The 72,089-nt window shown below is 38.9% G+C and overlaps 3 protein-coding genes and 1 long non-coding RNA gene across 5 annotated transcripts in view; 3 read left to right on the top strand and 1 right to left on the bottom strand.

Moving 5' to 3' along the window:
* LOC139138510 (growth arrest and DNA damage-inducible protein GADD45 alpha-like) overlaps positions 1 to 5,151 on the top strand; it is a 7,208-nt gene extending 2,057 nt beyond the window's left edge. The window contains exons 3-5 of the mRNA XM_070706913.1: positions 82 to 202; positions 2,623 to 2,874; positions 3,190 to 5,151. Coding sequence (XP_070563014.1) covers positions 82 to 202; positions 2,623 to 2,853 — 352 coding nt within the window. The 3' untranslated portion in view covers positions 2,854 to 2,874; positions 3,190 to 5,151. The remainder of the gene's footprint in view (positions 1 to 81; positions 203 to 2,622; positions 2,875 to 3,189) is intronic.
* Positions 5,152 to 13,413: 8,262 nt separating this feature from the next.
* On the bottom strand, positions 13,414 to 14,480 carry LOC139138509 (uncharacterized). The gene is made up of 2 exons (XR_011553628.1): positions 14,001 to 14,480; positions 13,414 to 13,638 (listed from the first exon to the last, which is right to left on the bottom strand). It is a non-coding gene; the product is annotated as an uncharacterized lncRNA (long non-coding RNA).
* Positions 14,481 to 22,818: 8,338 nt separating this feature from the next.
* LOC139138508 (transmembrane protein 145-like) lies at positions 22,819 to 48,934 on the top strand. Of its 2 annotated transcripts, none has more exons than XM_070706912.1 (14): positions 22,819 to 23,150; positions 38,401 to 38,524; positions 38,909 to 38,983; positions 39,583 to 39,656; positions 39,905 to 40,131; positions 40,654 to 40,732; positions 41,718 to 41,789; positions 42,192 to 42,269; positions 42,768 to 42,927; positions 43,403 to 43,496; positions 44,069 to 44,241; positions 46,080 to 46,203; positions 46,710 to 46,769; positions 47,288 to 48,934. In XM_070706912.1, exons 7-14 carry the CDS (start codon positions 41,729 to 41,731, stop codon positions 47,363 to 47,365), a joined length of 828 nt encoding a protein of 275 aa, XP_070563013.1. In that variant the 5' UTR covers positions 22,819 to 23,150; positions 38,401 to 38,524; positions 38,909 to 38,983; positions 39,583 to 39,656; positions 39,905 to 40,131; positions 40,654 to 40,732; positions 41,718 to 41,728; the 3' UTR covers positions 47,366 to 48,934. The 2 variants fall into 2 exon arrangements, with proteins under 2 accessions (XP_070563013.1, XP_070563011.1); XM_070706910.1 differs by lacking the exon at positions 22,819 to 23,150 and adding an exon at positions 35,813 to 35,990.
* A 2,929-nt stretch (positions 48,935 to 51,863) lies between these two features.
* Positions 51,864 to 63,496, top strand: LOC139138507 (dapdiamide synthesis protein DdaC-like). The gene is made up of 4 exons (XM_070706909.1): positions 51,864 to 52,552; positions 58,387 to 58,572; positions 61,046 to 61,178; positions 62,904 to 63,496. The coding sequence occupies exons 1-4, from the start codon at positions 52,472 to 52,474 to the stop codon at positions 63,203 to 63,205; spliced, it is 702 nt and encodes a 233-aa protein (XP_070563010.1). The 5' UTR covers positions 51,864 to 52,471; the 3' UTR covers positions 63,206 to 63,496.
* Positions 63,497 to 72,089: the final 8,593 nt, after the last annotated feature.

The following is a 72,089-nucleotide window of genomic DNA, read 5'->3' as shown; positions in this document are numbered from 1 at the left end:
GCTAGTAGATGTGGTGCAGAGTTGTTTGCTTGGTGAAAAACTTTGAACTGATAAATGTTTTTCTCCTTTTTTTCTACCCAGGGACCCAGACAGCGTCCTGCTGTGCTTCCTAGCAGACAACTCTTTGGGCGACGTTGCATTGCACATGCATTTTACTCTCATAGAAGCTTTCTGTTGGGAGAACGAAATCAGGCTAATGAAGGTAAGCTTTGATTTTGTGCCCTCAAAGTGCCAGAATATGCACACACTCACAAAAACGCAAGGAACTAAACTTTGGAAAAATAAATCCATGGCATTTCGGTCATCCTTTGTCATATTGAGACATACAAAAAAAGTGTATCTAGTGTACAACCTGACTGAATACCTAAGGAATGATAGGGGCTCAGAAAAATTGGAAAACAGTCCCACTCCATGCACAAAATTATAAGCTAGTGACCTTCAGTGAGGCATTGAAGGAAATCAACAAAAGCTATTCCCAGGGACACTGTTAGAATCAGTGCAATTTTTTAATGAACAATGTGCATTGCTTTGTTTGAACAGCCAGTCTGAGAATGTCGCAGGTGTTGTGTGTTCTCATTTCGGGACCCCTTTGTAACTGACATTCCATAGATATGCCCATGATTGCCGGTCTTAGGGCACTTCCTGTCACACATAATTCCTTTTAAGGGTATTGGGGGTGCCAGCTTCCTCAGGTAAGGGGTCAAGTACTATACTTTCCACCCCATATAGGGCGCTTGTTTGCTTTGTCCGTTATTAGTTACTCCTGTTGTGAGAAACAATTAATTGTAAAATGAATCGGTATCGGTTCTTTTATAGCTAAGAGTTCCTGCGAAATAGGAGTTCCTGTGAAATATTAACCAATCTAGCTTTGTGTCCAGTTATTTATTTGATTCTGTGGGAGTTGAAATATGTGAATGTGGTGTTTCAACATTTCTGGTGATATCCAGGGTAATTCAATGAAATAGAATGATAACGTGATTTAGCTTCGCCCAGTTTTATAGCTACCTACCCTGATGTGCAGTGGAAAAAAAAAACATTGGGTGGTACTCTTGAGCAAACACATCTTTCATGTGGGACAAACCTTGGGTGTGGCTTACCTGCACATTGGAAAATTATCAATAAGGAAAAAAAAATATTCCGAGGTGGAAAGAGAACGTAGGCACCAGTCAGCTGTTACAAAGTAAATGCCGTTGTCCGCCTTAATTTACAACCCATGGGTGTGGCTGAATTTCAACTCTTTTGTGTTCACTCCTGATACTGCCAGCCACCCATTCAAACAACATTTCAGAAAAAAAACAACATCAATTTTAGATTAGCCATATGTTTGCATTTTTCTTCAGTTTCATTGCAATATTTGCTGGAATGGTAGTTTTTTAAAAGCCAATATTGCAGTAGAAAGTAAGTGATAAATGAAATATTGCAAGTCAGCACGAACGCGTGTAGCTATTTCAATATTGATTGAATGTCGGTGAAAGTTGCAGAGGGCATGTCATAGGAACAAATTTTATCTGGTACATTGGTTGGAATTTAACTTTTACAACTAGACCTCAACTTATTGAGTTCAGGTTGAGTAGGTATGGACAAAGGCCCTGCACTGACTGCAGTGGTAAAAGTGTAGTATGTCTGATTGCGATTAGAAATGACTCATCAAGCCTGACTGACCTAGATCACCATGTGATCACAATGACATCACAAGATTGCGACTAATGACTTTGTACAATGCCGTTTCAACACCAAGAACCCCCCCCCCCACCTGTTAGATAACAGTGAGCTCCACCCATAGAGAGTAATTTAAAAAAGTGCAGTCATTGAAAGTAAAATGCACATATATTATCTCCATAGCAAGACTTTGTACTACCCACAGCACTGCCCTGTCTGAAAAAACTGGTCTGCATAAGCAGGGGATTAAGCATGGTTCCAGACTCTGGGCATTTAATTACTTATGCTATTCACATATCTCAAAGATAATCTTATGTGGTGGTATGGTCATATTTGTTGACTGTTGTGTCATAGTAACTCTCTCCCATTGACGTCAGAGACCCCATTAGCATGAGAAAGGATATTCAGTGGGTCTAGCTGGTGCTGTTCCCTTATTGTGTGAGCGGTTCTGGCTTTTGTCAATGTAGCTTGGAGGTGGTGCTAAATTTGGAACAAAGCTAAAAATAGATCGCGGGGACCAATTTCGGGCCTATATTGATGGAATTGAAATTGAAAAGATTGACGCAAGTCTTTTGTTTGTCTTGAAAAATGGGAAGTCACGAGAGCTAAGGAAAGATGGGATTTTAGAGTCTAAATATAACCTCATTCATGCTTTTAACAAAGAATAGTATGGAAATTGTTGTGGAAAATTCCTGTAATACAGTAGAAAGTTCCCTTGGTCAAAACTCTGAAGATGTAAAGTAAACCTCTCCTTTTGCAGCTAATGGCAACCAGCCATAATGCTATTTGTAGTTTCATATTTTAATCTCTTACTGAGTCCCCATTGCATTTTGGGATTTTCAAACTCTGTCCTTCAAAATAATTTTTCTGGTTACACCCTCCATTGGGTGCACTTCACAATGCACCATAGATTTCGAAAATAAATCTGACCTTTCCCTTTTCTTTTGTGTGTTTTAATCATAGGTTGAAGGTCACCAAGAACTTGTGAAAATCCTGTCAGATGTCAATGACAACACTCCGGCAGTGCCAAACAGTGAAGGTCAGACTGCCCCGGTCAATCCTCACGAGTTCTGTTGCATCACGCTGCAGTGTCAACACGAGGCAGAGAAGGAGACTGCCTTGGAAACACTGTTGGAGTACTATAGGGTGATGTCAGACGTCACTCCCTATCCCCTGGTCACTCTAAACAAATGAAGGAGATGACAGGAATCTAAGGTGAGAGAATTTACTCAATATGTGGAAGATATCTTCCTTGGAGTTTACCATCAATATCGTGCAATCATTGTACAATGTACACTATGGAATGACTCACATTGAAAAGCACAGTGGTTGCTGTGGCCCAAATGTTGGACACGACTTGAAAAATAGTACAAATAAACATCAGTCATTGATTACATTGAAAATTATACGGTCATATAATATCAACATTATGTATTTTGTTATTTGAGAATATGTGTATTTGCCAGTGCTGATCCATGTTTTGCAGACAAAATGACTTACATTTTGATTTCTTCTCTATTTCTAACACAGGCTGCCCACGTTTCGAAGCAACCTGGCTTATCATTGGTCAGTACACATGACCAGCATGGCCGTTGCTTGATAGTGACCCGCCTGAAGTTCCCTGTCTTCGCGCCCTTTGACCCCAGCTGAAATGGGTGAGGTTAATCAGGGATGCCTTATGCTACGGGGACAATGATTGGACATCGCCAGAGAGTACAACCAATCAGAGATCTGGTACCAGACGATGTCAAGGAGGTCCAATTATGCAGATATATACGTGTTTGCTGTTATTAACTGCATTTTTTGTCGGAGTAGTACAAATCCAAGTAGACTGCTGGCCAGATACTGTACGAAAAGACAAAAAAAATATCTAGTAAATAAGAAGCAAAATATCCCCTTAATAGAGGAGGAGAAAAAACATCAAAAATGAAAACAGGAATTAAAAAGCTGCAAGCCCACAAATGAAGTTGTGTTAACAATGGATATATACAAGAACTTTTGGAATTATGAGACTTTCTGGAGACATTGGCGACCAAGAAGTCTTTTCAACTCAGAAGATCTTGGAGATGATCAAAACAAGCTTGTAGAAAGAACTCTGTATACTTTTCCAATGATAGAAAAAAATTGCATTTTGTTGTGCGATCTTCTAGGATATTATTGGCTGTCTGTAAATGTAAAATCTCTTTGAAGTTAGTCAGTCCTGGATTTTTATTTACTTGGTTTTCAGGTTTATCAGATGTACAGTAAGATTACTAAGTGTGCATAGTGAGTCTGTATAGCTGTCACTCAACTAACTTCTTGCATATTTGTTGGCCATTTTAGCCATGGCTGAAAATTAAGAAATATTTTTTGAGTTTTTTTGAAGCCTAACAGAGCATGCCCACCTTGGTTTCAACAGGTGTAACAAGAGGCACCACCATTTAACCGAATTTAGTCCATATTCCAAGTCAACCTTTGAAAACTGGCATATTTTACTTCAAACCAAATTATCTCCTCCCCATGTCTATCATTTTTCATCCACTGATCCAAAATTTATGCAGGATTGTACTGCTGCACATGATGAACTGGCAGATTTTTTTTTTATTTTTTGATCTTTTACTGCTTAGCATAATGTACTCATTATTATTACGAAAAGACTGAAATAATTATGTGTATGCGCACATGGCATGTGTTGTGTTCTCTGGAATTTCTAGTGATGCACACCACAGATCTTTCTATTCTGCTGTGTTCAAGTTTTTTCTATTTTTCTAACACAGCCACATTGTGTTAGAACCACCTTCTTATCTTCAATTGTAGAGACATATTTACACAAAGGTGCAGGGTAGAAATCTCAGTTGTAGTCCAAAGATCTGTTATTATTGAACATTATCTGGCCACTGGCTGTGTAAACCTTGTGTAAGCTAGGCAGAGTTTCTCCCAAGGAGATTATCTGTGAATTTAAGTTATGTAAAAGGGTCCACTGCTGGATGGTGCTGCTGGTTTAGAAATACTTTTTTTTTCGCACAAGTTTACCAGACCTCAAATTTCCAAGAGATTTCTGAGAAATGCTGAAATTGAAATTCTTTTATTTTTGTTTGCCAAAGATCTGTAATTATTATTTTGAAATGTCTTCCCCAGGGAGGAGAAGTTATTTGCCCTTTCCAATAGGGTCAAGTATGCAATATACTGGTTGTGTATCACTCCTTACATTTATTACACAGATGTGTAATATACACTCAAGAGTGTGTTGTTATTTGTTTAAAATGTTAAATTATTGCAAATTTAAGTTCCATTCCCCCACTGTAGTATTCTGGTCTTGGAACAGTATCCTTGTAAATAGATAAATACAATATTTAAGTTGTCTTCTACAAGACATGTTAATGCACATATACAGGTTATATGTGAAGTATGTAAATTTATATATATATATTACTTCCAAGTGGTTGATAATTAAACATGATGTATTTTTTAAACTTTGTAAATTTTAATTAAAATATTTTGAAAAGATTGAAATCATGTGTGATTGTAAAATAATTATGTGTATTACCTTTTGTGTGGTGTGAATGTATGTATGAGTGGCTGTCTGATTTAACTCTCGGGTTTGTCCACTTTTTGCTGAATATTTAAGAACTATCAACATTCTCGCAAGCACCGGGGGGGGTTTCATCGTTGCTATGGTTACCAGATTTGAGCAATGAATGAATTGCAATGAATTTGCAAGTGAAGAAATAACCTCCAAAGTTTGAGGCAACATTTCCTCGTATACTTATTCAGAATATGTTGGTCCTACACGGAATCTAGTGATAGCGTCTTTCTCCAGGGGTTTTCCCTTTTCATGATTTCTGCGAAGGGAGGCACATCCGGGTATCTCAATATCTACTGTGGAAGGCCACTCCGTATATATGAAAACAATAACGAGGTCATAGCCTCTGCATTTGGCCACTGACATATCTACTGTATGTGATTTGACCGACCTGGCCAGTTATTTTCGACAGGTGGTTCATCTTTCCGAGTAGTCGATCGGGGCTTCCGTACGTCAAGGGCGCACCCACCCCAACCGTTACCCTTATGCCTTGTCTAAAGATCGGGTCGTATTGTGTGACCTGTAAGATTGCACAAGTGACCTGCATAAGGGCCCGGGAATGTACAATTGAATACGACTTTAATGGTAACCGACACAAGACATGCATGCAGAAGGGAGGGCCCAGTGATGTCACTCTGAACGGGTGTCTTGGTAGTTGTTCGTTCCGAACTAACCAAAGCAAACAACTTATTTCCGTATCTTTTACGGACAAAACGTTCAATTTTTCAGCAGACGAGATCGTTATGAATCCTGTTATCTCAAAGTGTAGAAACGACCCAGTGGGAGAGGTCGAGGTATTATTTTCAGACATCAATCGTTCTGTTACGGGCATGTCGTTGACCCCCAAAAAATCACCTTTTTCATAGTACCTCCATGGGAGGGGTAAATTATTTGAAGAAATGTTTTCACTTTAATTGCAAATTTGCAGAAGCAAGCGAACGTACTCCGCAATATCCAAAGGGAACTGTTCAAGGATTATTCTTTAGAAATGCAGTGCAATGCAGTAGCTGATCTACATGTACGTCAAGAGAGAGTAATTTTACTGCGAATGAATATTGCGTAACGTCAATCCACCTAGCCTTCCCTGCAAAGCGCGACTGTGCTCTGAGAGACCAGCGCGACTCGGAATCCGTTGGATTTACTGATCACAGGTCGTCGACGTCGGAAAAGTTGCGCAAGCTAGGGTTGAACAACCGTTTCTATGATGAGCGACAGACAAAGAGAGCAATCGTTGCTTATCTCTGCAAGCTTTAACTTGGGATCACCCTAATTATTCGAACTTTTAGCATAGGACAATTCCGGACCTACAATGTGCTTGCAAGTTCCTCGGTGCGGATATGCTGAGCTGTCTATCAAAACAGGGGCAGCCAACATATCTGTGAAAAAAACTATTCGTGACATTTTTCTCGGCGAGTTGGGAAATGTTTTCCTCATTGAACGGGGAAATTTCATTATTTTGCGTAGCATTCACTTAGAAAGACTCTATGAACAGATAGGGAGTACGATGCGGTTCAGTATTTTCGGGAGTGTGCCAACCACTGGGGGAACGAAAGGGTAATATGTAGGAGTCTTACGGGTAAACAGAAAAGCGATGGAGGTCCTCTTGCGATTTGGGAGGGAAGGAAATGATGGGGGTGTTTTTACATGTGACAGGAGAGCAATCATGAACAGCGTTTATTTTCCCCTCAAAATTTTGAATACTTTCAAAATACATTGCAATAGCATATTTGCATGTAAACACACAAAATCAGTGTCATCTCGTTGACTACCCTTAATAAACTTGACGAGGCCTGCAGACTGCCAGTGGACAGTGGAACGAGCAGTCACTCGGTAGTGCACTGTCACTCCATATTTTATAGGCTATAAACGCTGTCAATGGCATAGTTTTCGTGACATGTACCCATTGTACAGGATAGACTTTGGCCAAATTGTATGAACGTTATCGCTACATCCTTAATTGATGACGTCAAGAAAAGCAACCTTTTGACCCCAGTAATGCTGAACCAACAATTCCTCAGAAGAAGTGACGTAGTATGTGTAAGGTGGCGAACGAGATCGTGAGGCAAATGCCGCCGCATGCAATGCTCTGCAATCACACAGCACAACCTAGACCATAGAATAGACAGACCTTTAGATAGATAATTAGATAATTAGATAGATAGATAGAAGGACAGATAGATAGAGATGGAAATGATGAAAGTATCTGTCCTAGCAAGTTGCCAGTCTGATAATTCCATAACAGTCGCGGGATATTTCCCTAAATTGGTTTTATGTAACACTCATTATACTTGAAGAGAAAATGTGTCTAACAGTATGGTCAGGTTTTCATCTTCGCTCGCCAAAGTCGAGCAAGGACGCTCCCTTGCTAACGCTTAAAGAAAGCGCAAAATTTGGGTAATTTAAACAGGATTTTGTTCTAAAAATTTGTATCGGCCTAGTAAGTGTGAAGAAGATAGGTTGAGTCGCCAAAATATAATATAATCGCTTGCGATTTTGTCAAGTCCTTAGTATATTCACAATTTTTGGTGGCGGGAGTGTGGTTTAACTTTTAATTTTGGACAAATGTCACGTTCAACGTGTATCATAGCTGAACAAATTGCGGCGGTCCTCGCTTCAGTTTCCTTGGCTATAACATCAAATCGGATTAAATAGGCGATTATCAGGTGGCTTCGTCTTTCATATTTTGGACGATTTTGTTAATTCACGTACCAGGCATCGGCATTGTCCACATGACATGGAGCGTTAGAGCGCGTGACTGCAACGTGAATGACCTTTCTGTTCAGTGGAGACTGTCCTCACTGGTTGCGACCTTGGAACACATGTACCTGGGTACAGTACTGTGCGGCACGTACACTGGAGACTGTACCATGCGGTATATATGGTGTTTGCACAGCGCACCTGTATAACAAAAATTTATCTGCAAATTAGTGTGCCAAACGTCATTATGATGATATCACTGACAACCAACCCAATGACGACGTCAGACTCGGTTCAATCATACAGTACATGTCAATCCAACCGCCTTTTGTTGCATGTCAGGTGCACCGATAAGTCCCAATCCCGGGAACCCCGGGACACATTTCCCCGTGAGGATACAATTACTACCGGTAATTCCATTATTACTGTCTTCTTTTGTTTCTCTGTCCGTTATTTCACTATTCTTTCAAGAGCGTGTCCTCCATGCGAGGTTTAGTCACATAGCTGAGTACCATTGGAGTCCTTTCGCATATGCATGTCACCGCATATCAGAAATAGTGTAGATCAATACGCGACCTTGTCAGCGATTTTCATAGAGAGGCAACCTGTGTGTATACACTGCCGTCCGTAACTGCTGACCCATTTTTAAAAGGACATTTGAATTAAAGGAAGGCCGGGACTGAGGTAAAGGTTAACTACAGATATTGTTTTATTCTTTTATTTATTCTTTCACAAATAAGTAATACTGGATCATGGAGACATAATGTATCGTACCACTTTGATTTTTCAAGGATTCTATCTTCAAGTTTCAATTATCTACTAGGCCTATCTGGTAACATTTCCGTTGACTCTTTATTTTCATTCCCCGTCACCTTTTCACTCTTGCCTTCGCACGTTATCGTCCGTTCACAGTGGATATTGCTTAGCGGTACCAAATGGTGGAAGAACCGTCCATGATTTCTCACCTCCATTTTGCCTGTTTCCATAACTTCACTTTGCACGAACGGTCAGTCGCTAGTCGTGTCGGTAGTCGACTTTTTACCCCCCCCCCCCCCCCCGGCTCGGCACACTACTCTTCTTTCCATGTGTGAAACTTATGGTAGCGTCTGCAACCGGAACGCTCTTTGACGCTGATTCGTGATGATTCCAGTCATATTTGATTTAATTTGAAGTTAAAAGGGCAGTAGTTGTTTTCCTTAAAAACATTTGCATCGTTCTTTTTTTTCGTACAAAACTAAGATATGTTTTTATTTTTCTCCTGGCATTGTAACTTGCTATATCACAGTGTATTGTGCGCAAATTTAGAATTCTGGTCAGGACCAGGATTAAGTTCAAGTTTTCAACAACATCAACACCTGATATTACATAAACAGACTGTATTTACAAGTTCAGCCACAGACAGTCGATAAACATTTCGACAAGACTCGCCTTGCATTGAACAAGAAGCTGTATTTAATTTTGACAGCCAGATAAGAGATAATTGAAATTAAAAGTTAGTGTGGCCAATTAAGCTATATTGACGGCCTTGGGACGACTTTTAGGTGTATTGTGATGTAATCATGACGACGATCACCGTCTGAAAAAGTGACAACAGCCACCCAAGTATGTTTGTTTGGAATTTTAGCTCAGACAGCTACAATACAAACATCAAAACACTTCGGTGATAATTGGCCACCTGCACAGCTCAGCGGCTCTGCGCATGGGCAGTATAGGTAACAGCCGACATGACGTCAGCAAAGACGGTTGTTTTTAATGTTACTACGACAACGTGCAAACACTGACATAACTCTTTCGTCGATCCCTGTGTGATCTCACTTTCTGGGACGAAACTTCGGTCAGTTTTTGGCAGCTATACTTGCTCTACAGTATGCTCGGATGGATGCGTCTGCGCAGTGACTACCCATCCGCTGTGACATCATAGTGGTGGTGGTGGTGGGGGGGGGGGGGGGGGGTTGTTTATTAGCCATGACAACCGGGCCCAAAACATAGTCATAATGTGATGCCCATATTATTACGTTTATCATTCATGGACTTCACGTTGATTTTTGTTCTTATGCGCTTATTGCAAAAAGAGCTGAAGAGAAAATCGACCTCGGTAAATTCAACTGTTTATTCTTGCCTATTTGTGTTTAGCTTGTACAGTGTTCATTTAAGATGTAGGCCCTATGTGCCGTTTTGGAAAACAATATATTCTTTTATAAACTTCAATCACACGTTGAAGATAGTTGATATTTACCTTGCTAGCTAACAATGTATTTCAATAGCATAATAGTAATATCTCTGCGTGGAACGTTCTTTGTAAAGAGGTCAGCTCTGCAATGACATTGTAATTTCTCAATGGTGTCAATCATTGAGGGAAAGAATCACTAGACCATGGTGGTGATACTCGGATAGAGGGACCGTGACTAGAACGAACGTCCCCTTTCCCTCCCCCGTTACTGGAGTTCCAATTTTTGAAACATGGCCCCGGGAAACCTCAACCACACAACTATACAAAATGAAATTCTCAAGCTAACTTTAACTATTGAAGGTATAGACCTGACGAGACAGAAACTCGCTCTGTGTCAATTGGAGAGATTCTCAGTGGAACCACGGTCCCTCAACAAATCTAAAATGACCGTGGTGGAACGTAAGTGTGTTATAAGCGAGTATCCTCACTCCTGTCAATTTGATTCATGCATGAAATAGCTCTTTTTTTCTCTGAGGGATTCAAGTTGCTTTATATTGTTGTTAAACTATTATTTTTTAATAATGGTCAATAAAATTCCGATTTTGCTGCATATTAAACATAATAATGATATAATGACAACATTGCCAAATTTCTCTTGTGGCATCATGAGCAATTGCGCGAAAGTATGTAACTTGACAAATAACGATAAAGTGATCGGGCATCGGTGGGATTCGTCGCGCGCGGTCAATCGCACCAGTCAGTCTCCATAAGACAGGAAGTGCCAAAGACCACTACTTAACGCGTCACTCCGTCGCGTGACATTCTTTATCTTGTCGTTGAAATGTCGCCTTGCACTTCCACCGGCCACTCTTAAATCTGTCGCTAATGTCATTCAACTGAGGTTTATTCACGATCGTTCTATTTTACGGTGGTGTAAACATCTTAAGACGTCGGTCGCAGACAGTACAGTCTCTACAGGATAACATACACCACAACAATTGCAAGAACAAATAAGTTTCCGACAAACTCACGACTAGGCCCACACAGTCTCCATCAACTTTGAGACAAGGCTGGCTGGGAAGGCGTTATCTTCATAGTTGCAGGCATCAATTCCTTTATCTCAGGGCTCTGTGTCATAGAACGGGTATCAATCAAAATCGCGAACTTGCTATATCTGTGCCGGTCCGATTTTTTTTTCACACCAGGCTTTTGATTCGGCCGCGTGTAATGTTGAAATAGAGATTCGTAAAGCTTGTCAGGTTCCATTCGCCGCCCTATGACATGATAAAGCTCTACAGTGACAAGCTTTATGTTGTGTGTTCTAATAGTTTGTGTTCTGTCACTAAAATGTAATTTCTGGTTGTATTCCTAGAATCATGTCTAATGTTATATGTTGACAAGTCGGTTTTATTCTATGATACAATTCATGTACATGTATAAACTACAACATTGCATAATAACACAATGCAACGTGTTGACAATGATTAGCTGATACATTTTTTAATTTTTAACTGACGCTAGGGAGAAGAAAAAAATGAGAAGAAATTATGAAATATCAAAAGTTGCAGTCATTGTCCCTTTCGACAATTACGAGTTTTAGATTTGCAATATTTTTACACTATAAACATGGACATTTTAATACCACTATTGAGGGAGTGGGGTCATGCGTGTGCGAGGAACAGCATACTAGTACGGTACAGGGGGTGTATTCCAGAGTCATCTTCCCTTCCTAAGCGATTATTATGCTGACTCACGGAGGGACCGGACCGTGGCGAACGATGTATAATATACTGCACGAAGAGACAATGTCGTCACCATCTACGTACTATGCAGCGTAGACCATAGAAAACGAGGGTCTTGGCATGAATAAGTCTACAGTTCAGTTCAATACTGTGTTAAGGAATGGAATGGAAAGTTGATCGAATCAGCCGCAGTATATTCATGTCTATGGATTGCCGATACGCTCATATTATCTCTTGACTTATACAATAAATCCGCGGGCTAGTGTCTTTGTGCGGACGGTGTCTGGCCATCTTATGGACAGGCTGCCTAAGTAATTAAGTAACCCCGGCAAAAACCGCTAATTGATCCAGCAGGAATTAGCAAAGGTCGTACACACTTTTCTGATGTTGTTACTTTCGCTGTTTCCGGTCTAACCGACACTGCCAGCGGAAAGGTCGTTGATCGACTGTCAGTGAGTGGTAGGAGCTGCGAATGGCTTATAAACTGTCACTGTGATCTATGCGACAGAAACCAAACCAACTGTGACAATGTTCCGCCTACCCAAGTCAATTGAAACCCGTGTGCGTCAACATACAGGCTACAGTAGCAATGATAGTATTACCCAATAACGAGTCAGTGACGTGAAACAACAACAACAGATCGATATTGGGGCATCAAAACGAGCACAATTAACGGCAGGGGGGGGGGGGGTGGAAGAGAAAATATGTGGTGCAAAAATTTTTTACAGGCCCCCCCCCCCTAACACCAGCAAAATTTTTAGTGGCCCCCCCATCACCGGCAACAAAATTTTTGTGGCCCCCCCCCCCCCCAAAAAAAAAAAATTACATAGGTACAAAGTTGTACACATATATATAATCCTTATAACTTTTAATATATGCTTTAGTGAAAACAACATTCTTGCATTCTTGAAATAAATAATAAACAAATAAATATATAAATAATAAACAAAATAACATATGTTCAAGCTTTACTACTTGTAACACCTACAGCTAGCTTATAGAACAGGAATGCCTGTCAGTACCATGTGAAATTAGCATTCACATGGCTAGTTGGCATGGCTAAATGCATGTGCATAGGGAATAGGCAGTTAGGCAGTACACATTCATTTCAGCTAGCCATTCACATAAATGTGAACGAATGGTTATTTTGAATAACGAATGGTTATTTTGAACTGTTCACATGTATGTGAACGAATGGTTATTTTGAATGCACATATGAATGACAGGGTCATCCTGGCAGAAAAAGAGCACCATGAAAAGTACTGATTTGACACCAGATTTTACTTTATTGATGTTGCTGTTACGAATTTGGTAAACATTGTTACATTTGCATGTTTGCAAGGTGTAAGCAAATATCAAATAAGTGAAATCAAATTCCAGTGAAATCAAGTACTTTTTACACAGGCTCTTTTAGTGTACATGTATTATATGATACAATTGGTTGGAGATGTAATTTAACCATATTTGGCCTAAAACTAAGACAGGCCAAACAGAGTTAAAAGCAACTCAGACTCACCTGATCACAGCAAACACAAGCAGACTCACCTTTCCAAACGTTCAAAATAAAAAGCACAAAATATATCTGTAAGTCTGATGACCAATTTAATAAATTTTTGGCTTCAACAAATTTCATAGACACAGTGAAAAGTGATTTAGTCAAAGATTAGTTTTTAAAAGAGTTCATTTAACTCTGGCCAAGTCTCGTCTTTCATGTCCTATTTTGTTTTGAAATTTGACATTGAAGACTTCTTTACGTAAGTCATGGTTATTCTTGCCGAATTTTTCTTGGGCCTTGGCTGATATGCACACTGAAATGAACAGAAAGAAGAGAATGAACTTAGCAACATTTATTAAGACAACAACTTTACAATATAGTTTCAGAACATGTGTGTGATTTGTTACATACACATAGAGGAATTTTTTACACGCATCTTTGCGAGTGCAAAATTAACACATTAAAAGTGTAACATATCTAGAAATGTATTGGGCTTGTGTACGTTGTATTGACTGGACTAGTTGTTGCCACTGGCCCTCAAGCTCAGGTTAAAAATGTCGGGCCATATACAAAACCAAGCTTCCCAGGAAAACATCAATGTGCAGAGAAAAGCCTCTCTATAAGGCATACTAATTTCGTAATTGCCCTTTATAAATATGCATTTCACATACTTACCGGATCAATGGAAAATTATCGTCCACCACGGCGACTTGCTATCTCGGTCACTGCATCCAACAATGTCGCGGGGAAATATACCGTCATGCCCACCGAAACATACATAGACCTAACTCACTTGCTGTTTTGACTAAAATGTGTCGTCACTGGGGGAAGAAATGACTGAGAAATCAGCCATAATTCGTAAGATTCAGCTGAAGATTTGAACAGCCGTTAATACTTGAAAAAACTATGCGTTATCTCATTTGAGAGATGCAACGTATAATGTGTCCGATAACGATCGCGTGGGAACACAAAGCATTGGTCAAATTCGAAAGGTCAAGGGTCGTGACCGTCGCAAAATTTTGACATTTCAAGTACGCGTAAACTGTTCTTTTAGATTTTTCTAATAAGCAAAAAATGACTTTATATGAAGAGATCAGTTAAAATACGGAAGTCCAGCACACTAAGCCAGCACACTAAGTGAACCCCGTTGCAATACTGATCGGCCTTGTTAAATTCCAGCATACCATTTACGGGACCCTTACGTTCATACCCTGTCCACTCTCGGAAACGCAACTCTTTCCAAAGTCACGACATCATACATCGTCAGAACCGTTAGTCGATCCGGCTCGATTTTTGAACGGTTTGGGGATGAACAGTACCTGTACTGCGTTTCCATTAAGTTTTATGTAAGTTGTAATCGCGAAAGTTTTACAATGGCAGATGCAGAACCGTCGCAAGTGTGTTCGTCGTTGTGTGATGATCTGACAAAATTTATTGACAGATCCAACCATATACGTCTGAAAATGTGAGTACCTTTCAATAGAATGCAGGTTCCGATCATATTGAATATTTAGCGGTGAACATGTGTTAATTATTTCACATTTTGAAAATAAAAATAAACGATGTTTAAAATTTGATCTGTGCTGATTTAATTTACTACTCACAGACGTTCGCAGCCATCTGCATTACTTCCCTCTTGTCATATTCATTGGTTTATGCTGAAAATCCTGGTCTCTTTTTTTTGAATGGAGATGAATTAAATTAATTCTAACTATATTTAAGGGATAGTCTGTAACTTCATAATTTTGGCAGAAATTTTGTTCTTCGTACATCGACTACAGGTTTTTCTCTCTTTTCAAAATCATGTTAGCCAGTATTGCAAATGTTATTCTATTTTCTAAAACACGTTCAAATGTCCAGTGTTCACAACCTGTATTATGTACAGTCAGCATTGTTATTGTTGGTAAACACATTTTGGTCTGGACTAAACTTTAATTGAACACAATAACACGTGGACTTTTATAATATACATGCACACAAGTGTATGTTGGTTGTATTGATAATATCAACGAGCTAATTCAACTTAAATTTGTGAACCAATAAAGTAAGTGCAGTTGATACATAACAAAAATATTAACAAAATCAAAAACTTACAGCTTTACACTGTCACTTTAAAATGGCAAACCGTTGCTTCTGTATCCACTAAATATTTATGTCTGAGAACAATTTAACTGGTAACCAGTGCATGTGACCCATGTGACATTTCTATAGTGCAAACATGAGTAATTTCACCTGAAAAACTTAACTCAAGTAAAAACAACTCTACACATGAGTGCTGCCTAATTTATTTAAATTAAATAGACAATAGGGATATGAAAACATGAGAATTGACAAACAAGTCAGTCCTTGGAGTTTATTAATGCATGTCTAAATTTTTACTGCCACATGTGTAAGCTACCATTCAATCCATTGACAATCTTCCCTTCTGTCATGAATTCAATAGGACTGCTAATGAATGGTTACTTCACATGGCTGAGCCTGATTTCACATGCATAGCTTGTGATTAATGTTCAAATTTTAACATGTCGTATTTCCAATACTGGCATGTGGCAGGTTAGGCTGCTATGGACTGCCTTTTTCCCTCAAATAGCCATGCCACCTGTTCCACACAGTTATGTGGACTGGCTAATAGGCAGTTCAGTTTTGTAAGGGAATATACTTTTCAGTATTGTGTTGTGCTATTTTAATCATAATATTGCTGATTTTACACAGAACAACTGCATTGTGAGGTTCAAGACTTGGTATTTCATCATGCTACAAGAAGTTTAACAAGGAACTCCAGCTTCAACAAGGAACAAAAATGCTGAAAAATATTCTCTGTCTGTCATGGTGTAAAAAAGTTTGGTGGCCCACCCCTTACCTTCCTTGGAATTTTCATGGCCCACCCCAAGAACACTCATTTTTTTTCGTGCCCCCCCCCCCTTTTCTCTTCCCGCCCCCCCCCCCCTGCCGTTAATTGTGCTCGGTCCCTTGGGGCATCAAAACAAGGTCCGAAGGCTCAACTCTGGCCACAAAAATCCTTTCTCTTCATGTTGTTGATATGTACGTCAAAACCTCGCAACAATAACTACCACTGGTAATAAACATTGGTCAAGTAAACACTCGGTGTATGTTTTTGAATCAGCACAGAGCATATTGTGATATACAATGGATTACCAGGTAAATCGCCTTTTCAACCCCGTTGCGTGTTGTGAATGATCTCGCTATGGCCAAGTTAAGTACGGGCATAGACCCTAGTTCTAGGGTCTGCAATACAAGCTGAAATGAGTGATTGTCGAGATTTTGGATACACGGCCTTATTAGCAGCGAGACAATGCATTTCCGGTGTCAATGGTGAAAAAGATCCTTAATTGCGGCACTGAACCGAGAGTACATACACCGCAGGCCAAATAAATCGAATTTTTAACCGTAATTGTTCTACATACGTGTCGTAGGGGTCTTGACCTGCGTTGACCCAACTTAATCTTGCCGTGTTTTGTTGCGGTCGGCCTATCAATGGATTTCCTTTCTTAATATAGTATGAGCTGCTTAACTTTCAGTTGTTTGTGCTTTCATACAATATGTATTAACGAGTATATTATTACTTTCCCTGTGGTTGTCTTTGTGGCAACGGGTTCAAAGGTCATTGACCGAGCAGGCAGTGGCTTCCCGGGCAGGTGTGTTATAATTTGTTTGTCCGATTTTGGATAAAACTTTCCCTGATATAGAGTCCATTGACGATTGTTATCCAGGAAGCAAAAACTTAAGCTCAGGCCAAGTTACAAAAAATATGTAACCCTACCTACGGTACCATATTTAAAAACCTCCTACCCTAACTTTTCGTCGCATTTTCAGAATTACGCATAATTTTGCCAATGTTTTCTGGTTGTTGATGGCGTGGGCCACTTCCTAATAAAATTAAAAAAAATCCCGACCGACCTAACTTATTGCATTGGGGCATGTGAACGGAAACACGGTATCTTATGCCACAGTATCTTTAAGTCTGAATGTTGTCACGCATTATAGTCGAATGAAGACCTAGCTCACAACTGACGATGGCAAGAATATGGTATTTTGAGTGGTACGTTCATGACGCGATGCGTCTCCGAGCTCCATTGCCAAAACATTTCTGCGATTAAGTAGGCTCGCCGTGTTTTGTTTTTATCCGCCTATCCGTAGCTTTCCTGTCTAAATGTGGACTACTTCACTTTTAATTGCGCAATTACCATGATTACATAAACTATCTATTGACAAGTAGATCATTACTTGTACTTTCCGTGCAGCCCTCTTTGCGGCAACGGGTTCAAAGGTCATTGACCGAGCAGTCAGTGGCTTTCCCGGCCGGGTGTAGCTGTATAGCATTTGGTTCGTCTGTTTTATCACATTAATTTTCCTGGTGTAGAGTCAGTTGACGATGGATTGTATAAGCAGCTAACCAAGACTCTAGCTCACTGTCTTTGAGTCTGAACTTTCCTGGCATTATTGTCGAATAAAAACACCTTACATATTTAACACGGTGTGTTTACAACCCGTACATTAGACGGGGCACTGTCTATGTTTACACAAAGCTTATAATTGACCAAGGCAATAATGCCAAAACATATCTGCGAGCAGATAAGGTAATAACTGAATGCGTGAAATATAACTGTAAAAACACACACAGGTAAAACACAAACAGTATGGGGTAACATATATATTACGCGTGTTCGTAAACCGCAGTTACGTGTGGTTCGATACATGCATAGCGGCCGCCGCGTCGTATGCATAGAAAATATTTTTCTATGCATACCACGCGGCGGCCGCTATGTATCCGAACCACATGTAACTGTGGTTTAAACGGCATCTTTCTGTCAGCGTGTATCTGTGTACAAGTCTTTATGTCTGTCTATCCGTCGCCGTATGTGTTTCATGTAATTTCTGTGTATTAGTGGACGGGTGGGTTGATGGTCAGATGATCGGATGGTGAGGGGGGTTGAGATGTATTGACATGTTTGGATGGGGAACATCAACTGGCGCCAATAGCTAAATGTATCCCCTTAAGACTTCAAAGATTTTGTGATATCGTTCGCTGTCGTCTTACAGCTGTACTACCTATTTTATTGCTGAATTTGAAAATGGCAGGAAAACCTTGGATGGGAGAGAATTTTATGTGTAAGTCTTAGGTTTGTAAAGAACTATTAACTCAACTCAGGACTGAGTCGGTACCGCTGTATTCCTTCCATGGTCTTTGTGTCCGTATAGATGTACAATCTTCGTATGAGTTCCTCTTCTGCATTTACCGTAACTCTAGAACAAGAAGTAAAGTTAATCTTTGGTTACATCCCAGAATATTGGATTTCAAAAGGTGTTCGACCCTTGACTTTGGAAGGCGATAGGCCTAACCTTCACTGATCACAATCTCTGTATTTGTTTCACTTCTCCATTTACCGTATTAGAAAAAGAGGTCAAGTTTATCTGTGGTTTCATTCCGGAATGTTGAATTTCAAAAGGCGTTCGACCATTGACTTGGGAAGGCGATAGGCCTAACTTCACTGAAATTGATTGGTAGCTTGAGTACATTATTATCGACACCATTTCAATGAATTATGAGCAAGTCGTTTAAGACAAACGCGTAAACTATCCTTCCGACGTCACTGTAAATGTCACGAAATGGGAAGTTGGAATAATTTCGTCTTTAGTGTATTGGCATATGATCACCTTGCTGATAAGAATCACACCATCAAATTGTGCTGTTTGTAGACTTTATGTGAATATAACCACAGAAAATGTGTAAAGTACCACTTGCGGTGGGCGGTCTAGTTCTGATCGTCACTTTTTTGGCCACAGATTTCTAGGGTAAGTTTGAAAAGATTTATACTCGATAGCCGATGAGGGCGCTCCTTTGAATTCAAACTTGCAGCGTCATTCGATTATTTATTGCCCAGTTGTTGTTTATGACGTCTTCGGAGAATTACTTTGAACTGGCAAAACATATGTAAGGTCGTGAGTCAATCTCATAAAATCATATGTAGAGTTGGCATACGTAGAGAGGCGACTGTCACGCACAGGCGCTCGTTAGCTGGGTAGTCTGCAAAATTGATCGATTTTCTGGTCGATTTATCGATCCCGTACACGACTCCGACATGCCTGTCACTGCAACCTTCGAGACTACCCAGCTAGCGAGCGCCTGTGCTATCACGTGACGAGAACAGCAAAGAATACGCAAAGATGGAAACCGCCATTTCTACATCTGGTTTTAATCTGGTTGATTCGCGAGGGACAGGCAATATAACGTAAAGACATGAAATTGTTATTTTTTCGGAATATCTGACCAGCTTGAGCCGAAATGTCATCCACTTGAATTATGTTATACTGATCCAGTTTGATAAGGGTTCCATGAAAAACTTGTTCAGGGGCGGGATAAACCAAAGGAATATTTGTTAAATGATGTACTAGGTACTCATACAAGAAAGAACTCATGCAGGGCCTCGTCATAAGTCATCCTTTGCGCATTTTCCAGTTTTCTATCAGTATTTTTGTGTGTGTGTGTGTTGTTTTTTTTTGTGTTTTTTTTTTGACGGGGGAGAGGTTCAGTTCAGCGTAGAATATTTCACCCAAAGGCAAAGTTTCAATCTACTTTTTGTCGATCTAAATGTCGGACACCGTAGGGAGTTATTTTTTATTAGTAGCACATATTGACTCTGTTTGGTAAATTCAGTCTTTCGTAGTAAAGGAGAAATAATTGAATATGAACTCACATATTGCCATATTTTTAGCCTAAACATGGATCTAAAATAATTTTATTTCAGTTTTCTTGCTAAATTATACATAATTACAAATCTTGAATTGATCGTATTTGTGGATGATTAAGAGGGCATCGTTAGAACTGCGCTCAAAGGTTCATATTCAAACACAATACTTAAAGTGACTTATGTTTGTAAAGTGAAATATGTATGTAGCCACTTGGACGTAAATTGTCAGTGAAACGTAAAGCACCGACCCGAAAGAAGATGAGGGCGCTGTTGCCAGCAACATGCCAATACCTACAGTGCTTGGTTGTTGTCGGAGCGATGGGAGCTCCCTCAACTACCTGTACATACACGCATATACACTCTGTGTGAACGGGAGATGGAAATACGTACCACGAACAATAAAAAAATTTCTTAGCTAATGGTTAGGTAGGAATGTACTAGAAAGAAAAGTAAGGATGTCCGGAAAAATCGATAGTTCAAAAGTCCATTTGATCTATAACGTTTGTCATCTGTAGCGAGTTAAATTCTGGTGATAAGCTATGTAGTATGATGTAACATTTCACACAATAATCCTTATTTTCACTAACATAACATTTGTCATCTTGGTACAATGCTAATTGTTTCCCCATGTGGTAAGACAACAACTTGACATTGTGGTTTACGTAAATGACTTACACTGTACCTAGTTGTCTGTCACATTGCACTTGTAACTTTATACGCTGACGATACAAACTTTTAATTCGCAGAAATTAATGACATTTCTAACATATTACAAGGGATTCTTGTCTTGGTGAGGAGTTGGCCATTTGCTGATAGCTTAAGCCTTCATATCAGGAATACAAAAATGTATGATTGTTTGCAGCAGACAAAAAGATACTACCAACTTAGAACCCAGTCTGGACAATCTAGCCATCGATCAAGTTGATAGTCTTGATTATCTGGGTGCTCATATAGACAAAAACTTGAATTTTGAGACACATAAAAATAATATAGTTAACAGGATTAATAGGACACGTGGTGTCCTCACGAGAATAGCTCCAATGGTACCACTTCATATTTGAACTATCTTATACAATACACTAGTTCTTCCCTACCTTGACTATTGTAATACTGTTTGGTCTCATTGTAGTGAGGCCAATATTTTGCAACAGCAGAGGCTGTAAAACCGTGGTATGAGTATCATATTGAAGTGTCACTACAGAACACACAGTGTAGATATGCTTAATAAAGTGGATGTCAGTGAAACAGAGCTTTTACTTTTCTAAATGTGTTTTGTTGTATAAGATTAATAAACATCTAATTCCTCCCTATATAAACATATCCACTAGAATAGATCAAATCCATAATTATAGAAGTAGTACGTTACTAGGACAAGTGACGGAGGAGATAAGTTATCACAATGACTGCCATAGAAACTCCTTGAAATACATGGCAACGAATGTTTGAATATGATTCCCACTTGTATAAGAGAGCTGGAATCTCTGAATGGTTTTAAAGGGGCAATGTACCAGCCATGTTTTTCATGTTTTGTAATGTTGTTTTGTATTCGATTTTTACATATACAGTCTTTTTCTTAACCTTAGCGCTGTTAGTCTTTCTCTCAGTTAAGAGTATTTTTGTATGTTTTTCCTTAATTTTATGTTCTTTCAGAGATGATATTTTAGGGCTCCATGAAAAACAGCCACTACTGAAAGGCTGATTGGATTCCAATACAGAATAAGTAATTCCACTATGATGATTCAATTTTACTCCAATGAAGGGGTGGGGGTTGGGGCTACTTATACTTTTTGATGCATCGCAGTCCAGATTTGTTTTCTCGGAGGGATTCAAGTTGCTTTTATCGCTGTTAAACTATGATATTTTTTATGATAATAAAATTTAGATTGTTTGCAATATAACACAATAATGATCTAATAACAACGCTGCCTAACTTCTTTTGTGACATTATGGGAAACTGCTCGAAATTTTTGTACTTGATGGGACTTCGGTTGGATTAAATTCGCCGCGCGGTCATTCGCACCAGTTTTGTGACAGGAAGAGTCAAAGACCAATACATAACGCGTCATACCGTCTCGTGACACTCTTTATCTTGTCGTGAAATGTCGCCTTGATTGCACTTCCACCGGCCACTTTTAAAATCTCTCGTTAATGTCATTCAACTGAGATTTATTTACGTTCGTTTGATTTTATGGTGGCACAAACATCTTAACGTCGGTCACCGACGCGGAACAGACGCCACAACAATTGAAAGAGCAATGAGAAGGTTACCGACAGACTCACGATTTGGAATGCTCAGGCTCCATCAAATTTGAGAGCGTTATCTCCATAGCTAAAGGCAGCAATTCCTTTATTTCGGGGGCTCTGTATCACAGAGTGGGTAACAATCGTTGGTACAATCGTTCTATCGTACATGCGATATCTCGTGCCGGTCCCATTTTTTCACGCCAGCCTTTTGATATGTGTAATAAAATTCGGGAAGCTGGTCAGTTTTCATGAGCTCCTATGATATGGTAAGGCTCTACAGTGCCTAGCTTTATATTTTATGCTCTAATAGTTTTTCTGTCTTTGAAATGTAGTTTCTGGTTTTATTCTCAGAATCTTGTCGAAATGACCGGTAAGCTTATTTACATTCTTCAACACGGCATGTACATATATAATTTCTAATATTATGTCAACAAGACAGTTTTAGTCCATGACACAATTCATTTATGACAACAAAATTAGGTATTAACTCGATGCGACGTATTGACAATGCTTCGGTAATATTTTTTTTTTATTTCCAGAAGACAGCAGGGAGAGGAAAACAGGCAAAATTGATGAAATATTATCAAGAGGTTGCAGTCGTTGTTTCTTTGGACTATTACGAATTATAAACTTGTATATTTTTTACACGAAAAAGTTAATATTTTAATTCTACTATTGAGGGAGGGGGAGGGGAGGTTGTGCATGTGCTATGCAAGAAAAGGTATACCCTACAGGAACGTGTTTAAGAATATAACAAGTATGCTGATTCCTGAAGAGAACGGACCGTGCATGGCGAGCTATGCACAATACTGAGAAGAAACGAAGGAGTCGACGATCCGGTACTGTGCAGCATAGAGCATAGAAAACGAAGGTATGTGTGTGAAAATTGTGCTTAAGTTCAATACTGTGTTAAGGAATTGAATAGAATGGAATGAAAGTTGATCGAATCAACAGCAGTATGTTAATGCCTGCGGTATTGCCGATATACTATCTCATGATTTGACTTAATGTACGGACTATTGTCTGAGCGGACGATGTCTGGCCATCTCATACCGTGTTAGCCAGGCTTGTCGACAGGGTGCCGAGGTAAATAAGTAACCCCCGCAAAAAACGCTAATTGATCCAGCAGGAATTATTTCTGATAAAACTACTTTCGCTGTTTCCGGTCTAACCGACATTGCCAGCGGAAAGGTCATTGATCGACTGTCAGTGAGTGGTAGGAGCTGCGACTGGCTTGTAAACTGTCACTGTGATCTATGCGACAGAAACCAAACCAACTGTGACAATGTTCCGACCCAAGTCAGCTGAATACTGTATACCTCAATAAACAGGCCAGTATTACCCAATAATGAGTCTGTGAAACAACAACAGATCGATATTCACGTGGACATCATAAACACGGTCCCGAGACACAACACTGACCGCAAAAATCCTTTCTCTTCATGTTTTTGACATGTACGTCAAAACTTCGCAACAATAACAACTACCATCGGTAATAAACATTGGTAAAAACACGGTGTACGTTTTTTAATAACACTGATGACACTATTGTGACAAACAATGGATTACCAGGTTATCGCCGTTTCAACCCTCCGTGTTGTGAATGGGCAAAGACCCTATAAATAGATCTGGGGTCTGTACAACACGCTAAGCTCTTGAGTAGCTGTCGAGATTTTGAATACTCGGCCTTATTAGCAGCGAGAGAATGCCTTTCCGGTATCATGGTGTGAAAATCTGTAGTTGCGGTAATGAACCGAGAGTGTACCGCAGGCCAAATACATCGAATTTTTCACCGTAATTGTTCTGCATACGTGTCGTAGGGGTCATTGACCTGCAATGACCCAACTGTGTTTTGTTCCAGGCCTATCGATGGTTTTCCTGTCTTAATATAGTATGGATTACTTAACTTACAATTGTTTGTCCTCTCTTACAATATCTATTAACGAGTATATTATTACTTTCCCTATGGTTTTCTTTGTGGCAACGGGTTCAAAGGTCATTGACCGAGCAGGCAGTGGCTTCCCCGGCAGGCGTGCTATAATTTGTCCGTTTTGACATAACACTTTTCCCGATACAGAGTTCATCGATGATTGAACATAGATAGCCAAATTTTAGCTCAGGCTAAATAAAAAAATATGTGCTTTTCAGAAAACTCTACCATATTTAAAACCCTCTACCGTAAACTTCAAAGTTTTTGTCGTGTTTTCAAATTCATGCATAATTTCACCACTTTTTTTCTGTTTTTTGATGGACTGGGTCCCACCCAAATATCATAAAAAATGCCCGATGTCACTGGGGCATGTAAACGAAATGCGTTATATTTCATGCCACATGTGTCTTTCCTTGAGTCTGAACGTTGTCACGCATTATGAAGACCTGACAAAGACAAAAATTTCAGATTATGAGATGTACAAGCAAGCTCATGGTGAGACTACGCCCCATGGTCTAAACATATCTGCGACCGAGTAGGTTCGCCGTGTATTGTTTATATCCGCCTATCCGTGACTTTCCTGTCTAAATGTGGGCCTCTTTACTTTCAATTGCTTGTGATTACGTAAAAGCATTTATTGTCAAATAGGCCATTACTTGTACTTTCACTGTAGCTCTCTTTGCGAAGGCGGGTTCAAAGGTCTTTGACCGAGCGGTCAGTGGCTTTCTAGACCCGGGTGTAGCGATACAACATATGTTTGTTCCTTTTGGCATAAGGGGAGAACCATTTGATTTCTGGGGGGGATATGGAGGATTTTGAGAAAAAAAAAATTTGTCACCAGGTGAGAGAGAAGAAAAAAAATTGATCCTGTCATGGCCTGAGAAAAAAAAAATTGTCATAACAGACAGAAGAAAAAAAAATTGTCACAATGCACCAGAAATTAGCAAAATTTGGAAACCTTATTCTCATGTATTCTTTGCCGGCGCGCCGCCATAGGCGGCGCAAATGTTTTTACCACAAGCAATTCTTATGTTTCTTTCCCAGCACTTATGATATAAACATGCACTACATAGGTCTACTTTACACCTCAGTACACTCAATGTTTTCCTTCCCTTTTCTGACCCAAGAAATCATATTGCAGGATTTCTGTTGCAATATCTCAATGGCATAGGCACTATCTAAAGGGGACTATTTGACTTCTGTAAATTGTGAAAATTTAAAACACAAGACAGGAGTCAATAAACTAGTATTAAACCAATATATTATTTTCTCGATATAAATTTGTTAGAAAGATGTACCTTGACAATGAAAAATTGAGGAACAACAAATATAATGAAACACAATGTGTGAGCCTTGTTTTTCTGACCACAAACACCGGATCGCAAACATACCATATTCAGGCTTTTCATTAGAAGCTGGCAGCTGGAGAAATGACACCAGAAGGTCACAGATTTTACGTTCCTGTATATTCATTTGTCTTCAGTCTCTGGCAAACAGAACTGTTTTTCACAAATTGTATTGTCATTGTTTGTTGTTGAATATTGTGACTCAAAAACTGATCATGCAAAAAATGTAAAAAATATCAGTGTTCAATGTCATTTTCAAACAGTTTTACCGAGTGCAAAATAAACTGAAACTCCTCTCAGATTGCACCATTAACACATCAATTTCTCAAAATTTCCAATTTTCCAAATTTCCTCGTGCTCTCCCCCTTGGGGTATTCTAACAGTTTCACTTAGTAAAAAAATTAAAAAACACCTCTCAGATTGCACCAGACTGCACCATTGCACACATCAATATCTTAAAAATTTCCATGCAAGATAGGGGAAAGCCTCTGTGACACTTCCCCCTAAGCCTCTCGCGTGTTCTCCCTTGCACTTTCAAATTCTGCCTGGTCAGATATCCTAGTGAAAACTCTGTCATAATATCCATCCAAATTAAACAATATACTATATGATTAGATACTGCGTGATCTTTTATATCTTTATTTTATTGCAATTGTGACTTTGAATTTCATTTTGATGTGTTCACCTTTGTTGAACCATCATGAGATAACTGATGATAGTCTAGCAGGGTACATCAGGATTTGATAGGTCTTTACTGTTGCTGTATTTTGTGAATTTTACAATTACATGTATTGGTATTTAACTTTTCTAAGTGGGGGATCAGTCAAAATTTCAGAGTTAGAGAGGGAGGTTACTCAAATTCATCATGGTTGGCGAAGGGGTCACTCGAAATTTCGGAGTTTCAGGCCGTAAATAATGACGGCTCCCTTATATACAACGCATTACAAACTTGATGACCAATAAAAAAAAAAAATTGCACTGCTACTCCATTTGGAAAAAAAAATTGATGCAGGTCTGACAGTAGAAAAAAAAATTGCTGTCACTCTGACAGGAAAAAAAAATTTGCTCCCATACCCTCTTCCTCCACCCCCCCCCCCCCAGAAATCAAATGGTTCTCCCCTAATAGTTTTCCTGATTAGAGTCAGTTGACGATGGGTTGTATAAACAGGCCATTACTTGTACTTTCACTGTAGCTCTCTTTGCGAAGGCGGGTTCAAAGGTCTTTGACCGAGCGGTCAGTGGCTTTCTAGACCCGGGTGTAGCGATCCTGATTAGAGTCAGTTGACGATGGGTTGTATAAACAGGTAGTCAAGACTTGCTCAGTGTCTTTGACTCTGATTATTTCTTGCATTTTTGTCGAATAAACAACCTCTATGTTTAACACGGTGTGTTTAACACCCCAGACTGTAGTGGGGGTACTGTCTATATTTACGCAGAGCTCATACATGTAATTGACAAAGGTTATTGCCAAAACATATCTGCGAGAAGATGAGACTGAAGCTGAATGAATGCATGTAATGTAAATGTTTAAAAAACACACATATTAAGCTTATATATGAAACACTCGCAGTGTAGGGTAACATATATCTTACGTTTGTCCGTTTTAATGGTATGTTCTGTCAGCTGTATGCGTTTCATACAATTTCTGTGAAGTGGATGGATGGATGGATGGATGGTCAGATGATGGTGAATGGAGGAACAGAGATTATTTAAACACCCTGTTAAATCACTGTTATGCGGTTTTTAGAATATTTTGCGGAAAATTTTGTAAAAACAGTAATTCCTGTGTAAAACATATAATTTTATTATTTTTCAATCCCAAGGTTGTCTCGTTGGAAATAGTTCCGGTTCACTTTTAGTCAAATGATGACTATGCGGCCCACGACGTCATCAACAAGTTAGCATTGAATCCTTCGATATTCGAGGCATGTATAATGTCATGTCAGGATATGGAATATAAAGTGGCGCCATTGGCTAACGTTAAAGACTTGCAAGCTTATCGAAAACAGCTATATTTATTACTATTTTTCAGTACTAAAGCATAAAGAAACATTTTATGATATCGTTCGTTTTCGTCACAGTACAGTTGCACTGCCTATTCTACAGCTCGATTTGAACATGGCACGAAAACCTTGGATATGGAAGAGAATTGTATGTGTTACATGTAAGTCGAAGGTTTGTAATGAACTATAAATGCAACTCAGGTCTGACAGTCTGTACTGCTGTGTTCCTTGTATGGTCGTTGTATCCGTAGATGTACAATCTCTGTATTTGTTTCACTTCTCCATTTACCGTATAAGAAAAAGAGGTCAAGTTTATCTGTGGTTTCATCCGGAATGTTGAATTTCAAAAGGCGTTCGACTCTTGACCTGGGAAGACGATAGCCTAACCTTCACTGAAATTGATCAGTTGATTGGTAGCTTGAGTACATTACTATCGACACCATTTCAATGAATTATGAGCAAGTCATTTAACTCAAACGCGTCAACCATCCTTCGACGTCACTGTAAATATCACGAAATGGGAAGTTGGAATAATTTTGTCTTTGGTTTATTATCATACGAGCATCATATTGATAAGAATCACACCATCAAATTGCGCTCTTTGTGCCCTTTGCGTGAATATAATCACAGAAAATTTGTAGGGTACCATTTGCGGTGGGCGGGTTTTAGCCACAGATTTCTAGCGTACGTTTCAGAAGATTTATGCTCGATAACCGATGAGGGCGCTCCTTTCACACTTGCAACGTCAGTCGATTATTTATTGTTCAGTTGTTGTTTATGACGTCTGTGGAGAAATACTTTAAAGTGGCAAAACAGATTTAAGGTCGTGAGTCAATCCCATTAAATTCATATGTAGAGTTGGCATACATAGAGATGTGACTATCTGCTGACGAGAACAGCAAGGAATAAGCAAAGATGGAAACCTAGTCATTTCGAAATTTGATTTTAATCTGTTTGAGTCGTGAGGGACAGGCTATTCATCCGCTCCTCAAACGTAAAGAACGTGATATGTCATCTTGCCCCATTTGCCCTACCCACGCTTTATTTATGCTGGCGATTCAGAGAAAGTCGTGTGTCAGACTTATTGAGAATATGTAATCAGCTTGAGCCATAATGCCATCCATTTAGATTATGCTATCAGACTGTCCAGATACTGTTCGAATTTGATGAGATGATGTGAGAAAAACTTGTCCAGGGGCGGGTATCAACAGAGATAAACAACATATTTTTTTGTTCAGAAATGAAAGAGTTCATGTAGGGCCTCGACATACGTCTTCTTCAGCGCATTTCCATTTTTGTCTGCACGTATAAATTATCCACGAGTTATCAGTGTTTCTTTTACTGGGAATGGAAGGGTGGTGTGGGGTGGAGTGGGATGGGATGGGAGGTTCAGCAATTGATGAAAGTTAGAACATGTTTCGTCATAAATTTTCATCGTAAAAGTTTAATGTTGCAGCTATGTTGACGCGATACATCTAGATACAGTGCATTGAAAACATTGTTTTTAAAGTAGCACGGTACTGATACTGTTTCGACACCTCCTCTCTAAATTGCAGGTAAATTGCAGAACAGATATGGTGAGTACATTGAATGTCGTTAATCTTATTGAAGACCTCTTCGATATCCTTACTAATGACATCCTTTCACAGGTAGACAATATTGTGGTGCACAACAGTAGTTGCAGCACTGGGGAATGTTATAGAGCGGAGTAAAAGTAGCTCCAATCACGTGCACGTTGTGTAAGTGTTTTTGTAGTAATTTTACTTAAATAACAAAACAAACAACACCATATAATTTGAAGCTCTTTATTGCATTTGCATTTACAACAAAAAGTAACTTATTGTTTGCAGCTAGTAAACAAAGCAAAATATGTATGTTTTCCCAGGTAAGAAACTCGTCCATGAAACTTGTGGCACCGACCCAAAAGCAGATGAGGGCGCTGTTGCCACCAACATATACGCGTGCGTTATGTGTGAAAGTGAGACTGAAATGCATACCACTAACAACGTAATGGATTAAGTAGCATATGAACGAAGTGTACTAAAAGGAAAGAAAAGAAAGAATGTCCGAAATATCGACAATTCAAAAGTCTGTTGGAGTTTAAATTCAGATCACCCTAAAAAACCTACAACGAAATTATAGTGAGAATGTAGTATTATTGTAACATTTCATAAAATAAACATTTTTTTGCACAATACTAAAAGTTGTCATCTTGATGAAATTCTAATTGTTTTGCATGGTAAGGCAACCATTTGACATTCACTGTAGGCTTTTTCAGTAGCATTTTCACTATAACATATATTTAGTAATTTAATTGTTCACAGTGTGTAATTGTTTATAGTGGACCAAAGTCAAATAATTTGAAAACAAAATCGGTATGGTCCATTTGACAGCGATAAAAAATTATTACCATACAAATAATATGAGTATGCGCACGTGTAGGGTAATCTGTTGGTCTTCTCGCACCATGATAATTATAACCTTTCTATGTACATGTTTACAAATAAACTGAACGAAAGAGTAATTTTTAGCGCAACTTAACTGCATGTACTATGTACCCGTGGTTCACATCATAAACAGGCTTTAACCCTCTAGAATTCCGTCTATGGTCCGGTACGGTAAAATCAATTTTCCTCCAATCAAGGGAATTGGAGGAGGGGACGGTACTAATAACACGATTGGAACTAATTTGGGATATCTGAATATTGAAGTAAGGTCGGTTTAATCTGCAAATGTAAGCTCATCTGCTTTCCTTTTTAAGTTACACACTTGTTTTTATGAGTGATTTGTAATATTGCAACATTCAGCTATAGGGCACCCAACATTTTTGAGAAATTTGAAAAACATGAATTATTCATGTCCAATTATCCAAAATTAGTTTGTGTGTAATACTTTTTTTATAGATCATGAGGGAAAATGCCAAGAGGGTTTGACCGGTTAAGAAGGGCTTGACTACGCAGTTTCTGCGTAGTGAAGCTTCATTACGTATTCATGGTGACCCCTGGCCAGCTGTCAATAACCCTTTCGGGCTTTTGTCTTTTGGCCTGCTTTGCATATGCGTCGTTGGACACGACCTGCCAATCACCCAGGTAGTCAATTAAACTATTAATTGACTGTTTACCGACCCAATTAACACTATCCAGCAGTATCAGTCATATTTTAATCGTGTGGCCCGGGTGGCATAACGTAGGAACGCGTGTATTTCTATGTGTACGTTTCACTTGTGGTGTTGTTTGTACCATCGTGCGTTTGAAGTCCTTGTTTCACCTACAGTATTACCTTCAAGGTGACAGGCTTACTATTAATGTTCAGTATCATTGCACCGAGTTCTGCCCACGGTGAAAAACACCTGTTTTGCCTACTAATTACTGCCCGTCGCTGCCCGTCCTGAGTGTAGCCTATCTATAGCTACAGTAATCACATAAATCATTTATCAGTTTTGATATATACTCCTAAATTGTAAGTTTGATCAAAATCGAGACTACATTAAGGGCTATGCAGACTGTCCTTGTACGCACACACAGTGACAAGAGGCGGCAAACACCTACTCACCAAGCACATCGAATCGGCGAAAAGAAGCATAAAAAAGCTAGGCTCATCGCCAAAACAAACGCGCCAAGCGCTAACAAAAACCCATACCAAGCGGCCCTTTTCAGGGCCACCAAATACTCCAAAAAGAGAACTACCAAAAATACGATAAAATGACATAGAACACACAAACACTTAAAATAAATAACAAAATCGTACACATAACAAACAACTGAAACACACATAAATACAAAATAAACAATCACAGTAACGTAACAGGAAACATGGCCGTGGAAATAAATCAGCTATTTCTAAAGAAAAGCCGACAACAACATGAAATTCAACAACAACCTATCATCGCTCAAACTATGAAACTCCGAAAATAGTACTAGGCAAAAGCCTTAAAATTCTTTCAGACACCAACAAAACCAAAAAGAATAAAACCACCTCAGGATTTCAACAAATAAAGTCGTATAATGTGACTACGTTACATCGTGAGACAAACAATCGCAACACCAATTCAAAGAAAAAATTGGACTCCACGAACAACAAAAAACAAAAACTTGAAAGCTATCTGAAGCTTCTAAACTCGCACTTCTAGAGATACCCTTTCAAACAAGGAAACAAAACATGTCGCGTGCCAAAAGAATCGCGATAAACCAGCTTGCAAACAATGGACAAATTTTGGGAAAATAACCCTTCGACAAGGGTCGGTTTTTCGTTATTGTCAACACAAACGATTACGTACTCGAATGCGAAAGGCAATTACGTAACACTCAGTATTATACACAACAAGCCAGAACAACAGTAAACAAAGTAAACGAACTATTAATTAAAATGTACGAGAGCAAGCACATCAACCATGATACTTGTATCTTGATCCAACAAACATAAAATCCGTACCTCGCAGTGGTACTTATTGCCTAAAAATTCACAAACCTCCGCAAAAATCTAAAAGACACACCAGTCGAAACAAAATTTACCGAAGTAAAGAAATATAGAACAAACAAACCGAACCACCAAACGGACTCACAACGTGACCAAAATTAATATACTTGCCTCGCTAATCGGAAAGCAAGACCACTAAAATGCATTAAAATAAATTTTCACAAACACAAACTAAGGAAAGAATCTACACTGCGACTGATGAGAAACCATACTCGGGTTTCGAAACGCAAGCGTGAAAGGGCGACTCTATCAACTTTTGTAACAACATAGGTCTGGCTGCGTCTCGCCATAAGCTTTCCCCACACAACAAAACATTACCGTACACACTAATCCAAACTTCTCTACAAATATCCAAAGCGAAACAAACATTTCATGAACACAAACAATCGGATAAGAATGTAGGAAAACATTTTCGAAACGAATCAAACACAAACTCGATAAAAAAACATTTAGGATAATTAGGTGGGGAGCCTGTTTCACATTTTTTACATCTCGCTATACTGTCTATGATTCTAAAAATAAAGTCATCTGCCACTTTTTCTGTATACGCGGTTTGGCAAAACTCATCTCTTCAATCGAAAGTCGGGCGATTTCATGGTTCTTTGGGGCACTTAAGTGTACGTCGAGCTTAAGGAATGTAGTTACATTCGCGATGTTTTATTCGAAAATTATTTATTTCTTCAAGGGCAAATGCACATAATTTATGCTGTTGGAAATACTGGCCGCTCATAACAAGACAATAAACTCAATATATGTGCATCTTTACTTATTTGTCAAAGTACCGCTGACACCCACAAAAAACCAAATGGTTCAGTCCAGGTATTTGCAACTCTGCCATCCGACTGGTCAACAGGAAATCAACCATAGGTGTCTTTTGGCACGCGTATACGCCAGTCACCTAGGCGACGGTAATCTGCACCCTTATCACCATCGGGAAGGTACTCCTCCCCATATACCACTGGCGATCCCACCCTCAAGGCACTGCGTCATTCGACCAAGCATTGTTATTGTAATTTCCTGCATAAAATTAACAGCGAGGTCAACCGGTCAAAATGTCTTGGCATTTTCTGGCATGATCGCAGTCCTGATTGAATGACTGTAGCTTGATGAATGGGGCCATAGTAGTTTTGCAGAACAACGATAGAAACTTGAAGGCGCGTGCTTGGCCACAAGAATTATGTACACATCCTTTAATAAACAAAACGAGCACAGGAACTATGAATACTACAGACAGCACATATGACAGCACGTATTGCATCATGCGCCTATATAATAGATTTCTCAATCCGAAGATATAAATCAATGTACGAAAGACTAAGTTCCTTGCCGGGTGACATGGCCCAACCATATTGTTGCCCATTTAGCGTATGAGACCAAAAGCAACCGACCGAAGAAGTGATGAGGGCGCTATTGCCGTTAACACGAACAACTGCAAACTCATTGACAACTGAACCTTGCTTACCTGAAATTGACATTTGACAGTCCGAGTTAGGGAAACTGGATATAGACGGATTAATATAATCTACCACTAACAAAGCATTTTCTTTTCGCAGGAACCAATAGAGAAACAAACGAAAAAAGTCGTCTAAGACGATCGATAATTTCATCATTCCGTTAGCCTTCAATCACCAACCAGCGACAAAAAAATTCATGAATGAATGTTCTCAAGAGATAATCATATTTTCATTCTGTTTAAAGTGTTCATATATTATTGCTTCGTAGCCCCTTTCACTCTACCCTTTTAATTATACGTGAGCCGGCCAGGCGTCTGCAGTGTATCATGTTAAAGGGATTCATTCGTCGGAACTGCGCCGTGTGCGACGTTTTTGTTTATAAACAATGTATTTCATGCATGATATCCAGATGCATTTAGTCAACACAGCTGCAACATTAAAATTTTACGATATTCGTTGTTAACAAGCACGTTTTAACTTTTATCAATCGCCAACGTACCCCAGATGAAGTGTTTACATCAGTCGTAGGGGTTCCTGATAATCTTTGAGCAGAGTTCCGACGACTGCCTCCCTTTAATTTTTACTCTGCCATTGTGTAGCAAAGCGTCTAATTGATTCTATAAATGAATAAATATCCCCACTATAATATAATTTAAAGCATGAAAATAAGTGTAAAAGTGTGAAAAAGCTATGGTCTAAACTCAAATATAGAAATGCTTAAAACAATGAATAAAACAAAGGCTGAACGAAAGACGAAGTTCCTTGCCAGGGACATGGACCAACTATATTGTTGTCCAACGACTGACTCCCCATTTAACCTATGAGACCAAAAGCAACCGACCGAAGAAGTGATGAGGGCGCTATTGCCATCAACACGAACCAACTGCAAACTATCATTGTGACAACTGAACCTTGCTTACCTGAATTGACATTAGACAGTCCGAATTAGGGAAAGCTGGATATAGACGGATTAATGTAACCTACCAATAACAAAGCATTTTCTTTTCGTAGCAACCAACAGAGAAAAACACGAAAAAAGTCGTCTAGACTATTGATAACTTCATCATTCCGTTGGCTTTAGCACCAACCACCGACAAAAAACTATTCATGAATGAATATTCTCAAGAGATGCAATCATATTTTTATTCAGTTTCAAATTTTTATATATTTATGTTTCCTAATCCTTTTTAATCTACCCTTTTAGTTAGACATATGAGCCAGGCGTCTGCCAGTGTCTCACGTTAATTTTACTCTGCCATTGTGTAGCGACGCGTCTAATTGATTCTACAAAGGATTAATTCGTCCACTATTATCTAAGTTAATGAATGAAAATATATAAAAACTGGGAAAAGCTATGGTCTAAACTCAAATATAGAAATGACCCAAAAACAACCTTTTTCACAATACTGTGCTGCACATAAACAAATTTACCGTTCATGAAGGGTCACACGGAGTCAGTCGTTACAACCGAGGAAGAAAAATCGCCGCAAACTGAAGCAGGGCCTCGTTTGACTTCACTATTTTTTCAGTAAAGTACAACATTCTGGAGCAATCTCAATGGTATATTCTGTTTCGTGTATATGAGGCGCAGTTGAATACGGTGAATGACACTTTTTTCATGGACTACTGTTCGCACGATCATGGAATGATTGCCCTCATGATTTCCATCTAAACCTATGGCGACACGCAGAAGTTGAGATTCGCGTACTGCCACTAAATTTATGTTTATATACTTTTTGTAACCTGAATGCGTTACAAATAGGACTTCCATGCTATACAATATCTGTCTAAAATACAACAAAATGCAATGAAAATTCTAAGTTAATATTCAACCTGGAAATGATACAGTCCAGTCTTGTCAGAATACTCCTTAGTGACAGATGTTCTGAACAGCATAATCTTGCAAGACTTTTAGTCTTTCGTTGTCTCGTAGCTTATGGATACTCGTTTTGAAACATGTAGAACAATAGAGAATGGCCGAGTTTTCTTATGAATCACAGATTCACTTTTCCCATACACTTGATGTACAATGACTTTGTGCTATTGAATTTTAAATATGAGAAAATCAGAGATAATTTCCTTTCTAGTGCAAAATCTTACACTGGCACCGATATTTAATCTCGGTCATAGAAAATACGACTTTAAGTTTCTCAGGGTAAAATACCAGCAAATGTTTTAAACTTTCCTTTTTCGAAATGCCTCGTTTCTGAACATTTTGGTCATACATATGGCGGCTCTCACTCTAACTCATATTCGTACTCACAACACGTACATGCTACTGGTTCCGTTCCTGTATCATTGATCATATTATAGTGACGCCCTCTATAGGAGGTCATTGCAAGGTTTTGTTTGTACTGTACGCTCTGAAGCCGTACGGGGATCTCTGAAAGCGAGCGCAGTGAAACCGTTTGATGTCAAACCCGGGTCAGACATTTGTGTTTTTTGAACAACATCAAGGGAAGGGAATCGTCTTGGGTATGAAGCCGCTCTGCTGAAGCAAAGGTATGTGCAGTGGTATCCCCGAGGGATATCCGTGAACTACGCATCGCAAGCATTGTTAGATCGGGTGTGAATACACTGCATGTATGATAATGTAAAATATTTCAGATTATCTGTAATATAAAGGCATTTTGACTAGCTTCACATACACGGAACATTTCGAATCGGGGCTAGGCGTTTTCTGATTATTAATAGTACCATATCCATGTTTTTTAAAAATCTGTTTAATATATAAACCGCGAATCTCGTGTCGACAGGCTGTGATAGGTACTGAATGCTGTCCTTCGTCATTCGGTATGCTATTAATTAGACTCTAGATGCTGGGATATACTGTTGCACTTATGACATTCCCAAGGACCGCGATTTGTATGATGGCGCTTCCTCACAGCTTTCGTACCTTTTATTGCTTTATGTAATCGACTCGACAGAGTTACCGTGTAACCTGTGGTAATTACAGACAAGTAGCTTCAAGTTGTAGCTAGCGTGTTGATGACATCATCATCCCATTAGACTGTTTAGATGACCCAGATTTAACGGACAGCAATGTTAATGAGGGCGTGAGTAGGAAAACACCCGAAATAGACTAAACTAGATAAGGCCAATCGAACAGCATCACCTGCCTTAGGTTATATCTGTAATACTTGAAATTCATGCATGACATCATTACGCATGCGTATTTTATATTCATGTGAAACTTTCAGAGTGGTGCAGGTCATACAGCTGAATTAATCGATCGGGAAGTATATTTTCAGTCATCCTTACCTGTGCACTGCGCAGACTCCCCATTATCGTGTTTGCCGTGAAATCAGTAATTTTTAGCTCACCGAACAAAGAAAAGAGAAGAGAGACATGAAAAACTCTTGCACACGATGTACTTTTGGAAACACGCCATATTACAGTTATTTAGTGTTTTACGTGAAACTGAAATTGCTTGGTTAACGCGAGAATCTCTGTCTGCTTCCGTCGTTTCGTAAGGAGACAGAGAGAGGTAGAGGGGTAAATACATGTAAGACTACCCTCTTGGATTACGAACACTTCGCAAAACTTTACAGTGTTTTTAAAGCGGTCCATATACATCATTGCATACACTGACATCATCAACAAATACGAACCCTGCCCGTTTAGGACACCAGCCAACCAGTGTGAGAATATGGAAGGAAAAAATGCTGCATGCTACACCATCGGGTCAGGCAAACATCATTTATTGCTTTTACCTTACATCTTTTTTCCCAAGTTAATGATTTCGAAAAATCTTAAATTTCATAATTACTTCAACACGATATGAATTCCCATTGTCACGTGATATTTGGCACAGCAAGTAACCGTTAACTTGCTGACGATATAAATTGGGTTAGCAGATCAATTCTTGAAGAATTCGAACCATGGAAACTCGAAGAAACTTGGCCATCCGGACGTTTTAAAAGTTGACGTAGGAATTAGTTCATGGATCGCACAGTTGATCCAATTCGTGACGTCATACGGATCGCTTCAATGATGACGCAAAAACCGGGAACCGTTTCTACACTCGCGTTCATTTCCAAGAAAGTTCTAATTAAAAAGGGACCTCGACGCAATTTCACAGAGAATGAGGTCAAGGTCTTACCAAGACTCAAGAATTCATCGTATTAGTTTAAGATGTCACCTACTGGGTGCGAGTGATATTGAGGTAGATTGCAGAGACATTTTAAACCATTGCCGCATTACGGTTTCGAGAAATGACATGTTTCTACCAATAACGTTTTCGAAATGAAACTTCCCCTTCGCTTGAATTATGATACACCAAATAATGTGGCGCATCTCCTCAATACGAATATGAAAAATGATGAAATCGATTAATCTTTCAACTGCATTTACGTTCGTGCATCTTTATGATTTCCACAGAGCCAAATCTTCCAACCCTGAATTTTCTATCAGTTGTCTAGTCTCACAACGTAATACACAAAAGTGTTCAGGTACAACGAACTTGAGTACGTACGCACTCATTTGCCCTAGGACTTGGTCTTTTAAAAAGACAGAATGTCAAAATTGCTTTAGCTGCACGAACTCACCCAGAACATTGCTTCCATCAACTTGATGAGATGGTAAATAAAATCATATAGCTTACAATTTTTCTATTTCGCTGTGGCTCCAATACAGTAACATAAAATAACCATTCTGCCTTAGTTCTGTAGCAGTTTCTTTAGTTTATGAAGTCACATGATGGCAAAATATTATTGTTTTTAGTGTATATACTTCATGTTGAGTTTCATAACTAAGAAAAAATCTCTAGAATGTGATTATTAGATTCAGTGTATTCCGATGTAATGTTGGATTATCTAATTTCTTGATTAAAAGGGCAATAGTCTTTAACACCGGATAAATCCGTAATTCACGATCATTTTCATTTATTCATTCATCACAATGTTAATCCCAGGAAGACCACTGCAAAGTGTTGCCTGTGAAGAATGCACATCTCCACAGTACGCCTGTCAATATGTGTCCTCATTCTCAAGTTCTGCCAAGGAATGACCGTGAAGGGTACACTGAAAACGGATAAGGTTTGTATCTTGCATTTTAAAAATAAACCCGGCGCAGTATACATGAAAGAATATGCAATATATTCAGTCATGCAAGTCGAAAGACATATTACGAATGAGTATTAACTCACATTGTCAAGTTCACTGAATGAAATGCACACGTCACACTGCATACGTCTACATGTGATACACGTCTACACTAACGGGAATGTCACACCAATTAGGAATTAATTTGTCGTTCATTTTCAATCTCCTCCTCTGGATATTAACATTTGTATAGTCCGTTTAATCATGGCCCCTGTGTTGGCGTTTTAGGGTGTCAGTAGCGTAGGTCAAAGGTCAACGACTCACATCCCTATATTGTGTTGGATTTATCAATATTGCTATACTCTTTGGCACACACAGGACTGGGTATATCTTATGAAGTTCTCTTTCGACTCGGAAGATGCAGTGGTGCGGTACAAATTCGAATACCCTACGGTCAGTAACACTCAGACAGATGTGAAGCCCCTTCACGTGACATGCACGTGACAAACACTGTGTTCTCCATTTGTCCGACCCTACATACGAAGTAGTGTATTACAAAACCGAAACAGTCAAAGTTTCACTAGCAATAATTTCACATCGTGTGAACTTTGTGACAGTTTAATGACGCAGTGGTCTCATGACGCATGTAAAGACAAAAGCGTTGGTCAGAAGTACGAAGTCACGTTTCAAAACCAACTTAAGGGTCTATACTCTATAGTTTCCGAATTCCATTCCAAACGTAACACTTATAACATTGATGAGGAAACTTACACACAATAAATATCAATGGCGAATTTCGCAATTCTATACCGAAAAAGAAACAGCAAAATACACATTACTGTACACATACGCAAATGCCTCCCGAGATCCCACTTGATCCTGATGTTCGACCTACTTCTCAGTCAGCCATCTGTTAATTATTCTTTTAAAAAAATAGAGTGATAGAATTTTCTCTCATGAAGAGTTTTACAGTCATGCACATGATTACCGGACAGCATACGTCTTTCAATGTTCAGAATTACTAATGAACTGCACACTTTAACCTTTCTTAGGTCTACGGGGTACAAAATTTACTCCTGTACAACAAGAAAACCAGGCCTGATACTATTCTTGTAAGCTCTGAAAGGTAGGGTTTCTGATTATTTTTGCAGATTGCTTTAACAATGTGATGATTTGTACATGACGTAATGGCGAGAGAGAGAGAGAGAGAGAGAGAGAGAGAGAGAGAGAGAGAGAGAGAGAGATTATTTCCTATCTAATGTGATTTTCATTTTAATGTTGTCTAGGGCAAATTCGATTGTCGTTAAATATAGTTTTCTTCGACGAATCGTCAACACAGAAAGCAACATTAACAAACATATTTTCCGTTCACAGTCTTGCGCACAAAGGGAAGCGATACTTACCGGAGGAGCAGGTTTGTTTATAAATCTGACGGATCAATATCCCTGGACGGGATGCACAAGAGAGACGATCGACGAAAGCGATCAGCTGTACAAGTCCACAGATGATGGCGAAATATTTCATTGTGAAGGAGGGAGGAGTTTAAGACCGGGTGGAGAACCGTGTGGTATGCTGCTCTTAGCAACTGTTACGGAAACAAGGTATGTAATATTGAGGAAGCTAGTATGTTTCTTTTATCCTAAAATTTCTTTTTCTTAAGTTTTAACAAAAAAAGGTTTAGTCAAGATATTTTTCCCGTGATAGAACGCCTTTTGATCGATCTTGAATAGTCATGGAAAATTGCCATAGAAAGACTAAGGAAGGTTTATACTGTGACGTCACAGCAGATCAATTTATATTTAGTAAAAGGAAGATACATTTCACTAATACATACATACATACATACATACATACATACATACATACATACATACATACATACATACATACATACATACATACATACATTGCACATACATACATACATACATACATTATCATACATACATGTGTGTGTGCTTGTATACCTTAGGTATAAACATTGTGCATTCATTTCACATACATGCATTATAATATATACATGTACGTGTGTGTATAGTACAATACGAGTTTATGTTGCATATCATACTTTTTTCTCCTCTTTATCTATATCACGGATGCAATGTCAATGACATTAAACTCAGGCCGGCCTACTTATTAGATACGATCTCTCAATCTTGAACGGTGAAGGTGAATTCAAGCACTTCTCCGCTGGTCAAAGTCGTAAGTGTTTCTTCGGTCGTCGGCTAAGTTGTTTCTGTGTTGTGTTTCAGCAATGCTGTGGACAAATAATCTTTCGCTTTAAGTACTACTGACTCCCTCTCGAATCCTTGCGATGCATGAATTGTCATAATCCTGAAATCTTATTCACAAATGCATTTGCAATTCTTTTATGCATAATACGATGACGTCATATGTCTCTACGCAAGTGCACTTTGGCATAGGTATTTGCTGCATAAAAATGTGTATTGTGCAAAAGCATGGCTCGGGATGAGTCAGATGCAATGCATGAGCTTTTCGTCTCAAGAGGGCAGTGCTTGTCGAGTCTGTGTTGATGACGAATGTGTTATGTTTCTCAGCAATGTATTGCGTTTTGCATGCCACCAACACCCGAAAAATATTGTTTGGCGATCCATGTTTGCCTGTATGTTGGTAAATTATTTATGTTTGTGGAAGACAACTTTAAGTTGTAAGATGTAACAAGCAAATTTCTAAATCACCATACTAGAACGTTTTATTGCATCTGTGCGGAATGTACAAAACGGTGATTGTCGACCCCATGTTAAGAAGTAGTGAACCATCTACACGGCATCGCCCCATCAACCGTTATGAAGAATCCCCTCGACAGACTATAATGCTTGTTTGAAATACTTTTCTCTCATAGATGATTTGAATAAGCTTTATAAAAAAAAGACAGAACACTTTTTTATCGAGTCACTAGCATAATCCGACGTATAGCAGCAATACGCATTTGTCGGGCCAATTTCAGGTCCAAGGTAAATCAAGTTTACAAAGATCAGAGACGTTAATGCCGAGGCAGGAAAATCTAGCTTTCGAGGTAAATTGTCACATGAGCAGCGTAGAAAAACAAAAGAAAGCTTACACTCACGGTCACTGTCTCGAGTTATATACACCGAGAAAATCATTCTGTCGTCATTGAACATCACAAAGCATTTCATATGATTGTAATGTACATTTGTATTTGTAGATCTCTGGAAGATGGCCGTCGGATTTCTTGTTCTCTTTATCATTCTTGCTGTAATATCAATAGCTATGGTTGGTAAGTATCTTATAAGATATATCCATTGAAACGACCAGACGGTGCATGTCGGCTTTGGCCTATAAACCGATCTTCATGATAACGAGCATGCTCTGTAACTATGAGAAAAATATAAACTAAAATGAAAAATCGATACATTAACGAATATTATTTCGTCAGAATAAATGCACTTCTTTCTTACTCAATACACAATCGTGATGAATTTTTCAATCATCGGTTGCTTCTCTTCACGTAACTGGACAATCACATATGAAACAAGAGCATCAACGACGTTGTAACATGGATTCGATGTACATGCATTGTATGAAATTTGATGATTTATGATCAGGCCACTTGCATACCAGATTTCCAACTTTCAAGCAGGCGTTCATTCGCAGTGTATGACTCTCTCCTTTTCAATAGTGACGATGGAAACACTTGTCAAGCCCTGGAAAATCAACCGAACGTACTTGATATACGCAGTGTCTCTTGGATGCTATAGTAAGTGACATACGTATTTTACAACCGAAAAAACTACGGGCGATGATAACGAATGCTGCATGCAGGTGTGTCTGTCACGCTGGTTGTGCTGATGATGATATTGGATGATGATCATAGTGGTGATGATGGCTTCTGCTGCTGTTGATGATGATGATGATGATGATAATGATGATGATGATGATGATGATGATGATAATGATGATGATGATGGCAGTTGTGTTACACTAGCATCTAGTGTATCTTGCGAAGTACCGACATACCGACTGCATGGACAAATACGTAATGAAGATTGCCACGCCAAAAGCAACATCTCTTGTCCCAATCCACAAAGAAGCTTAATGTTACATATATATATAATATATATATATATATATATATATAATATATATATATATATATATATATATATATATATATATATATATATATAACATGCTTATTTCATTATGACATCACCATAACGGATTAAGATATTCTTTATGCATTTTGCTTTTGTAGTGCTGTATTTGACTTTCCTGTGTGCCTACTATGATAACATTAAAAGAAGCGGGATTGCCACGGAGGGGTTAATGGTAACAGCCCGGCTGTTCCAACATGCTAGCTATGCTGTGTTTGTACTGCTGTTGATTCTACTCTCCAGGGGTTACAAGATAACCAGGTGAGTAACTCGATCGCCAGAAATGTTTTCAAATTTTTTCGTTGAAGGGCCTTTCTTGAAAGTCCCTAGGCAGAAATGATAATTTGAATTTATGAATTGTGGTCGAAGTACCCCCATCAAGTTGACTTACACACCGATAAACGTAAATCAGACTCAAAATACAATGTCGGAGTACTCCCAAATGCGCAATTTCTGTATTCAGCTTGTCTCCTTCGATATGATGGATTCTCAAACCAGTACAGTTTATTTCAATTGAGGGAAATCGAAGGAATTACTGAAATTTTCGTTCAGTTTTCATGCAATGATATGTCAGGAAACTTCTTTCCCAAGCCTAAATCTCTACTTCGCTCATATATATATATATATATATATATATATATATATATATATATATATATATATATATATATATATATATATATATATATATATATATATATATATATATATATATATAAAATATTTCTCTCTTCAGGTATGAATTTGATCGTGTGCACTGGTTACAGTACGGCGTGTCCTCGGCCATATATACCGCCATCTACTTCAGTGTACTGCTCTATGTGATAGCGGTGAGCAAGCGATTCAAATACACCTTCTTAATCAGATATTTATTTATTATGTTAAGGTTTGTATTAGTGAAGCCAACAGCCTGCACTTCACTGCCTGTCATGACAGTGGCATGTAGTTATCCGGAACTGTTTCTCATCAATACTTGTTAACCAACCGTGACGGTACCAAATAAAATGAGCCAGCGAAGTTTCACGTTTTTGAAGACCGTCGCCTACATTGAGCTATCGGAGTAGAAGCTTTCCTTTCTAAAATGTCTGTATTTTTACTCAATCGTATTTGAAAAACAACGTAGGAATCACTTTTCAAATATTGCCACCCAGTAATATTTCAGGGTTTTGAAGCTTCTGGCGCAAAATTACAACGTGTTGCTGGTTCCTATCGCTTCTTGTGTAAATTCGCGGAGAAAGAACATGTTGTAGACTGTCCCAGGTGCGACGTCGCATGCTTAAAAAACTAATGAGGTGTAAATTATTATATCACTGATGGAAAAGGAAGTCGGATATCACTTTGGAGTATTGTCAGTATTCTAATACCGCTACTTACAACGAGACCGTCCTGTTTTTATTCCCAGACGTTCGATAAGGAAGTCTATCTATACATCTTAGATTATCCCGGTTCCGATGGCATTCTGATCATGCGAGTCATTGCATGGGTGTGGTTTTTCGTCGTTACGATCATCACTTTCTGCCAACACGTGAAAACGCGGCTGTTCTACTTCTTCTACTTCGTCTTATACTCGGGATGGTGAGTAAATCTTGATAGTACATCGTTCTACAGAGGAGGTATTCGTGATGTCTGATTTCCCTTAAATGTTGGGACATTGAGAAAATTCGAGCGAATGTTCTCATCATGCGAAGACAAGATATTAAAATCTTTTACATTACGTCAGTTTCGAGTTGTCAGAAAACGCACGAATTTTTAACATCGGTCGCATGGGGGCGCTTGAGATTTTGCAAAAGTGAGGGCTAAAAGTTTAGTCATGGAGGGAAGTCGCAACATCACCTGTGAAGACGTCCGCAAAATGAACGTGAAAGAGCTACGAGAATTTTTAAAAGCAAGGAAGATTCCCCTTTCCAAAGCTAAAAAGACTGAGTTGGTAGAGCTTGCTGAGAAATCCATTGACCTTGGATTAGAAACTAATGTAAAACATGTGAAAGAGGCTCCCCACCATACTATCCAAAATGGTTTTTTTTTGTGTCGAATTTGTGTTCGATTCGTTTTGAATATGTGTTCCTACATTCTTATCCGATTGTTTGTGTTAATAAAAATGTTTGTTTCGTTTCGGATATTTGTAGGGAAGTTTGGATTTGTGTGTACGGTAATATTTTTGTTCGTGTGGGGAAAGCTTATGGCGAGATGCAGCCGGGCCTATGGTGTGACAAAGTTGATAGAGTGGCCCTTTGATGCTTGCGTTTCGAAACCCGAGTGTGGTTTCTCATCAGTCGCAGTGTAGATTCTTTCCTTAGTTTGTGTTTGTGAAAATTTATTTTAATGCATTTTAATGATCTTGCTCTTCGAGTAGCGAGGCAAGTTCCCGTTTTACATGCGTTGGCAAGATGCCGACATCGAGACTGTTGCCGTTTCATTTAGTATTATAATAATCATCGCCCTCGAATAAGGTCGAATAATGTCGCTCACGCTTATATTTTGGCGATGTGTCCGTCGAATTTGGCAGAAAATCACACGAAACGAGAGATTTTGAAGCAAATTAAGTACCAGGTATGAATTTTGAGAATGATAGGGAACGATCGACGGTTACATGATAGATGAACTTGCTACTTTTCACAGTAAAATCGAACGTCGAAGATGACATGGTGGCATAATCCCTATATATAGGAAATATAGTCATTTGGTTTCCTGACATACTTTTTTCTCAGGCATATGTACACACGTCTATGGGGCGCATAGTCCGAGAGCGGAATAGATCACAAACATGTGGAAACTGTTAGGTACCCAGCTAAGTTCACGTCGTATCATCCTTATCCACTTCGATCTCAGGCGTTTCTCTTTCTTAACATCGGGGAAACGGTGGAAGGTCATGCTATTCATCCATGGGTATTTGTCGAGTTTTCCGGCTTTGCAGTAAAAGTTTGGTATAGTCAAACGCTTACGGTGACAACAGAGCAGATGAAAGTAGACTAAACTTACGTTATGGATAACGAGTCTGTGTTATCACAATGTACGCAAACCGGAGTCCAGAAAGTAGCCCTCACTTCCGGTCAAAGGAAGAGCGCCCCTAGTGGCGAAAGCTTAAAATCCTTAAATTACCGTTTGGCCTTATGGTAACTCGAAACCGACTATGTTTAAACTCGACTTTGATTGATCATTATGTAATAGTAGATAATGGAATAATTTTGGAAGTAATTTTGATTTGTCTGTGCTTTATTTCGACTGCAGATATTTGTCATATTAGCTGATTTGTGCAAGTCTTTTTTTCAACCTCTGTGAAGAAATTCGTATATGTTTATTGGTAATCACACGTGGTAAACATGGCTGATGTACAGTAATCCGTAATCGGTAAACTTCTCCCCTGATCGAAAACGTTAATCTCTAATAATCTTGTGTTTGTTTACTTTGCACAGGTTCCTAGGCGTTCCATTATTCGTGTGGATCTGTCGCCATACTGCCACATTGGAGCTGACAAGGGAGAGCCTTGTGTTCGGCGTCGATCACACCCTGAACCTCCTAGCGATGATCTTGTACCTGGTAAGTGCACGTCTCGCGTTGACCTTTGCCCCCGGACCGTAAGCGTCACAAGTTGCTTTTTATAGCGTGAGTGCCTCATCTGTGCCCCTGCACGGGACGTAAATAGTGTACATGTACTAAGAAATATAGTTCCAAACAGTGGCGGTTTATCATGTGCATTCTGTATAGCACTTTATAATTGGCTTATGATATCATCACATAAAATCTGTACAGTACATGATACTTATCCTGGGATCCACCATACACGATTTTTAAGTATAAATTTTAAGAAGAATTCGGGTTTTTCTTTCTACTTTTGGAGGCAGATTCCTCGCTAAGCGTCAGTCTGCCATTAGTAAATTTGTACTTATTAATCACATTTCTATGCTCATAGCCTAAAGCGATGCATTTCACTGCTAAATCATCACTTCGCTTTTGGCTGTGTTTAATTTTGTTGAATAGGACGGCATATATTTCTACATAATTTGTTGACCTGTCTTGAAGACATCTTTGTTGTCCTCTTACAGACAATCGTGGTCTTCGTCTTCGAGAGGAAGGAAACACCTGACAAATTCAACAGTCCAGAGGTGAGTGTTCAGTCGGCAACATTTGCGCAGTTCATAACATGATTCAATTCGTTTTTAAGCAACTTGAAATCAAAATGAAATTCGCGAGGTAACACATGTTGCAAACAGTTCGCAAAGTCTTGTATTAGGCGTTATTTGATTATTTACATACATGCATATATTACTAGCCACGATGATCTTTGACCATAGTGACTCGATCGTTTGCGTTTTCATGTATGTGATAATGGTATGCACAGACAAATCTAAGAATCTTCAATATTTCGAAACAGTCGGTAAGCAGATATCTCACACTTTCTCAGCTCCAGTATCGGCCTCGGTGCCTATATATAGTGTAGCGTACAACAATTATGCCACCAAAGTACTCCTAGTAGTTGAACTGAAAAATGGAGTTCATGCAATACCGTCTGTGCATCAGATTTGACGTATACAGAAGAGTAGGACATGAAAAAAAAGACTTGTTCAGTTTCTCGGTGATCGATGAAAATGACGTAGCGCTTTCTGTCTTCGAAATCCAACAGGGGATGACGGGATTAGGAGTTGCCGAAATGGCGGCCTGCGACACCGACCGGGACGTCACAGCTACTGCCTCAGAATGACCAGCTTGTAACGGCAATTTCCCCGTCGAGGAGGAAAACCCGAGTTCAGTGTCAGTTCCTCTACACTTTGTAATATATTACAAGTGAAGCTGGTTGTTAAGATAAAGAAGACGAATCGCTGGAATATCTTTCGATAAATAGAACAAGGGAGATGTCGCTTTGTTCCTGTTCCACGTTTTTGCTTGATGTTGCCCGCCCAAGCAATCAATATTCTCTTCAAAATTGGTACATTAATAGAACAAATAGAACAGAGAAAGTTGTCGTTGGTGCAGTGTTATGTCTTCGATTGTACGTGATAGGTCACAGCATTGTGATATATATTTTACAGATCATCTGCAGACTTCATAATTTATGTAAATTTATCACGTTACATAAATTTCATAAAATATTGCCATATTACTTACACCTATCAAATAATTTCAAGGTACGTGACGGAACAGTCTAACACATGTTCCCTTATTCAAAGGATTGCCAATATGTAAAAATTGACTCGTTACGATCTTTATATTGCTCCTTATTGTTATTGTCAGTATAACCTTCTGTTCGAGCTGTTTGGTGTAATTGTGTCCGGATGTGTGAAATGACATAATTCCAAATTTTTACCAAACTCAAACTAGTCTTAAGTGTCCGTAAACACCTCTCATACTGAAGCTATCACTCGTTGAAATTCACATTCACTTGGAATTCTCTTTCAAAAACAGCTTTTATTTTTTGCCGTTCATGCTTCGAGAACAACGGGCCATGCCAACCACAATTTCTACCCGTGCCCTACAGACAGCTATTCCAAAAGCGTTAATCGTGTCAAGGTACGCTGTAGGTGCAGCAATTAGACGCAATGTGTCATTACAATGTGCATTGGATGTGATGTGTAGCACATTGTATGACAATCCCTGTTATTATATGGACGTATTTAAATTGAATGCAAACAAGGCTGTCAAGGTGCGAATACAGATAAGCAAATGAGTTGAAAAGTATGTTCACGACATCAAGATATGCCTACGTGAGAGTGGGTGTAGTAGGTGACAGAATTGACACATTGCAACAGACCGTTACAGACTGCCCATCGGACATTTCACACAGTTAGTGTCACAATGTAAGGTATAAATGTTACTGCATTAGGTGTGAATGTTACTCTGATCACAGAGAGGCGTGCGCTTGCTTTTTTTTCTGACAAGTGAATGATTTATCGGTGACTTTAGGGTAATAATCACACCTTTGGGTACACTCCAAAAATGCACGGAAGGTTGTACAGCTTCATTGACACTTCGTTTCTGTGAAGTAAATATCACTTTGACCAACTGAGACTGATGTATTCAACAACAGACACTACAGTAATAGTTTATTGCTTGAAAACGTTGCAATAATGGCACTTTAAGCAAGCAGATGGTTGGTGGTACTATGATCACGTTCTCAGTTCAACATGAATTGTAAATTTCCGATGCCGGTTGTCCAGTTGATACATTTTTTTGAAAATAACAAATGGCATGTACTTAATTTGTGTCAAGATTTGCTTTTATTTAAAGTCGGAGGAAAGTGTAAGCCATTTTAAATAAAACTATGTATTCTAAATCTTTTGTATGAACTTTTCCAGTTATGCCAATTGTATACACTGGCGCAGTGGATACCCTCGGAACTAAAATCTATCATTCTTTGAAATGTTAGATATTTATTAGTGGATGTGTTTACCATTAATTTACAATGTCACATCTATGTGTGGATAGGGAAAGTAAACGAAGAGTATGGAACAGGGTTAACTGCCTTTGATAAGCTGATATCTTTCAGTGTTACGGGTTGTGGCCTCGTTAGAGCGCCGCCACCGGTGTGACTGTGATTATTTATGCCACGTAGCGCGCCATCATGGTACAACATCTGTTCACCTCCATCAGTAGCGTATATATAAAGTTAATCACGTGCAGTTGTCGTCTTCGGAAAATTTGACTATAGGCGCAAATTCTGGCCGACAAAACTGATAGATTTCCTTCGTAGGCTAAGGCCAATGCAATGTTACGAGCATGTACCACTCGATGCAGTTATAATTGTGCTTCTTCGATGAATTGTGAGAAATTCACTCCCATTTCGTATAAGATTTCTAGCCATTATGAGTTCATGGTGTACTCCTTACCCGTTAAAGCTCTTTAAGCTCACTTTTGATGTAGTTTTGATTACTTTTGTTTGCTTTATTAGTTTGCTGTTCTGTAATGCAAAATCGGCGTCAAATGAATGCTCAATGTCAACACAACCCCCTTTTAAAAATATTGCGTTCTCAGTGTCCAATTGTTTACGACTGAATTGTAGTCCAGACAAGTGAGTCCATTTGTTGTATTGTTCTGTGTTTGCCTCCCTTATAAATTCTGTTTGAACATACTCTTTGAAAAAGGAAAAAAAAGAAACTTATTTTATGAAACAAAATCGAAAAGTTTTTTAGAAAAGGTTACTGCCAATGTCGCTTTCAAGGAAATCGAAACCTAATAAGTTTCTTACAAATGCACAGTGTCTTTTCACTGGTTTTTTGTGTAAACTCAAGAAACAAACCTTTGCTTCTTGGGCCTGGGGGATCTACATCGTTAGCACACATTTTGTCTGCACCCGCATGCGCACGCTTAGAAGTGATGAAATATTTTAACAGGAAAGCACTGGAAAGGGTTCTGAATTACCAGAAAGGGTCTTCAATGACCAGAAAAGGAGCTGCCTAACATACAATGAAAAACCACCAAGGTAGATTTGTTACTTTAAATCAAGCTCTGAGGAACAAGGTATCCGTATATCTGTTTCAAGGAGAACATACTTCACTGAGCATAGCTTCTTCATTGGTTCATATTTGGAATGGAAATGTGACTTGAATTAACTTCTGTTATATGTAACATTTTGATTTAAAATCGCGGACGGAAATCCCTATCTCCTCTGTTCAAAACAAGCCTTGATAATATGCCGGTCATGTCCTGAACATTTCTATTCTTACCAGTGACACTCAGTCAACCAAAGCATTGTAAGCCTTGTCAATCTACTAGTGAACGGACAAACCGGTATCTGATAGGTTTATAGTGTGCAAAATGTGAACTGGTTCCTCCTCTCACCTTTTTGTGTTTTGTTAAACTTCAACATCGTCTCAGTTTGAGTGACCTACTTCGGCCCTTGCTGTACCGTCTTATTACGACAACTCGATTTCTAACGAAAAAGGAAAAACAGGGTCAACTGACTTCTTTCGATGATCTATAGCAAAAACAACAGGACAGAGAGAGCAATCGCCCCGCTCCAGCAGCTAAGGTCAGAGTACGGGCTTTGTTGTTTCAACTCAGGCTTCATCTGTCAAGGAACGAAATTCATAGATCGTCATTTTGTGTTCTCGTCAACAGGTGACCTGGCCAGACCCGGATTAACTCAAATCGACTTAGACTGGTAAGTCAAGATGTATTTAAAAATTAATCAATTAAGAACTTGCCTTAGGAATGTTGCTCTACAGAACTGCTAAGGCCGAACAAAAAACAATTGTGGGCTGTTCCGATACTTTAAATCAAGCTCTGAGGAACAAGGTATCCGTACACCATACATATCAAAGGCAAAAAAAAACATAAGCGACATCCTCGTTCAAGCAAAAATCAATGCCAAGTAACGAACGCGTGATTTTACGGATTTTACTTTCTTTTTTTCAATTTCCGTGTTTACGTAGTTCTAAAAAAAATGTGCGCTGTTCCGATAGCCCGACCTACCCTATTTTTATCTGCCGACCCTAAACATTTTAGAGCTACCTAAACACGAAAGTAAAAAAAAAAGAAATAAAAATCCCGTAAAATTACGCGTTCGTTACTTGGCATTTGATTTGTGCTTGAACGAGGATGTCGCTTATGTTTTTTTGCCTTTCATATGTATGGTACATTTTTCTGGAAATGTTGAGGCCAGTGTTTGACCGCCCTAAACCCCTGAAAATGCATATTTAAAAATAAAAATATTTTGGAAAAAAAATTCCTGCCGACTTACTTACCTTATTCTTGAAAACCAGGTTATCGGAACAGCGCATTTTTTTTTTGCCCATGAACAGGCAGTTTCGAACATCTGCGAGCAGAACTGCCCGGGTACATGTTTATTTTTACTTTGCGTGCATCCCTAATAAATATACGGCTATATGATAATTGGGGGAGAGACTTGAAAATTTTGATCATATAGACGGGGAGACTTGAAAATTTTTGAGGTTATTGAGGGGGATCTGAAAAAAAAGATTTCAATCGCCATTCCTCCAGCCCCCCCCCCCCTCATCGTTATCTATGAAAGCAGCCTAACTCCTTTTCTCAATTTATTTTTATTGTATTGTATGTACAAAGTTCCTGTGATGAACAAGTATCTCTGGTGTATTAGGTTTACACTTTTTTGTGTTATTTTCTGGCACATTTATCCTTGTTTTGGGCAACGATTCCATAGTGACTGTTTCCCAACGTTCTTCTTAACCCCCCCACCATATCAAATGGTGCACCCCTACCACCGACACAAGCTGCATCGGCTTATCATAACATCGCTGCTATCGACTATGGGTGTGGACGGCTACGTGACGAACTCAATTGTGGTGCAGTGTTGGCAGCTCAAGGAGCTAGCAGCTGTTAGAACACTTCATCAGAGGACTTCATTGGAAGAGCGTGGAAATGTTTCGGATTCAAGCGGCCAGAGCTGGTCTGGTAACCGACCTGATCAAAGCTGCCTCTGTGACAAGGAAGTTTTCGGGCAGTAGCCATGTTCTTGGGTCATACAACTTTGAGTACAGCGAGCAGCTCAACATTCCCCACAAACGGACGCACGACTCGCCGGCCGTAGATGGCTCGCCGGCGCTCTTAATCCATCGAACAAGTTTCCCGAATATCTGCGTTCACCCACGGCCAATCTTCCACCCGTCTACACAGCGGAAAGCTCGCAACGTGATTCGTCCGACAGTCTGAATGGCTGGTCAAGAAAAACCCGAGAAATCCTCGACAGTGTTCTTCCGCAACATGGAGTTGCTCTTTTCAGAGGACTACCAATAACGGGCGCAGACGACTTTTCGACATTTCTGCAAGGCGTCGACTACACATTGGTCGGGTACGAAGGTGGACTTGGCGTTCGTCAGTTGTGAAAGACAGGGTTATGACAGCCAGCGACGACGTGTCAGAGGTCACGATTCAGCCCCATAATGAATTAGCATACGCCGCACATTACCCGACAAAGGTGAGAAGTCAACGAGTCATAGGTCGAAGTTTAATATCATCCATGAATGTTCACGTATCACCATACTGCGTTGTATTTTGCGTTTTGTGACGTGCCCCTCTCTCAGCATGCTCAGGTTTTCCTCTACCGCGGTTGCAATAAATCTCGTAGCGCATCAACCGTTAACCGAACAGTAAACATGGTGAAATATTCTCCCTGTACAAGCTATATTCCTACATGTGCTGCTATATGGTGGTCGGAGCTGCCGCCGACTATTTATATGTTTTATGTTAAATATTAATTTAATAGTCACTTTTTACCAAAATAATTCATGTTTAAATTTTGTTTCATCTGAAACAAAAAAGATTACAAAAAACCCGACAAAACATTTGAAAAAGAAAAAATAAATTGAAAAGAAAAAACAAAAAATTGAGGGAAAAAATTGTTTCCCATTTTAGAAAAATCAGGAACATTTTATTTGAAACATAATTTTTCTCAATATGAGAAACAAAACAAAAAAGTAAATTAAAATGAAAGTAAAGTAAAAGTAAAACAAAATGAAAATTAACTTCAAAGTGAAATGAAACTAAAAGTGGATTAAAAGTAAAATGAAAACGAAATAAAATACACTGTTTACTATGGCCAACATAACAGTTGCCACAGTATACCAGCATGCTTTTCGGTTCCCCTAGTAACAGTACTCGAATGTTGCTCAAAACGATGATGTTTTAGTAACGTCCTTAATTTATTTATTTTTTGTTGCCAAAGCACGTTATATGATACTCCCGTTAATATCATGCCATGTGAAGACGCATTTTCACAAAAATAACAGAAAAAATATTGGTATTTCAGCACGCGTATGCGCGGTTGCAAAAAATCCTTTTGGAGGGGAAGTAAAATGAGATGCCAGAATTCACACAGTTGAAGACAAATAATTCCAGGTGAAGCAAGGAGAAAAAAGAATAATGCTGAAGAGTCAATCTTCCAACCCCATAGAATATCAAATGGTCCATCCCTAAATCGACTATACGTCATTAAGGGCCGTGTGCGTAGCTCCGTTCTTCGGTTGCAACCTGAACAGGGCCGGCTGCGGAGAGTCCAGCGCCTGGCGCCGTTAGCGTCCCACGTCGTCGTACGTTTCGCTGCGCCGGGCACAGTTCGCCCTTCGTGTCTTCGACGCTCTCCCTTAGGGACTGGACACAAATTACAGGGGGGGGTGGGCCGGTGTTTTTTGGGGTGGGTCGCCATTTTTCGCGCAAGCATTTTTGAAGGGTCATAAAATTTTGTGCAAGCCTATGGGGGAGGGTCACCTTTTTTCATGCATCAAAGCTGAAATTGCATGTGCACGTTATGGAATACTGAAAAAAAAAAAAAAACCTCCTGGCACTTTCATTTTCTGCCATTACCATTTTCGGCGCGCCCTTCGGGCGCAAATTTCAGGTATAATAAACAATGTATTGATGATCCAAGCAGCCACATTGATTTAAGTTGTCATGATTTCTACTTATTCAACACTATTGTGCATAACTGTCCCCTATAATGACTCTTTCAATAACAATTTGGGAGATTACTTATTTGACATCATTCTCCCATTGACAATACATTGGGTATAGGTCGGTGTCAAACGTTCATGTCGCTGTATGTACATTTTTTAATTTTTTGAGGACATTGACAGAATACAAACTGTTTAGAATAGTGCATAGTGTCATTAATAACAACTGGAAGCTTCAGGTCGAACAACTTTTGAATAACAATTTAGGATCAGATAACCTATGAGTTATTTGTAGTTCCTCATAGCCTACAATGTATAGTGAATCAACATTTTGGTGAAATTCCAAAATCAAATTTCTTGCACAACCATTGACTTGAAACCACTCTAGTCTAATCATGAACATTAATACTAATAATTAGGTGTATATAAATGCACAGGTTTACCTAGTTTTGTATTGGAAAAAAATTATTCATAGTTTCATCATAGACTGCCATGTATAGTGAATGGACATTTCAGTGAAATTCCAAAATCAAATTTCTTGCACAACCATTGACTTGAAACTACTCTAGTCTAATCATGAACATTAATACCAATAATCAAGTGTACATAAATGCACAGATTTACCTATTTTTGTATTGGAAAAAAATTATTCATAGTTTCATCATAGACTGCCATGTATAGTGAATCAACATTTCGGTGAAATTCCAAAATCAAATTTCTTGCACACACACGGACTTGTAACCACTCTAGTCTAATCAAGAACATAAATATCAATAATCAAGCATACATAAATACACAGATTTGCCAAGTTTTGTATTTAAAAAAAATTATTCATAGTTTCTTCATAGACTACAATGTATAATGGATCCACATTTCATGCGAAATTCCAAAACAAAGTTATTGTACACAGATGCACGTGTTACCACCCTCTTCTAATCAAGCACAATTATGTCAATTATTCAGGGTCATATATACACAAATAGTGCATATTTTTAATTCTGAAAATTTTTTTTTACAGTTTTGTCATAGACTCCCATGTATAGTGGATCAACATTTTATGCGAAATTCCAAAAACAAAGTTATTGTACACAGATGCACATTTTACCACCCTCTTCTAATCAAGCACAATTATGTCAATTATTCAGGGTCCATATATGCACAAATAGTGCAAATTTTAATTCTGAAAATTTTTTGACAGTTTTGTCATAGACTCCCATGTATAGTTTTGTCATAGACTCCCATGTATAGTGGATCAACATTTTGAGAGAAATTCCAAAATCAAATTTCTTGTTCACATGTGCACTTGTAAACAACCCATGCTAATCAAGTATATCTATATCAGTTATTAAACATCTGTATATGAACAGATATAGCTAGTTTTATACTGGAAAATACACGTTCGTAGTTTTCTTATAGTCGACTACATGTATAGTGAATCAACATTATCGATAAAATCTAAAAATTACATTTTTTGTACAGGCATGCACTTTTTACCTGCCACTTCAAGCAAAGTACATTTACATGAATTATCACACACATATGATTTGATATTTTTTGGACAACGCGTTATATCGGCCACATTTTGCCTTCCTTTCGGGAGGGCGACTTAACAAGTATAGCAAGTCAGAAGGGGGTCTTTAACACATTGCGGGTTTTTTTGGGGGTATTGAGTAACAGGGGAGGGTCACTTATTTTCATGCACGGATAAGGGGGAGGGTCACTAATTTTTGTGCATGAACTTTTGAAGGGTCACTATTTTTTACGCAGCGGTTTTTCGAAAAACACCGGCCCACCCCCCCCCCCTGTAATTTATGTCCAGTCCCTTAGGCCGTTAGCTTTCTGTTATGGGTAAAGTTTTATTCCTCGACCCTTGGCCACAGTGGCTACTCACTGATGTAGGCACAGTCGCTTGTTGCCTCCAATTCCACTCTGCGCCTGTGTGTACACACACAGACGTGTATATACACGTGATGAGGTAAAGAGGGCACAAAAGGCTGTTACACCTGAGGCTTCACGCTCCAAGTTCATTGAACCGATACTTCAATCACAGTCCATGCCACATAACGAGACTGCTCCAATCCGTAAATTCAGCGCTCCATAATCCGTAATCGGTACCCTGAATGTTTCGCGATCTTATACCAATATTGTCGCCATTTTCATGGTTTCATTGTCACATGTATTACTATTAGCACTCTTGACCAAACTGAGTCCAGAATGTGAGATTGCGGTACAGACAGGGGCCCCAGAAACTATTGAGTCCTCTTGTTGTATACCGAACTACCCACAACAAGTGGACTCAAAAGTTTCCGAAGCTCTTGTCTGTAAAATTTATTGGACGTAATCGGTTTAAATCAAACAGCCAATTTTAAGAAATTGTCATACAGGTGTTTTTTCCCACGTAGATATTTAAATTTAAAATTTGGAGGGGAAGATAATATCTGTTCATGACTGCCCTACCGCTACGATTTAAAAATTTCCACAATTTCCCTTCCCACCAATCATTCGAAAACTTTTCCAATACACGTGCAGCACATGTGACGAGTGTAAGCGGTTCAAATAGTACTCGTATTTTAAAAAGTAAATATAATGTCGATCGGTGAGGGCGCTGTACGCACCAAAAAATCTGTCGTGTATAAAATCAAATTCGTAATGGGTAGACAGAAAGATCCAGCTGTGTTGGCGCTCCGCGATCTCCTGAGGTCAGAGAGCTCAGGGGTGCCCGTACACGGTTATATCTTACAATCAACAGCATGGGCCCGTGTCAGTCCCAGTACTTGTCTCGTAATTGTTCTCTGAAGGACGAGCGATGTCATCTTTTTCACGTTGTCATTTACCACGAGAAACTTGTTCGTATCATGATGCTGACCAAAGAGTTTGTTGTGAAATGTTTAACCAAGAAGGCTATTCCTACCAATTTTGTTTTCCTAAAAGCAGTTAGGGATAAACTCTAGTAAACTTTGTTGTCAGGGACATTGACGGTGTTTACGTCATTACCACCTTATTTCCAATTTTGTAAAAAACCCGTCATTGCGCCTAATGCCCAAGTCAGGACCCGTGGAAGATTATATAAGAAATATATGGCTCTTTTATTTAATAATTTTACTATAGATGCAGATTATGTAAATTTCATATGTTTGATACCCGATGAGAAAAATGCGTTTGCCTTTGAGAGAATATTTGATTTACTCTTAACAAATCAAGGATTATTATAGTTCCATTAGTGATTGGAAAATTATCCAAATTAATCTATATACAATGTAAGGACACATTTCAAAAGAGAGGAACACAGATTATCCTAAGCTGGCATTTCTGACGAGTAATCTTGCACTTCACCGTCGATTTATATTCACATAGTTCGAGGGTCTCTACCCTGTGCAAGATCCCTTCAGCCGTGGGTAAACTTCTCCAGATCGACTACATCCAGAGATACTAACTTCGATGCTTTCTGACTTTCGCAGTGACTAAAAAGGAATGTGCAATATCGACCCAAACCTTTGCGTTTGCTCTGTGTTTTTACGGCTGGATTTTCATACTTTTCCACATCATTAGAGAGAGAGAGAGAGAGAGAGAGAGAGAGAGAGAGAGAGAGAGAGAGAGAGAGAGAGAGAGAGAGAGAGAGAGAGAGAGAGAGAGAGAGAGAGAGAGATCTTATTTTTTGGAGGTGCCCGGGGAGAGGGGTAGGTATTAAAGCAGCATGTGTATTGAACAGCTGAATCACCCTGAAATGAACAATAAATAAGAGTATCACTGAATTTACAATAATATCAAATTCCTTCTCTATCGTCGGCAAGGGATAGGAGAAGAGTTATACGTTTAATGAGAGATGGAAGATGAGTAGAGTAGCCGTTGTTCGGCTGTAAAAGTGCAGAGGCGATCAGCGAGTCCTGTATATGTATACCATATGTATCGAATATTACGTGAATTCGTCAGAGCTAAATCCGAAACGGGAATTTCACGACTCAAAAACCAACTCGATGCAAATTGATCATGTAATTTGTCGTGGTAAATGGTCAAAATTTGCGGCGAACGACGTAATCGCATAGTTGATCACGGCGTTGGTCTGCAACACCTTGATGGAGGGTCTTGCCTCTTGCAAAGTGTTGACGTATTATATGCTCCTTGTATATCTTTTTACCAAATGTACCAAGGGAAAAAGTCGCTCGTTGTGACTATTATTTCAAGAATTGGTTTTACATGAACATTATTTTTCATTGTTTGACTTCTTGAAACATGCTGAAATACTGGTCAACTGTGCACGACCTTAACTCTGCATGCTTGTAGCCAAACAGGACTAAATATTCCCTTTTGTACTTATACACTTTTTTACTTTAACGATGGTATTCTTCCTTACAAAAATCGACAGGTCATCTTCTTCTGTGAGACACCATCACGTCCCGGATGTGGTGGAGAATCCGCAATAACAAGGAACAAGGACGTGAAAGAAAATCTTGCCAAGGATGTCAAAGAAAAGTTCAAGAAACTTGGGATCAGATACCACCGCTATCTTCCCTGCAAAGAACAGGAGTCACGGTATACAAGTTGGCAAAAGGTAATTTCCTTTAAATCTTGAAATCCCTGGAAGAACATTTTCTCTGTAATATTGGTTTCTTTCCAAATGATGTGAATGATCATGCATAGTTATCTAGTTCTGGCATGAAATTGGATATCTATCGTAATTATGATAAACATCATATATATTGTACTTAGGTTATTGCACGATACGATATGATAATATATGAAATGATATGATTTGAAATGATATGATATATGATATGATATGATATGAAATGATATGATTTGAAATGATATGATATATGATATGATATGATATGTAGTGGTTTTTAAAGATGACATGATATTTTATCATCGACCAAATAGCATCAAATCACATGATACCATTGGCAAAATAGCCTCTATCACGTGATACTATCGGCTAAATACTAGTATCTTCTTCTTATACGACACATGCATCATCTTCACTTACGATTCAGTTGCGCGCGTGCGCCCCAGGACCTGAGCACGCACACGCGACTTCTACTGGGATTCCGTGAATCCATTTATCATCGTAACTTTTGAAAATCGTGAGCTCCATATACTGCATAATATTGACTTATCAAATTCAAAGTAATGAACACACTGGTATTTAGGGGCCTTACTCATGGCAAAATGAAAAACCAGCAATATATAATTTTCCAGTTTCGTTTTTAGCTCACTTTTGGTGTATGTATATATACTAAAGAGAGCTTATATGGTAAGTCGGTGGCATATGTATGTATGTATGTATGTATGTATGTATGTATGTATGTATGTATGTATGTATGTATGTATGTATGTATGTATGTATGTATGTATGTATGTATGTATGTATGTATGTATGTATGTATGTATGTATGTATGTATGTATGTATGTATGTACGTATGTACGCACGTACGCACGCACCCACCAACGCACGTAAATATTTATGTATGTGATCCTACAAATCGCTAAAGTTCTGTAACCACAGGCCAGATTTGGCTGAAATTTGGTTTGCAGTTTGCTTAAGATGACTTCAGTTAGATTTTTACAAATTGTGATGAAATTTTTATATTTGTATTTTGGGCCATTTTCCCAATATTTGGTCAAAAAATCCCCTTCTCGGAAAATATTTGTCGGATTTCTTTGAAACTAATTATTCATGATGTACGAGTGACGTCTGTCAGATGTGTTCAAATTGTGATGACATTTGTGTATGTGAATTTTTGGTGCAATGGTTCCCATTTTTTGTCAAATTATCATCTCCTCTGAAATCAAACATCTGATTGCTTTGAAACTTAGTATGTATGTTCCTGGGGGAAACTTAGTAAAGTTTGTTCATCTTGTGGTGAACTTGGCATATTTATGTCATTTTCTAGGTCATTTTTATCTTTTTTTGGTTAAAACATCGTCTCTTACATTGCTGGTTCCATTGCTTTGAAATTTGATAGGAAAGTTTTGAGAGATGATCTATATCAGTTTTGTTAAAATTGTGACAAAACTTGCAGTATTGTATTTTTTGGATCGCTTTTTGCTGTCTTTGGTCCAAAAACCCAAATATCTATTTCTGGAATATACTGATATATCGCAAAAACTTTAGAACCCCAGCACATTTCACCTTTGTATTTGGTGTGTAGATGCATGCTTAAATGTAAATAGAAAGTTGTTCAAAAAAAGTTTGACTAAAAGTATGCTGATGAAAATGTCAATACCTGTGAATTAGCGTTTTACATGCTGGTGACGATTTTGACAGAAACACAACAAAAGACCTACAAGCCTATAATTTGTTGTTTTTCACAAATATTACTGCTTTGTGAATTACCAAATATTTTTTTGCGTTAATTCCTTATGCTACAATATTATAAGAGGACATCTTTAACTTGGTATGGTAGATTGTGTCACTAATTATGATGTACCAGGCTGCATGGTGTTGTATTATGGTATTGTATGTCCATCGCAACAGTTACCAACCATTGCATACTTTGCCTTCAATCCGATTGACGGTGCATCATGTGTTCAAATGCACTTGACATTATGCCTATTACAAGCTAAGGCCCACAGAAGCCAAAGAATATCGTACGTACACTCACTCTGGCTTGCCACATTTAAAGGATATAACGTCGTCGGAACTGCGCTCAAAGGTCGTATGGGACCCATACGACCCATGGCAACAATGTATCCAAGGCACAATGGTGATTGATGACAGTTAAAACATGTCTGTCATAATCTATCATCGTATAATTTAAATGTTGCAGCTATGATGATGAGGTGCATCTTGATATCGTGCACGAAATACATTGTTTTTAATTAAGAAACTCGCACAGGCGCAGTTCCGACGACTATATCCCACATTTAACCAAATGTGAGCGAAGTGCCATTGACGACGCTATTTGTGGCGTTTTTGGTATGTCGCGTCACGCTCGACGGGATTGCATGACATTGAACCCAGTTCTTGCATCGATGTCCCATCTCTAATGAAAATGTCTTCCTTTCATAATGACGCAATCAGGTGTTTTGGACTGACAACAAAGATGACGTTGTCAAATATATGGACAAGTTCAACAACCCGTACAGCTGGGATGAGAAAAATGCGCTGTCTTACTCCTATCTGAGGCCTGCATTTATTCGACACCCTACCACTGGTAAGATATCTCATTTTTAACACAGTGGGTTTTCTGTAAATGTGGTCGATGCCTCTTTGCATATATGTGTATGGCTAATCTTCTGGGTGTCTCAAATGAAATTATCTATCGTCCTTCAATTTGACTAATAATTACTTTGTAACATCACCGGTGAGTATGCGTAAAACGCAGCACCAATGTACGCACACAACAATATGCAGCCATCCACACGAATATGTAGCCGAAGAGAGACTGCGCAGACCAATTGCACATGAATGCATACCATACCATATACTGAAATGACTTTACTGTTAAAAAAGTAAAAGTCAAAAGTTACGGCGAGCATATCATTTATCGTCGAAATCTTATAAAGCTATCAGTTTTTAACTTTTTAAGGCATCCTCAAAGCTTTTACGGTATGCTGCGATATACAAACGATCTTTGATCAGCGAAGATGACCTTCTTGAACTTCCAGGCATGCCTGCCTCATTTGTTTAGTGCCGCACAAAGTTAGTGTGTCAGAAGCCACAGGATTATCTCCCGCGCTCTCTCTGTTCTGTCTCTGTCTCACCATCTCTGTCTGTCTGTCCGTCTCCCTCTCAGCCGTGGTGGCGCTCTTCACCTGCGAAGGCAAGATATACAAGTATTCAAAAAAAAAAAAATAATAATAATAATACAAGTATTCCACCCCTTAGCACAATGAGATGCGTTCACATCAGAAAGTATTCGCACAATCATGATATGTGGCGAGATGAAACTCATTCATTTCTTTTTTACGCAAGCACAATAATCTTGTAAATCAATAATGGTACCCACAAAGTCGTCTTCGTTTTACAAGCAAAATGTTTGAAATCACTATATGTTGACAAGCACACTGTGACCTCAGACTTGGATGGCGAAACATCCTCGAGGCAAATGATTAACGTATATAATCAAACTGTGTAATACGGAACTTTCATTCACGGGGTTAATTTTCTAGTCCCTAGGGATGTAAACTGATAATTAAAGGGACATTAGCTGTAACTTTTGACTAATTTTTCACTACTATGTTTCAACGTATCAACTACAGAATTTTACTATAATCCGATCATCATGACCAATGCCCGGTGTCCTGCTTGCAAACACAGCGCGTGTATGTGAAATGACCATTGTTATTGTTGATAAATGTATTCTAGTCCGGACCTGAATACAAAATTTAAACAATAACAATGCAGATTATACTCATATAGGGTATATTTATGAGCTAAATATTAGGAATTTCTCCTTGGTTCAGGGATTCAATCCAGAAACTGCAGATGATACACAGAACAAACAAAATATAAAAAAATGAACAAAAGTTACAGCTAATGGATCTTTATTAGATTTCTGGGGACAGGTCCCCAGTCTCTCAAATTTTTACAATTCTTTTTCTTTGGTGTACCGCTTGTGGGAGTCTGAAGCTCTTGGAATAAGAAGAGTTTCATCGTGTTAGTTTTGTGAAAATACAACATTAAATTTTTCCCCATAGAGTTAACACAGGGATAGCGGCCATTTTGAATTTAAATTGTCCGTAAATATATAATGTTATTTGGTTCTCTCTGATGAAACTTTGCTCGTCGACCGCCGATTTTTACATTTGATTTGTTAAGAGAATGGTTGAAAGTTTCGTTGGGGAGAGTTTTAGAAAACATTAATTTCAAGGCGCGAAATACCTTGATTAATTTTGAAGTATGTAAAATATTTCTTACTTTTTTACCTTTCATACAGGCGAGTCAATCTGGTTCAATCACGCACATGCGCACCACTCTTCCCGCCTGAGAGAGCATCCGAGTTTTGCAGATATGCAGGATGAGCCGCACGGGAAATTTGCATACCACGTGACCTATGGCGACGGCAGCGAAGTCGAGCTGGAAACCATCCAGCACATCCGGGACGTCCTCTGGCAGCAGACGGTCGGGTTTCAAATGCAGAAGGGAGATGTTATCTTCTTCGACAACCTAACGACGATGCACGCGCGGTTGGGGTTCACAGGAAAACGAAAATTGCTTGCAAGCTTCGCCGAAGATTGATGGACACCCCTTTCCAAAAAAATATCATGTTGCTTTGCGAAGAGTTAACTAGAACATTTTATTGAAAGCTGCAACTTGCGCTAGAAATTTCTAAACGACCCCGTGTACAGATTTTGAGAATATTGAGCGTTTTTAAGGTATCGTTTAACCACTGCGTCTTTAAATTGACAGATTATTATGCCAAGCACCGATGACTTTCAATTGTATACCGAGACCGAAATTTAAAATATATATGAAACCGTTGTAAGTCTTTAATGTAGCCAATTAAACTGATTTTCACTTTAAAAACGAGAGCTAACAAATATATTTGAAAGATCATTATTTCGTTATTAGTGATAATTGGTGTCGGGTGGATTCCACTGAACTTCTCACCTTTGTCAAATCATATACATGTATTGCCGTCGTCACGAACAGAGTCGTTGCTATTTTTACTGGTCATTATCACCTATAGGCCCCTCGCGAAGATGCCCGTGCCTGGTATATGAGATCAACATGTGACTTGTCTTGTCTCGTCTTCGCGGTGCCGTGCAAAATTTACGTCGATTTCACACAGGGAGTTTCAAATTGGCAAAAACGTCGACCGAGCTTGCTTTGAAGTCTCCACAAACAAGGCTTGCTATTGTGCTTTTTACATTTACGCTTTGTCTTCGAGGTGTAATTAAATCAGGACTTACCCTGTCATTTCGAATGTAACCTTCAACTTTAAATTCGCATTAATATGTCGGTGTCTTTTGGGGACAAGATAAAGTTTACAGCTCGCGGGCATCCCTGATAAACTACATGTATCACTTTCAAAGCTGCCAAACTAGCGGTACCTGAGAAAGAGATGTTTGACCAGAGAAAATCAGCGCCTCCGTTCCCAAAGTTATCAGAAATGTTTATTAAAAATATAGTACGGCTCGTCTTCTTGTCGGAACAACAAAGTGTAGATAGATGCCGATAAGGAGTTTCTGAACTTCCGTGGACCCTACACCTACGGAGTGGAGTGGACTCGAATCGGCCAAAACGACCATGTTCCCGAAGAGGGCCGCTACGATCACCTTGGGAGGGTTACTAGCTACGAAGTGATCCAAGAATTAATTAGAAACACTAAATATGTCGGCATAACCTTAACATTTAATATTTTAAACATTATTCATTGCAATCCGTCGCATGGGCGTTCCAAATAAGAGATCTAGGTCCTGCTTATCGAGCAAAATATCACTTGTTCCATTTTTACAACAACACTGTGTTGACATTTGGCAGTGGAATGTTCTAAATTTACTGAACCCTTAAACCTACCCAATAATTAATGCACAGATAATTCACAAAAATAGAGCTGGAATTAGCCCCAGAGTATGACACCTTTGGAATGGACGCTCACACCCAATAACCCATCCAATTATCGTCAAAGGCCTTGAGGATACCCCTTGAGTTACAGCGCAGGTGTGGAAAGAATTAACCTTAAATGTGACTACAGCATCATGGTGACAACTAGGGGAAAAAACCACGTATATGCTAGTGACAAGGTCCCAGCCCCTACAAAGTGTTAATTAGCTTTGATGTGGTCGCAGTGACTAAAATGAATATTATTTTAGAAAATACGCCAGTTTCCTTCCCCTTAAGGTTTCCTGGGGATATCCCATACGGTGTAGCAAGGATGTGTAAAGGTTTAACCTTAAATGTGACTTCATCATAGTGGTGATCAGGTAAAAAACCGTACATACGAGTAACAAGGTCCTGGCCCCCTATAAGGCGTTAATTTGCTTTGATGTGGTTGCAGTAACTAAAATGAGCATATCATAGTTTTAACTATTTCTTACCTCGTGTAAAAGGTTAGATGGGCCCGTCTAGAATTTTCAAAAATATTCTTCACTGAAACTCTGTGTCCAATTATATCAAATTTGATTTGTTTATCCCAATGAATGACATCATATTTAAATGATGATGACATTTACATATTATGTAAATTTTTTACACTAATGTTCTCATATTTAGACAAAACATTTTTGTCTTTTAAAGCTTTGAAATGCAATATGTCTCTTCTTTCGGATGCTCTTGTTAAATTACGAATGAATTCGTATAAAGTTTGCATATTTACATTTTTTTGAGAATGATTTGCTCATTTAATTTTCTTCATATCTTGTCCAACACATTCAAATTCGGTTTATAAATTTACAGGGGTGATCTGTTTAAGTATTATTTCAAATGATGATGAAATTTGCATATGTAAACGTTTAAAGCCATTTTTCTCATTTTTGGTCAAAACAATAATACCACTGGTCTTAGAGCTTTGATATTCAGTATTTAGCTTAGTATTACGAACACCGTCATCACTGTTGCAGTCATAATCACTACTTTATCATGTTACATTGTAAATCACAACTTTTTTGCATTTTTAAAATTCTCAATGTAAAGTTCATTCCGCCATGTGCGAATACCACAACCAGTGTACATCTGGAGACAGCCCACTCTGCATATTCAATGAGATGACAAGACAAATCTATGCCCAAGAGAAACGGCAATTTTCTTTGGATTGAACTTTGTCTTGTAAATGCGGCGACTCTACTATTGTTGTTTTAAGTAACAGAGGGCCTATATCGGCCGCTAGGACGCGTAGGCTTGTATATATGTAGATCAATTCAGAATGAAAATCGTGCAATAATCATGTGCAAGAACGATTCAGTCTCTAAATTTTACCTTTCGTGGCACTACCCTTTCCTCTGGGCTGTTCGTGGCGGCTTACGCTAAAAGTTCGCCGTTTGAAAATGAAAGCAATTTTAGATCGAAATGAGATCAGACCAAATAAAATATAAAGTGTAGGCCTACTTCCGGTAAGCACCCCTGAAAATCAGGGTAGTTGGGTTTGGATGATTTTTTTATTTTTTCCTTTGTTGGCTGAGGCACATGTAATACGGTGAAATTTAGAGAAATTATCCGATTTTTTTCGACAATGCTAACGATTGTCCAGGGTCGGCGGGTTTTTCTCAGGGTCAGTCAAGTTCTTGGAAACACACACACACTCGACAATTTGGCCTTACACCTGAGTCATACAAACACATGATTTTAACTTCAAAGTGTACCAGGCTTTCGACAAAATACAACTTCATGACTGTCGGATTATTGGTTGAAAGTCCGATGGTTACTGAGTTGACATTTGAAGAAGGAGTGCTCTAATTTCGTCGCTTGTACTTTTAAAAGAATTTATTTTTAATACTTTTAAACTTTGCAGATACATCTTTCGAAAAAATAGCACATTTCAATATATATTTGATATACAATATATTCTTGTACAACATTACACGACAGTGAAAAATTCATTCTCCGCATCCGATTGATAAATTGGTCGATAACTGATCACATGGCAAGTTGAGGGAAAAAAAGAATGATACTGTAGCAAAAGGCGGGAAATATGATATCAGTCATAGTGTCAGTTCTCTTCTTCTTCAGCGCCCCCATCGGCCTCAGAGCACGGCGCATGTCTTCTTCTCCTTGAACGGGTTTGCGGCCGTCGGCACCCCGGTCAACAGCATGTCTCCCCTGGCGTGCTCTTGGCAGTAAGCCTGCAGTTCCGCCCCGGCTTTGGACACTTTCATCCGGTCGATGTTCGCCTCATGACGTAGCTGTTCAACCGTCTTCTTCATTTGCTGGATGCTTGACTGAGACATAATTTCTGTCAAAACACGAAAATTGTGCCGGTTGTAAGAACTCAAACAATAAGGAATATCGACTAGTTTAATGCAAACGATTTTCACTCTCGATCAGAATTTTTTTCTCGCTGCTTCCGAAATGACTGCATGCACGAGGACTTGTTTGTCTTTTGTCCTTTCACGACCCTTAGCGGTTTTCCATATGTTATCATCATTCGTATTCTGGATTGATAGTGCGACTGGAATGATGCATCACATATAGGCACTGTTATTAATTACGAATCTACAATTTCGGTTCCAATATATGTAGTAATGTATTGCAGTCAAAGATGTTCACGCACGTCAAATACTTGGCTGTTAGACTGTATGTATGTATGTTTGTTGGTTCTTTACTCCCCTTCAATTGCCGCCAGGTCTCTTCTGCCGTAACGTCTGCACTCGTCGTTAAGTGTTTCATTCTAATTACGATCAGCTCATAACATCTGACCCGCCCCATCTGTTTTCAACGCCACAGTGTAATATATTTTTCTGCAGAAATGCGGAGATTTTTGTGTTTGTGTGTTTGAGCACATATGGAGGCTGTGTGTGATACAGGCTCTGAATCAATTGATGCTAGTACGATTTGATGGGCTACCCTGGTAGCGGAAATTACGGCAGCTTCAGGCGACATGAATTCAAACTATCAACGGACTAGTTTTAAAAATTAAATTGACATTAAGGAAGTGTTTGTCTCTACAGAGCGCTGTCGAGTACCAACTAAAATTGCCTTATTCGTGTAGAATTTGCAAATTTGATTTTCAAATAGAGTTCGAGAAAAAATAAATTTGTGCGTTTAACATATCAACCGTTTTCAAACCCGTTGCTAGTTCGTTACGAAACTAGTACAATATTCTTCTTAAATACCGAATCGCCCATTTTCTCTACTGTTTTGTGAAATATCATTGCAAGCACTTTTATAGGTTGGTTTAAGCGCACAATGTTGCGCAGAAAGGTGTTTTCATATACTTAACCATAAGCTCATATTTATGCCGTGAATGATGTTGATTTCATTAATCATACGGTGATTTTGTATATGTGTAAAGGCCAACCACTCCGAGGTGTGTTTCTCAAAATAACCCTGTCGCCGTGCTCACCGGAGTCAATCACACGGGACAAATGTGATGCCCTGGTACAGGCCAGACCTTGCAAGGTATCTCTGAAAGGAGAGACATTAATATTTGCAGACAGGACCACGTTTCACCTGACCCTCTTACTGCGAATGGAAGCGCATTTGTCTTAATCACGGTCGACCGACAGTTAATTCTGATGAAAAATCGACTCAAGCCCAGGGCAGTTTGTTTCTCACGAAGCCTGTAGTGTATATGTCCGAGTTCGAAGGTGACTTTCCTGCTGCTAGCTGAACGTCTATAGTGATATATGGAAGCGCAAGTGACTTAACGGCAGAAATACTAGAAAAAGCACCTTTTGTAAAGTGTTTATGAAAGCTAAGACAATAGCTGACGACATAGAAATGACAATATTGTACCAATCAATGCAAGTGGTGAGACTGTTTTACAAACAAATACTTTGAAATTGGCAGAGAAATTCTTTGGGTTGTGTTTTCTTTTCGTACCTCTCCATCCTCATTCCGTTGAGTTCAAATTCACGTTCAGGAGCAGACTGCGAAGCTACTGAAGTGTTTACCAATGAAATTTATTGACAACGCTCCGGTGAATATTTATCTTTCATCGTTTTTCCCTTCCTGGATAATGAAGTCAATTCCCGGTGTATTGTAAGTAGAGACAATAGCAAGTCGCAGATGAGCACAAAACAGGGTCACTCATTTGAGGCCGGAAATACCATTCAACCCGTCTGGCATTTGATCCTTGCGTACCACTATCTTCACAAGCACCGACATTTGTTTCCATCGCAACGTGTCATTGCTGCAGCTCCGACATATATATATATATATATATATATATATATATATATATATATATATATATATATATATATATATATATATATATATATATATATATATATATATATATATATATATATATATATACTCAAATGCTAGGGCAGAGAAAATGGGAAAATAAAAAATCCCACATACAAGAATCAGAGGGCAAAGTTTGTCAGAATTGCCTTGTCGTATCGCTTTGTCAGGAAAAAAAACATGCTGTCATGCAATTTTTGCTGAGCACGCTGATACAAAGTGCCAAAGTGCCATGCGGTGCGAAATAATGACCGTCTTTATCGAAATAAGGTTCTTATTGTCATTCAAAACACACAATCTGAAAAACAGAAGGAGAAAGCAGCGTCGCTTTCATGATTTACAACGAAGCCGTAATAAAACTGTCCAGGGTTCGCACAGCAGGCCTCCGAGTCGATCAGAGGTAAGCGCGGTAAGCCAATATCCCCGCCTAGGGATCCTCTTCTTATTCATTTTAACCAGGCTCAGCAGAGAAAAGGTTTTTTTTGTGGTAATTACTCGAAATGCATAAATCGATTGGAAAAGCGCGACATTTAAAGCCGTGCACCACTCGAGGGAAGTCTGGTGCTACAGGATTCGATCTCAAATCGGGTCTCAGAAGTTTCCCGGTGTATTGTTTTCCGAAAGATTATAAACACACACGGGATCATGCTACCTGCAGGTGCCTTAATATCAGTGTTAGCCCTCAGCATAAAAAAGAACGGGGTCGCAATAGCTCTGATTTCTCTTGGAAGTAGACCTGTAATTATTGATACGTTTTTAATTTCTTGCATTAGCAGTAAAGGACACCGCTTCCGGAGAAAGATAGTTCCAGGCTGAGACGCACGGGTCACCGCATGCACAATTTCTGAAATATCAAGAAAATGTTAGGGGATTATAGGTACAATTTAATCCCCGCCCCCTTGAATGGAGAAAACTGTCCAAGACTTTTTGTAAAATTAGCAATGCATTTTAACCCCTAGAATTGGCAAGGCAGACTAACTTCGTTTGCATTTAAGGCAACATACAGATTTCCTCAAGGCTCAGGGAATCAAAGAATTCTCGTGTTCGATTCCTCCCATGTGAATATGAAGTTATACTCTTACGCAAGGGAAAGTGGCTTGTGTAATGGGTTACTGCAGCGCATATAAACATGGAAATTGTGTTAGTGGAAATTCAGGGAACTGAATAAGTAAGACAAAGTTTACACCTGGAATACAGATAGTAAACATGAGTCATGATAAATTAATTATTATGCTTTCGATTCGATACTTATGACTGAAATTTATTATTTCAAGTCCAAATACCTGCCTAAGGTCTTAACAAAGGGTATTTTACTTTGTCGGTCTAGGATTAACTCTGGGATTTGACTATACCTTCGCCTTTTTGCTTGGGTATCATCAATGTTACCTTCTTGAGCACCATTCTGTCATGTGGGAGGGCAACAAATCATGAATTTGACCTTTCTATTGTGCAATAATTATGTTAAATATACTATAAAACAGCATTAAAGGGTAAATCTTTGAGGTCAAAGATTCTGAAGTTTATTGCTTTTGAACACAGACCTGGCACGGCCATGCTCACAGTCTAGCCCAGGCAGGACAAGATAACCAAAGAAACAGTGAACGCTCAGTAAAATAGAATAAGCATGACATCGGAATAAGTCAGGCAACAATAAAATACGATAAGGCCAGAGTAATTAAAGTCTTTGTTTCGCGTCCACTCAAGATTTTGAAACGTAAGCAAGTGACCGATTCAGAAACACAATTTTCAAATGCAAGTCTAACATTTTTTTGATTGTTTCTATGTAATATTAGTGCCCATGCAAAAATCAAAGCCGAAACTTCTTTTTCATCTCTATAATGCACACTATACTGCGACATTCTGCAAGTATGCAGGTATTCTCAGTAGATTTTACAAATTTGTAAACAAAGATTTGTGGGTAGAAAAGCTATACGCGGTGAAGTACTATTCAAACACAACTTTTTCACTCTGAAAATCTCCAAAAAACTACGTGCGCGGGGACGTGAAACAAATAATTTCTTTACGTAGGCCTGATTCCGATCGTGGAAAACATCACAATACCACCAGGTACTCGTCTTTGCACCGAAAAAAAATCTGATCAACATTCGGCATGAATGTGCTTTCATGCCAGAATGCTCTGAAGAATACACAATCCTATCAGATTTCAGTGTTGCCCAACCGATCGTAACATCGGGTCACGTTTTTATACAGCTTCAGTCGCCAGTAATTAACCTATGCGTAATACCGTGTACTGACTGTCAATTAGATTATACGACTATGTTTTTGCAGTTCAGTGCACGCGTAAGAGTATGGTCAGTGATATTTTTAATCTGTTTTGAAAAATCTCCACCAGTAGCAGAGAGGTATTTGGGCTCATATCATTGCCATGCACAGATTGGATGGCGACTACGGTTTTCGAATTTGGCTGTTTCTGTCCAACTTTTGGTATGTTTTTAATCTCCAGCCGCCACTTAATTGCAGGCGATGGAAGGTCATAAAACGAACTGTCTGTCGGAGACGTATGACTTTAACGCACCGACCATACAGATTACTTCCGATTCGCTGTGGAGCCATTTCATCGATCACGCCAAGGTTTTCAATCGGCAATGCTACAACGTTTGCAAACTTTAAACACAAGTGAAGTAGCTCCGTCCTCTCTTCATACATAATCATTTCTGGATGCAATGTGGCAATCTAGTCGATAATATATGCAAAAACAAACACAAAATTACGTCTGAACGAATCTTAAGATTAATAATCCCGGGAACTTCTGATATATCTGGGTAAGCAAATCTCAGTCAAACACTAATTCTTGTCATATTTAGTCGCTAAAATTTCTAATCAAATCTTGTTTTCTCACCAATATATAGAGGAAGTTATGATCGAAATAATATTAAAGACAGTAGGACCTTTGTCTTTTTAAATTTGCATACATGTATGGCTTGACTTTTGCACACGAGTGTTGATAAATAGTCAAACATTTCCACCCCTGCCCAGGAAAATGTATGAATACGTATCACGATGTTCAGTGCATGTTTTCCAATCGATCTCCGAGAAGTTTAAAGGATTGCGTGGCGTATTCATGGTGGCATTATTATTCATATTCAGTTGAAATGGTGTCTGTGTTCATTCTTAAAGGAGTTTGATTGAGTCATGTAATAAGCAGGGATGCATCGAATAATTACTTTCTGCATCGCCTCTTGAAAACAAAAAGTGTTGAAACTTACAAGCAAAAATATGACACTCACAATAGGACCAAGATAGACCTTGAGAG

Source organism: Ptychodera flava, chromosome 8, assembly GCF_041260155.1.
Source record: "Ptychodera flava strain L36383 chromosome 8, AS_Pfla_20210202, whole genome shotgun sequence".
In the NCBI taxonomy this organism is placed as follows: Eukaryota; Metazoa; Hemichordata; class Enteropneusta; family Ptychoderidae; genus Ptychodera; species Ptychodera flava.
The sequence above is the reverse complement of the archived record's forward strand: the minus strand, read 5'-3'. Positions and strand labels throughout refer to the sequence as shown.

Bases quoted from the DNA above. Each gene is read 5' to 3' on its own strand.
- LOC139138507 (XM_070706909.1), top strand. From the start codon at position 52,472: ATGACAGCCAGCGACGACGTGTCAGAGGTCACGATTCAGCCCCATAAT. The intron at 52,553-58,386 runs GTGAGAAGTCAA...AAAAATCGACAG, and splicing joins CCGCACATTACCCGACAAAG to GTCATCTTCTTCTGTGAGAC. The intron at 61,179-62,903 runs GTAAGATATCTC...CCTTTCATACAG, and splicing joins TATTCGACACCCTACCACTG to GCGAGTCAATCTGGTTCAAT.
- LOC139138508 (XM_070706912.1), top strand. From the start codon at position 41,729: ATGGCCGTCGGATTTCTTGTTCTCTTTATCATTCTTGCTGTAATATCA. The intron at 43,497-44,068 runs GTGAGCAAGCGA...TTTTATTCCCAG, and splicing joins TACTGCTCTATGTGATAGCG to ACGTTCGATAAGGAAGTCTA. The intron at 46,770-47,287 runs GTGAGTGTTCAG...GAAATCCAACAG, and splicing joins ACAAATTCAACAGTCCAGAG to GGGATGACGGGATTAGGAGT.